Source organism: Elgaria multicarinata, chromosome 10 (assembly GCF_023053635.1).
Source record: "Elgaria multicarinata webbii isolate HBS135686 ecotype San Diego chromosome 10, rElgMul1.1.pri, whole genome shotgun sequence".
NCBI lineage: Eukaryota > Metazoa > Chordata > Lepidosauria > Squamata > Anguidae > Elgaria > Elgaria multicarinata.
The window spans coordinates 55,608,720-55,677,236 of record NC_086180.1 but is presented as its reverse complement, the minus strand read 5'-3'; the positions used below and the strand labels follow the sequence as shown (position 1 = coordinate 55,677,236).

The following is a 68,517-nucleotide window of genomic DNA, read 5'->3' as shown; positions in this document are numbered from 1 at the left end:
ACACCAACATTATACAACCACCTCTGGGAGGGCTGGGGCAGGGGCTCCCAGCAAGGCTTCCCTCCACTTGCCGGGAAAATCCTCCCCGTCCCCCCCCTTCCACACGCACCCCAATGCATGTGCACAAGGAAGACCCCGAGCAGGAGGTGGCGGTGGCAGTGGCAGCAATGCGCCACACACTCACCGGGTGGGCAGGCGAGGAGGAGGAAGGAAGGAAGGAAGGCTTTTTGATATCAAAAAGAAGAGCAAAGGAAGGAGGGCAGGGGTGTGGGGGGTGTGAGAGAAAGAGAAGATATTCCCTAAAGGGAAAGAGTGCCGCTCCTTGTCAGACCTGTTTCCCCACAACTGTCTCCTTCCTTCAATAAAATCATTAAACAAAAGGCTGTTTGAGACACACCACGCTGCCTTTCGTATGCTGCCAAAAGAGCAGGGGGAGGAAATGGGATCCAATTTAGCCCCCTCTCTCTGTGTGTCTCTGCTGGCTGTTTGGGATGTCTGGGGTGCTTCACTTGCCTGGATCCTACTGGCAGTTGGTGACACCTGGTGGGAATATACACTATTGTTATTATAACGTTATGAATCAGCAACTGTGACGGAAAGCATCACATGACCCTCTCTATCTTCAGTTGTAAATGAGTTATACTTACCTCTTTGATTTCGTTGTCCCCGTTCATTGTTGCTCAGTACTAGCGCTTATATTGCTACCCTGGGGGCATTTCCACATGTTGAATTGAGTGATCAGCCAATTGCTACCCTGGGGGCGTTTCCACTTCCGGTACCCGCCTTTAGTATCCGTTCTACTGAGCGTTTTGCCTCGTGGATGACTGCACTAGTCGATCCTCCTCGGTGACTATTGTTGTTTGATGGAGGGGGCATGAACGTCAGGTTTGTATTGCCCAGAGTCTATATATTAATGTTTTTTGAAGCTTTTTTAATGTGTTTTAATTTTAATAATTTCCTTTATGTTGCTTTCCATTGTTCCCGTTTTTTTCTCATTTCATTTAAAAATTTCTAAGAATGTACTACCTCTCTGCTGCATACTGTTTTGTTCTGTAAGTGTGCTTTAAAACACTTCTTATAATTCCATGGTCATCACTGTATTTTAAGTAATAAATTCACTTCTTCTTAAATGATTTTTTGGTAATCACTAATGTTTAAAACTGTCTTCCACAGTACTTTCTTATATCTTAAAGTTCTATTTTTATTCCTTGGTATAGAAAGCAATGTTGTTTGTGGAGTAGCATTAACGTCTTCTGTAAAGGGGACTGCTGAAATCATGGTGTTACTTTTTTTGAATATTTTCTAATATTAAAATCTTGAATATTAAAACAATGTAATCAAAATGCACTTATTTTTAATAAATTTCTGCTACTATAGCCTCTTGCTCTGTAATTTCCCCTAATGTCATATATACAACCATATCTACAGCATTCCCGAGCAACCATTCATGGAGGGGGTCACAGAAGCAGACACTTGCGTCTCATAACACCTGCTGAGAAACTGAGATGGCGTTTCCCAGCTTGGGAGCCATCCAACATACTTGGTTTCAAATCCCAATTGTGGGAATGAAGGGAAATCACAGGAAACAGGCAATATTCCCAAGACTTCCTGTGCTTACAAATTGCAGGACCTTTTTGGTGTTTGCTCCCTTTGGCTAGGAAATCTGTTTCCCAGAACTTCCAGAAGGCAGATAAGACATGGCTTTTATAATAGACCTTCCCGGACATACACATACATACCTGGCATTGTTAGATTGTGTGTGTTTTTAACTATATTGCATGTCCTTAGGGAAGGATATTACAAAGCTGGAAAAAGTGCAGAAAAGGGCAACTAAAAAGATTAAGGGGCTGGAACATCTCCCCTACGAGGGAAGGTTACATCAACTGGGATGGTTTAGCTTGGAAAAAATGAGGCTAAGGGGAGACATGATAGAGGTGGAAAAAATGATGCATGGTGTGGAGAATGTGGACAGGGAGACATTTTTCTCCCTCTCTCAAAATACTAGAACCCAAGGGGGGGTCATCCCATGAAACGGATGGGTGGGAGATCCAGGACAAATAAAAGGAAGAGCGCAGAGTTAAACTATGGAACTCACTACCACAAGATGTAGTGATGGCCACCAGTCTGGATGGCTTCAAAGGCGGGTTGGATCAACTCCTGGAGGCGAAGGTTATCCATGGCTACTAACCCTGATGATTGTGTGCTATCTCCAGTATTCCAGGTGGTAAGCCTGTGTGCACCAGTTGCTGGGGAACATGGGTGGGAGGTTGGTGTTGCACCATGTCCTGCTTGTTCATCCCTGGTCGATGGCTGGTTGGCCACTGTGTAAACAGAGTGCTGGGCTAGATGGACTCTTGGTCTGATCCAGCAGGACCATTCTTATGTTAAGGGGAGGAGAATGGCCCTAGGGAATGCAACTTAGTAATCATAGATAGCTCCATACCAGAGCCCTTGCACGACTGGTGCATCTCTGGGGTTGGAGCCTAAGGATTTGTAGATGACTCCAAAACTAGAGTTTAGCATGAAGCCTCTCCCTCCCTCAACCTTCTTCACCAGCAGCCACTCCCACAGGCTGACCTGAGAGAGAGAGGGGGGGGGAAGGGGCATTCCACCAGCCATGCTGAAAAATTCATTTTTCCTCTTCCCTCCACATTCGTCTTTCCTCTAATGTTGTTCCCTGCCTTGATGCAAACGGAGAGGTGGGTAAGAAAACTGGGTTAGGCTGGTTTGTGTCTCAATGATGTGCTGATACCGTATGTACAACCCCATCCATATGTTACCAATCCCAGGTTGGTGCCATATATACAACCATATCTACAGCATTCCTGAGCAACCATTCATGGAGGGGGTCACAGAAGCAGATGCTTGCGTCTCATAACACCTGCTGAGAAACTGAGATGGGTTTCCCAGCTTGGAAGCCATCCAACATACTTAGTTTCAAATCCCAATTGTGGGAATGAAGCGTTTTCCTGGCATATCCAGGCAGGTGGCGTGGGGGAACCAACTGCTGTTTTGCAAAACAAAAGCAACCACATTCAGAAACCTAGCATAGTTGAATACAGCAGCCATCATTGAAGATCACAGAGTTTTCAGTCCCTAAAATTCCCGCCACTGGCAATTCAAATTACGAGCATGAGCCCATGAGTTAACAAAGGGGGACAGGAAGGGAAGAAAAAAGGAAGTGGGCGGAGCAAACTGAGAAGCTCGCCTAAACACAGAGGAGGCAGAAACCAGCTACAGCGGAAGAACAAACAGTGTACCCTGGTTTAATGAATTAATGCCATAAAGGGAAAACGTAAGTAACGCTAGATCCCCATAGTGTGCCCCGTGATTACCAAAACCGACACAGATAGCAACGTTAGAAATGGACTATAGCCACGTTATTAGACTAGTGTGGATCCGCCCCTGGGGGAGGTGGAGAGGAAATGACAGTGAGCGAGTGAGCAAAGGGCTGTTGCTGCTGCTGCTGCCGCAGAGGAGGAAGCAGCAGCAGCATGAGCAGGTGGGAGCCCGGCCTGGTGCCATGGGCGAGGGGGAGCCACTGAGGTAGGCAGTCAGGCGAGTGGAAGACGGCGAGGGGACGCCGCCAACGCCAGCTGCAGCCCTGCTTGGGGGTTGCTGAGGGAGGCGGCCCGGCGACTTTGCTCCTTGCCCTCCTTCCGTGCCCCCGGTGGCCGCTCAGAAAACTACAAAAAAAGTCGCACTTAAAGGGGTCCAAAATACGTCACTTCTTTTGGGGAAGGAGCACAATCAAAGCAGGATGCATGGGAGTACTTCACAGTAAAAGCAGATCATAAAGTAGAAAACATCGGAGTCCTTTGCATGTAATTCGCAGTGAATGCACAGTATAACGCTGGTGTGATGAAGCTCTCAGTGTTCTTTAATGAATCTGTCATTTCCTGCTCTGGCTGCCTAGGGCCATATCTACGCCAAGCAGGATATCGCACTATGAAAGCGGTATCTGGTATGTGTCAAAGGGCCCCAACAGTTGTCAGTGCACTTCAATACCTCTATAAAGCAGTAGTGTGGCACCTGCCTCTTATATACTGCTTTCATACCGCTTTCATAGTGCTATATCCTGCTTGGTGTAGATCTGGCCTCATTATATAAGGGCACGTGGAATCTTATTTTAAACATACCATAGTCACAAATGAAGCCAAGTATTCCATTTGTTCACCATGTCCTTTGCATTAGTCTAAGCCTTTTCCTCTACGTTTCAGCAGAATATTTGAAGATTTATTTTAAAAATTTTGGGGTCATTTTATTGATGTGGCATAATTTCATCACATTAGCCAAAAACACTTCCAGCTTCTTTATGGTTTCTTTTACACACAAGTAGAATTTCACAATTGATTTAACTTTACTTATATGTGTTAGACTGTGCATTTTGTTGGGTTATTGTGCCAGAACTTTTCTCTCTCTGGAACTCTGTTTGTGCTCAGAAACAAACACACATCACGCAGGTCTTACACAGCAGAGCTGGTTTATTTCCTTCAGGCTTCTGTGCAGTTCAATTCAGATCAGTTCAGATCAGCACACTTAGGCATACACAGAGAGCAGTGATCAGAGAGCAGTGATCAGAGAGCAGTGATCAGTTCCATTTTACACAAGTGAGAAACTATATACAGATCTACACAATTCTTATCTACATTACATACAGCTGTGATGAGGCTAACTTAGAATCTTGGCAAGGTTCCCAGAACAGCCTCTATCTCAAGGTAATTGCCCACAGATATACTTTCTCTGTTTAACCCTGAGATAGCCATACACACACAATTTTAATGACTAAGCAAGTATTTCTTTTCATATACTTAACAGTCCTCCTCTTGCGCATGTTGTTTAAATTGTGTTACAATCTGAGACCTAGCTTTAAAGCATCTCTTTGTGTTTTACCATTGAACCTTCCACCTGTCCTTTCTCATTTTGTTTTACTTTGAATACCCATTTACAGGTAATGGCTTTACAGCCTTCAGGTAAAGGTACTAGCTCCCACGTTTCATTTTTTTCCATTGCTCTGATTTCCTCTGACATTGCTTCATGCCAGCCCTGAGCTTCTGTAGGTTCCATTTCCTGAATTTCCTCAAATGAAGTAGGTTCATAGGCTACTAGTAAAGCTCTATGAGAAACCTGTTTGCTTTGGTATTCATCTGAATAACGAATTGGAGCTTTGCGTTCCCTTTCTGATCGTCTTGGCATAGTTACAGGCATAGTTTCCTCCTCCACAGTTTCTTCCCCCTCCCTCTCTTGCTGAGATTGTTCAGGAATTTCTTCTGTTTCTACAGCTTTCTGTTCCACTGGCAAACTTACATACTGTTTTGTTTCCTGCATTTGTTCATGAAAAACTACATCTCTGCTCACAATTACACTTTTGTGATATGGAGACCACAAACGATAGCCTTTTGTTTGTGTATCATATCCCAACAGTTTACATTCCAAACCTCTTTGAGCTAGCTTTCCTGGTCTGTTTTCTTTCTGAACATGAGCAAAACATTTACTTCCAAAAACCCTTATATGTGACACTCTAGGTTTTCTTTTGTAAAACATTTCATATGGGGTTTTTTCATGTACAGAGTGGTAAAGCCTGTTTAACAAATAATTTGAGGTGGACAAAGCTTCTGCCCAGAACAGATTAGACAATCCTGACTCTTTCAATAGAGCTCTTAACATGTTCTGCAAGGTTCTGTTTTTCCTTTCTGCAACTCCATTTTGAAATGGTGAATATGGAGCAGTAAGGTCATGTTGTATACCCTCATCACTGAGGAATTTTTTAAATTGGTTGCTAAGAAATTCACCTCCCCGGTCCGTTCTTAGATTAGCTATAGGTTCTTTAAATCTATTTTTACTCCACTTAACAAAGGCTTTAAACTTTCCAAAAGTTTCACTCTTCTGTTTTAACACATACACAAATCCAAATCTACTGTAATCATCAACAATAGACAAGAAAAATCTGTTTCCTCCTTGACTTGTCTCAAAAGGACCTGCAAGATCTGCATGAATTAATTCAAAAATTCTTTTTGTTGTTCTCTCACTATGTTTTGGAATGTTTGACTTATGACACTTGGTTTCACTGCATACATTACATTCTACATAGTTAGAACATGGTTTGATTTTCACCCCTTCACACAATTCTGGAATCTTAGAAATTGTTTTATAGTTAGCATGACCAAACCTTTTATGAGTTAAATGGATACACTCTTGGTGTGGTTTGCAATTGGCTATTGTTTTTGTTGTGACTTTGCTGGCTACAACTTCATTTTCTGTACAGGTATTAATCACATACAAAGATTCTTTCATTATTCCCTGCACACACACCTTGTTTCCCTGTTTTATAGTACAATTTTCTTCAGTAAAACAAACCTCATACCCCATTTCTGTTAACTGAAACACACTTAGAAGGTTTGTTTCTAATTCTGGTACATATAAAACACTTTGTAGTTCAACTCCCAGACAATCAAAATATACATTACCCACACCACAAATCTGGATTTTTGTTCCATTTGCAAGGGTAACACACTTTTGCTCTGAAGTAGAAGTTTCCAAGGTTACAAATGAAAGTTTGTCTTTTGCCATACTTATTGAAGCCCCAGAGTCCAAAAACCAAGGATTCATTGTTTCTTTGACTCTTGCTAGAAGACACTTCTTTGTTGATTCAGCTTCATTCATGTTGTTTTCTTCTCTCCACTTTGCTGTCAACAGCTTTTTCTTCTTGTTGTTGCAATCCCGCCTTAAGTGTTCTGTGGAACCACAATTAAAGCATTTCCTTGCCTTTAATGCAGCCACCACGTCAGAAGATTTATGGCTTTGTTGAAATTCAGCCACAGGAAGTTTAAGGCTCTGTTGTTTTGAAGCTTGTCTTCTTTCATAGGTTTCCAGTAGTTTTCCAGCTACATACTCAAGGGTTAAATTTTTCTCCTCTTGACTTTCCATCATGGTGACAACCGCGTCGTACGATGAATCAAGACTTGACAAAATCACATAGACTTGGTGTATAGTTGTAAACTCCATCCCTCGTGCCCTGAGTTGATTGAAGATTTCTCTCATGCTTTTCAAATGGTTTGACATAGACTCCCCTGGTTTCAGCTTCATTCCATACAGCTTCCGGGTTAGAATTATTTTACTGCCCGCTGTTTCTCTTTGATATACAGCTTGTAGCGCATTCCAGCACTCTTTTGATGTATTCAAAAACTGAATGAAGGAAATCTGAGAGTCTTCCACAGCTAATGCAATAACTGCCATTGCTTTTGCATCGTCCTTAAACCATTTAGCATTCTGTGGATCTGCTCTATCTGGTGGATCCTCTGTGACTACATACCACAGTTCAGCCTGAATCAGATACATTTGCATTTTGTAAGACCATAATGCATAGTTAGAGTCATTCAGCTTTTCCAACAATTGATGCAAACCAGACATATTAGCTCCTGCCATTCCTCTGCTTTAGGAATTTGTATCTCACCGTCCTCCTGCTCAGAGTCCTCCTCAGAGTCAGCCGACTGAGATTCTTCCTCACTTTGCAGCACTGGCTTTAGCTTGATGTCTTCCTTCATCAACAGTTTTCTGTTTTAGCAGACTCCTGGTTCTGATACTGCACCGTTCCCATCAAGTTCTGGTTCTTCTGCCTGTGTTAGGCTGGCGTAGGCTGGTCTAGGCTAGACTGGACTGGGCTGGGCTGGGCCCATAACCTTTGTTGGGTTATTGTGCCAGAACTTTTCTCTCTCTGGAACTCTGTTTGTGCTCAGAAACAAACACACATCACGCAGGTCTTACACAGCAGAGCTGGTTTATTTCCTTCAGGCTTCTGTGCAGTTCAATTCAGATCAGTTCAGATCAGCACACTTAGGCATACACAGAGAGCAGTGATCAGAGAGCAGTGATCAGTTCCATTTTACACAAGTGAGAAACTATATACAGATCTACACAATTCTTATCTACATTACATACAGCTGTGATGAGGCTAACTTAGAATCTTGGCAAGGTTCCCAGAACAGCCTCTATCTCAAGGTAATTGCCCACAGATATACTTTCTCTGTTTAACCCTGAGATAGCCATACACACACAATTTTAATGACTAAGCAAGTATTTCTTTTCATATACTTAACACATTTTTCTGGCATACTGGAAAGAACGTCCTTGAACACAAAGGTTGAACAAAAGTTAAGGTTTAAGTTAATGTAACAAGGAGTGATTTAAAGAATAACCATCCCCACCCCCACCCTGGTCCAATATCACTGTGTCATCGTGATCACAGCACTTGCTGCTAACTGCTTGGTTATTGGGTGGTATAAAAATGTAATAAAATAAATAAATAAATAAAATATTTATCCAGGAACTATGGAGCCATGGGAAAGGTTTGGCCTACTTACATACATCTTTAGCCTGTGGTTTAAGTGTGAACCAGCCCTTTGGCGTCATCATTTAGCCCAGGGGTGCAGAGCTAGAACAGGACGGGAGGCCGACTTGCCCTCTACTGGGCCCTAAACTAAATAGTGCCAAAACTAAAAACAACAACTAACAACAACAATGAAAACAAAAACCCAAATAAATAAATAACTAAATAAATAAAATGCTCTTGCCTGCTGTTTGGGCCAACGTGGAGCCACAGTCCTCTGCTATGTCCCTCCCACATGTTAAACACACAAACCGAGAACACAAGGAAGCAGACCTTACAAGCAAGAAAAAGTAACAGAAAAAAGGAACAAATGGGTGGTATTTTATGTGTGAAGATATGTACGCTTACATGATTAAATTTAATACAGTAATTACATGTAGCCTACATTTAATAAAAAAATATGTACATACCTAACAGGAAATTATATATAGATATACAAAAGTACATATACAAAAGTAGAAGTGGGGGGGGGGGGAAGAGAAATAAATAAACAAATAAATAAAGAACAAGGAATAGGAAAAAGAAGAAGAAAAGATGGGGGGAAATGAAGAGGAAATAGAATGCAATGCAATGAACTTTGTCTGGAGGCCCAGATTTGATGTCAACAGAGTCCGTGCAATACCAAAACATAATGTGTAAGTCCCGGCTAACAACCAAACACTGGCTGAACCACCCTTCAACTGACTGGTAGGTGCAAAATTCGCATTAGTCTCCTGGTGATCAATTCTTCCCCTCACATTGGGGCAGTTTTTGGACTGTGCAGCAGTCGCCTCCCTCCTTTAGGAGCTGTTTCCTCAAGTTGACTGGCTTCCATCAGGGGACTTGGAAATATGGTGGACTGGATCACCCTGAACATAAACCTACAATATAAAGGGAAAATCAAATAAGCTGTGTCGGCATGGATTAAATATGTTTTGGGCAAGCGGCCTTTTGTGAAACAGTAGTATTCTGAATGAGAACAGAACAGGCTCTCACCACACCACCCAGAGGCCATGAAGATCTTTGTCTCCCTCCACCATCCCAACAATGCTAGTACCGTAATCACCAATGAAGAACTGAGTGCCAGATAATGGTTTGGGGATTATGGATGGTCAAGAATTTATATATATTTTTCTTACCACATTCAGACTGAAAAAGTTCAAGATGATAACAACCTACTGAGATCCTAGCTAGAGCACGTTGGCCTTTGACATACGAAAGCCAATGGTCACATCCCAGCAAGCTATACGGTTCTTTGTGTGGCCTTTAGCAAGTCTCTCTCTCTCTCTCTCTCTCCCTCCTCTACTTTACAGTCTTGTCATAAGAATAAAGCACTGTTCCAAGTTTCTTGGAGGAAGGGCGGGATACCAGCAGTGGTATAGTGGAACCAGGGCTTGTGGGGATGCAGCCATGGCACTTTTGGGTTAGCAGGAACACTGTTGTTGTCCATCACACACACTCATGCCACAAAATTCCCTGTTCCCTCTGAGCTTAGCTGCAATTCTCACAGTACCCAGGGGGAAATTAATTTCCCCAGCAGCCATATATTGTTCCCTGCTGTAACGCAGTGTATTTTGGGGTGCCTTGGACTTGAATGGGCAATTAAGACCCATTGTCCTCACAAATGTCCTGCTCCTGGTGGAGGTGAATTGCTTTGCTGACATGGACCAAGGGGCTGCCTGCATCTTTGGGCTCTCCTTGGGGGCTTGGCTATGAGGCTGTCATGATGAAAGCCTGCACTTCAAAATTTACCACTGCAAAACTGGATATAAATATAATGCAATACAAAACCAGCAAGAGAAAATTCTAACAATGCCAATAACGCCTGACATAGACCTTGGATTTTGAAGTCTTAAGCAAGGCAGGTCATGAAGTCCTGAACCACTTCTGACAAGGTGGCCTCAGAGCCCTAAGGAACAGCATGCGTTGGTGGCCCAGCATCAAACAAGGACCCACCAGAACCACCTTCTGAAATTGCCCCTACAGGAAGACCTGGAGCCACAATACAACGGTGCCTCCCAGCCCCAGAAGGATACCATACTTCATGGTATTGAAAGCTGCCAAGAGATCCAGCAGAACTAACAGGAACACACTCCTCCTCTCCAGTTCCAGACACAGATCATCCACCAAGGTGACCAAAGCAGTCTCTGTTCTATAGCTAGGCCTGAAGCCAGACTGATCTAGATCTAGATCATCCAGGAATCCCTGGAGCTGAGAAGCCACCACATGCTGCAGCACCTTGTCCAAGAATGGAATTTTATAATCTGAATGAGGGATTTGTTTTTAAGCAAAGGCCTTTCCACTATCTCATTTAGGCAGGATGGAAACATACCTTGCCATTAAGAGGAATTCACCATTACCCTTTCCCACTTAGCCACTCTCCCTAAGTTAGCAAGGGCAAGGGTCCAACACACAAGTGGTCGGCCTCACACCTGAGTTGTCCACAAACACCATTCTACGCAATGTCTCACTCATTTCATCGGCCACAATTTCCGGGAAAACTAGGAGGCTCATTTGGCTCCACTCTGTGGGACAGGACATGTAAGAACAATCATGTTAACCAGCTGGGCCAATTCTTCATTCTAGGGATTCACCAGGGATTTGACAGGATCACCTGCTGAGGTGACAGGAAAATCCCAAAGAGCCATCAGAAAGCTATCCAGTTCCATCAGTCTCCTTAATCCTTCTTTCTCACCTCCCTGCTCCTGCATAGACTCAGAGACTCCACGAGTCATTAGGCAGTGATAAATGAAATGACAGAAACATGACAATACCCAGATCCAGACCCTAACCCCATCCTGTGCAAAAGACCAGATATAAAGGGTGCCCTGCCGAATGAGTGGGGCCAAATATTAATTGGGACAAAGACAGACCCCTGGTAGCCATGAAGTCCTGAACCACTTCCTACAACGTGACCTCAGTGTGTATATTGACACCTCCCAACATAAGAAGTCATAAGAAGCTTCCAGCACAGTTCCTGAGGCCACCTCAGCTCGCTCAGGAAGGGAGACTGTTGAGTAGTGGGGCAAGCAGTACGCCAACAGAATCCAGAGCGTAGCACTCTGGAGAGTCCTGCTGGCTATTCTCCTGCTGTGGCTGGAGAGCACCTAGCATAGTTCTCCAGAGATCCTTCCTTGTGAACATGACTTGCTCTGAGGGGTGTTTTCACAGAGCAAGGTCTTCTGGGAAAGATGGCCTTGGAGATCTCCTGTGCTACTTCAGCACAGGCAGTCTCCAAGGTCACCTCCCTGCCAACGCCTCGCTCTGAGGAAGGACTCCTCAGAGCTAGGCACTGAGGGACAACCATGCCATGGCTGCCCAAGACTGGGGGAAGAGAGGAGGATAATGGTGGCAATGGGAGGTCTTGCACCAGTAATGGTTTCCACTAGTGCATCGTCATTAGTGTCAGAATAATCCAAGTGCAGGGCTAAACCTACACTACTGCTTTATAGAGGTATTGAAGTGCACTGATAACTGTTGGGGCACAGGACACATTCCATATACCGCTTTCGCAGTGTTATTTCCTGCTTTTTATTCTACATTCACAATGATCTGACACAAGGGGTAAATCTGGCCTTGGATTCTACCCTATCAGTCATGACTCTTTCACCATTCAGCTTCATAGGATTGCTCCAGTTCTAGTATCATGGAAGCGGGAGAAAACCTTCTCCCTGTCCATTTTCTCCATAGGCTAGGCTAGGCCAGGCTGCTTCTTCCCGACACGTAGCTTTCTACGTGGAGGAATTGATCCTGGTGTGTAAGAGCCCCCAATCATACGATTCCCCACCTGCAGCCTGAAGTGATATAGGCCAGTCAAAGTTTAACAACCTCAGTAAGAGCTAGACTTAATATGAAGAAGGAAATCTCCCCCAACATGTTTGGTTCTGAAGCAATGAAATACCTTGGGAGAAGAGCCACGACAGTTGTGATGATGCAGATCAGATAAAACACTGGATTAGACAGATGTCTCTGCAAAACCCAGTATGGATTGGCTGGTGGATTGCAGAGGACACAGGCAGCTCCAAGAGTCCCATTAATGCCGAAGAAGAGTACGCCACTACCAGCTATAACAGACCAGTGTATCCAGTTCTGAAATAAATTCAAACAACCACAGAAGAACAAACTCTTGAGATCAAATTTGCTTCCATTCTGAAGAACTGAAAGGCAGAGCTATGGGCATAAACAGTCAGAAACACACACACACACACACACACACACACACTTCACGCCAAACAAGTATTGTCCCCATGCTTCTCAACGTTCCCAAGGGGATAAGTGCTACTTAGCAATTGTTTAAAAACTCACTGTTCACACCTATCTGGGGAATCAGTTGTCTCTAAACTCCTCCCATGGGGAAGCCCAGTGTTACTACCCCTTTGCTTCTTCAAGTAGCTATGGGTGCCTGGGCTTCATCCTGTGAACAAAGGCTGGAAGGGAAAATCTCTCCTGACTCAGGAAAGGTGCAATATAATAAAGGTGCAAGACATGGAGCTATCCGGTGTCTCCAGTCATCTCAATCCATCCTCAAGTGAGGAACAACTGAGAATAGCGAGAGAAACACAATGAGGGATGTCACACTTAATGAATCAAAGTGATGTTTGATGGAGCTTAACAGTGAAAAGGGAGCCATTCATAAGGACGGAGCGTTTAGAATAGCAGGGTAGGTTGTACACATTTGAATTTCTGCTCCATGATGTTTATGGAACTAGGAATGCCTCCATCAGCCTTCCCCTACCTGGAACCTTTTAGATGTGTTAGACTACAACTCCCATCATTCCCAGGTGTCAGAGGACAATTCCATGCTGGCTTGGAAAGATGGTGGCTGCAGTCCAATACATTCCAAGGGCATCAGGTTGGGGAGGATGCTCTACACTGTGGAAAGTAGGTGGTCTAACAATTGCCCACTCCCCCAAAATGAACTTTTCCTAGTTTGTGCACCAGGCTACTGCAGTCAACCATTTTAGAGAATTGTGGCAATCAGAAGGAGGGTGGGAAACTGGAAGTCCCTCACAGCAGAATCCTTTGCTCTTGAAGAGAGACAACACTTCCGACCTATGAGAGCCTGACGTCTTGGACAGGTAAAAACAAAGTGCTTTTTCTCATCTCCAGTCCATTGTGGGGCATCTTCAAGTGGAACTCATGGCTCTTCTCTTTCATTTTGCATGAAGCAGTGTGGCAGAACTCAACATGCGTCTTTCCCTGGCTAATGCTCCACTGGTCTGTTTGATCCAATTGCACCTGCAGTCTTTGTCCATCTCTTTTCTTTTTCCTAAAGCTTTTAAAACTTTTCTTTTTCCTAAAGCTTTTAAAACTTGATCTTGTTCTGACTTTTATACTGCCTGTTTGGTGCATTCTCTTCCCCTCCTTATTGTTTTATTATGATTTTATTAGAATGTAAGCCTATGCGGCAGGGTCTTGCTATTTATTGTTTTACTCTGTACAGCACAATGTACATTGATGGTGCTATATAAATCATCATCATCATCATCATCATCATCATCATCATCATCATCATCTCATGAATGGTTGGAAATGGGTGTTTCTGGTGTTTCAAACAGGTCCACCAATGTAGTCCTGCAGCATCTGGTGGCTAATGGAATGTATGCCCAACAGAGCCTGATTCAATTCCCTGATGGCTGTTCTGCTGAGCGAGCCTCCCACTGTGTGGACTATTCATGTTAGGTGTTTTGCTTTGAGACATCAGCGGTTCTGAGCATCTCATGGGCCTCCTGGTAAAGCAAGTGAGCTGTCCCACTGGGCCCTTGATTCACTTCTTCTTCTGATAATTCTCCCATTCCCCTATGAAGAGGAGGCCTCAAGAGCCTCTGATCCAGCCAGGGATAAGCAGTGAATGCTGCCCCTCATCCTCCCTTTGCCCCCTCCAAGAGCAAATCTGTCCCAAAATGGTAGAAGAGCACCATCCTTTTGGGGAGCACCATCTGTACGGGATGTATGGGCCTGTTTCTCTTCTAGGTTATACTCAAAGTGGGAGGAGGCATAGCCACATCTATGGGTAGCTCTACCTGGGGGAGCCATGAGATAATGCACAATGGCTCCTTTTGCAGTGCTTCTACCTGGAGCTGCCATGAGAGTGGCTCTTGTGTTAATGCCCTTTCTCCTTTAAGCAGAGACTGACTAGGAGTGACTTGCACCTTGGTTCAACCCAGATAACATTCCCTCAACATCCTTCGACACTACAGATTTGACCCATTTCAGGAAGTCTGGCTGAGCTTGGTGTCCCTGGAGGAGTTTGGTTTGCTTCTGATGTGCCTCTTCCAACGTAGAGAAGCAGGAGGTGTGGGGGGGAGGAGGTGATGAAGGCACCTTGGCTGGCCTTTGTCTGTCGTACAACCAGGCTGATCCCAGCAGAGAAGACCTGCTGCTCATTGGCATTGGCTCACGGGGAGCCAGAAGGCAGAGCAGGTGCTCTGCAGCTGCTGCAGGTTGGCCTAAGGGGCTTTGACTGCAGAAGCAAAGGTTCGAGGCACAGCAGGCACGGAAAGCCTTTGCAGGGTGCTTCCTCCCGACTCCAAGGGAGGGGCTCCTCTGCTGCCACTGCCTGTCCTGTGGGGTCCTGGATGGGCCTGCTGAAATGGAGGTGCAGGAAGCACCAACGCCCTTGCTGCCACCCCAGCCCAGGAGCCCCCCTAGACAGAGGGGCCTGAAGGCTTTCCAAGGAGGCCTCTCTCTGCTCAGCCCATCCAAGCACTTTCTCCTCTTCCAGCACAGACCCAGGACAACCCCAACATATCGTTTGCAGATTTCATCCTAATGTACTGTGTTGTTTCCAATGGTTTGTATTCAACAGTAGTCTAATGAACGTCCCATTCTTTTCATTGGGTTTGTTCTAGGTTTGTCTAACATTGGACACAACCCACAGAGTAGGTCCCTCCCACAAAGAAAGTATGGATCCTAGGAATGTGTGTGTGTGTGTGTGGGGGGGGAGAGACAGCTTTGTGAGCTATTAGTTATGTATATACAGTAAATACAGGAACACATTTTGTTAAAGATTGGTCCCTTTCACCAGATTCTTCCAGTTTCATGCCATCATAAACCATTCTTGATTTGGCAAATTAGGAATAATTTGTTTTTTCAGCTCAGGGCGAGGAAACTTTTTTAGCCCAAATGTCCAAATTTCATTTTGGAGCAGCTCTCAGGGCCCACATACCAGTTCTGGGTGGGACAAAACAGGCAGGGGGCCAAAATACCAGTATATTTTAGCTTAAAACTCTTTCTGCCAGTGACCAGTCTTAGGAGAGGCATTTCAAATAGAGGCATTATAGAAGCTGAGAAACACCTGAACAACCAGTGTTTGGGGGGAAGGGGCGTGGCCATCTGGGTAACCCGGTGAGGGGGGGATTGAGATCCCAGGCAGGCTGGATTGGGAACCCAGGCCTTTGGTCCTGCACCTCTGCTTTAGCTGCTTGTGCTAGTGAGAGGAGCCAAGCAGGAGGGAACAGCACACAGCTTGCGATGCTGGGAAATCCTGGCTCAAAGTTCTGTAGGCACATGGCCTGTGAGGTGATAAATGGTGACGCAGCCCTGTTTAAGAATAATTTGTGAATTCAGCTGTAGAATAATAAATAAATTACTCACCAAAGTTTTACTTTCAATGATGAGGTGTAGTAGTATTACAAAGAACATGGAAGTGTTCATTACACTCCCAAAGGAGTATATGTGAATGTCAGAGTGAAGGAAGGTCTGCAAAGGAACAATCATTGAAACCATTATTTATGTATTCCATGCCTATCTTCCCAATAAAGACCATAAAGGAGGATGTGGAAATAACACATAGCCCTGTTAGGCTACTGGTTGGTTTTTCATATACAAAATGTTAATGATTCTTCTTGTGAATTTGGAGGAAGCTTAAACATACAAATCAAGAGGGGGAAATGGCTTCACCTTGTTTTTAAATCAAGGTAAAAGAACAGAGACAGTGGCAAGAGGGGGGAAGCTCTTAATACTTACGAAGTAAGGGATAAGAAAGCAAACCAAGCTTTGATAAAGAGCATCTGCTAAGTTCCCTGCAAAGGCTGATCTCATGTACGGCTGAAAAGGAAATACAGGAGAAATACATCTTAGCTTTGGCCATTACAGATTCTAGTAAGTTTGAATTATCTGCCTGCTCAGATACCTGAATCTCTCCCTAGTGAGCTGTCAAGAGGGGTACTTGGCAGCCATGGAGAGCATCCCCGTCCAAGTCTCAGGTCTTCTCTACATTAAAGTAATGAACCACATGTGCTTCCTAAGTAGTCTTTCTGGGATTACAATGGGCACAATACATATGTCTTCCCCATTCCTCCAAGTGCGAAAGCAAGGAAAACCCCGTGGGGGAGTAAAAAATAGCCAAAGGCAAGGGTGGAACCAAATAATCTTCAACAATAATATTAGTAAAAGTTTTATTAAAGTGCCAGGTGCCTACGCGTTTCGAACGCGGTTCCGTTCTTTCTCAGGGCTTTATAACGTTCGTGAAGTTGTCTGCAGCTTCTAGCAGCTTCTGCAGACAACTTCACGAATGTTATAAAGCCCTGAGGAAGAACGCAACTGCGTTTGAAACGCGTAGGCACCTGGCACTTTAATAAAACTTTTACTAATATTATTGTTGAAGATTACTTGCCTTTGGCTATTTTTTACTTCCCCATTCTGCCACCTGTTTGGGGCTGTTTCCTTTGTGGGGAGTTCCATATGTTCCAATTATACAAGCAGCAGATGCTGCTGTGACATTGTAGCAATATTGCACTATCCCCCAAATACACTAGCCCTTTGATGGTAGTGAATATTTGTTTCTGCATTTTTGGTGAGTTAAACCATTAGGAATAAATCTAAAAAATGGCAGGAGAGGCAGTGGAGGACCCCCAAACTTCAGAGAGTAACCAATCTTGATTGTGCTACATAAGCGCCTTGTGAAGGAGCCTCAGATCTCAGTCTTCAGTGAGAATATGAGTGAGCCAATCTGCTCCATGCCAAGCTGCATTATGGGATATTGAAATGAGAGAATGCAAACCGACTTATTGTACTAAGATTTGTTGGTGTTTAAATGTAACTTTTAAGCTGCAAAACCAGAATCAGAAAGAGACATCTTCATTTTGAAGGAACCAGTCTCACCATGATGCTCATGATCAAAGGTTTTAAGTGGATGCATCTAGAACCTCTTGTGAGATCTACATAGGGACCCTATGCTGGGAGTGCAGAGAGATTTTGTGATCTATATTGCACAAAGAGACCCATTCACACTTCTAAAACTGGTTTCCTGAGCCACTTTGGCCAAATTGTTTCATTTCAGTTTTCTCTCTTTGGTATTCTTATTTTCCTAGCCCAGAGGCCCTCCTAGATAGAGAATTTCAGGCTGACCTCTACAGCATTTCTCTCTAGCACACAGTACAGAATGAGAGGGACACATTTTTGCTGAGGATTCCCTCAAAATGGTACAGAAAAGCAATAACAGTCAGTGAGATAGCCAGTGAGAACATCAAATGATCCATCAAATGACTGTCTCAAATATAATTTATTTATTTATTTATTACATTGTTATCCTGCCCAATAGCCGAAGCTCTCTAGGTGGTTCACAAAAATTAAAACCACAATAAAACAACCAACAGGTTAAAAGCACAAATACAAAAAACATTATAAAAAGCACAACCAGGATAAAACCACGCAGCAAAATTGATATAAAATTAAAATACAGAGTTAAAACAGTAAAATTTAAATTTAAGTTAAAATTAAGTGTTAAAATACTGAAAGAATAAAAAGGTCTTCAGCTGGCGTCAAAAGGAGTACAGTGTAGGCGCCAGGCGGACCTCTCTGGGGAGCTCATTCCACAACCGGGGTGCCACAGCGGAGAAAGCCCTCCTCCTAGTAGTCACCTGCCTCACTTCCTTTGTAATCTATGCTGCCCTTCTAATGACACTGACATTTGTGCAGAAGAATGATGCCTTTAGTCTGTCTGTCTGTCTGTCTGTCTGTCTGTCTATCTATCTATCTATCTATCTATCTATCTATCTATCTATCTATCTATCCATCCCCATCAGATTATTTAATAACAAGGAATGCATGTTAGAATTCAGGTTCAACTGGCAAGGACTGTGTCACCAAGAGCATAGGAGACATTTCAACTTTCAAGCACTTTTGCCAAGCTAAGAAATACCTCATTTCTTTGTCCAGCTTTGTAAAGTTCTGGCCTCCTTAAAAGTGTTTGTGCCGAGACATCCTTGTCTAACACCCCATAAATGATTGGTGGTACTGAAGTGTACAGAAGGTTGAAGAAAATCAAACTCCAGTAATCACTCATGGGGGTTCCTGAAAATCCACAGAAGAACTGGAACCAGAACAGGAGGCCTACGTATGCCTGTTATGATGACACACAGGAATTACAGGTTAGAATTCATAAATGGAAGCCAGTCATCTTGGTGGTGGTGGTGTGTGTTTGAATAGGAAGTCAAATGATCCTTACAGTAGCCTACAGGAGTGTAGCATGCTAGTGCTTCAAACCTGTCAAGCCCACACCCCCAAAGCTCTGGAAATAGTCTGAATAGTAAAGATTTTGAATATTTCTCAGCATCAAACTCCTAAGACTGTTTGGAAAAGTCATGGAAGCCCAGTTGAATAACAGCAGAGAGACAAAAGTTAACCTTGTAGCGCAGTCAATTAAAAACATGATACATGGTAGCTTAAACCACTGTAGCCTCCAGGCACTTGTAAGAGGAGTCTTACACTGGCCCTGCTTTCCTGGAATTTCAAATTCATGGGTCTTCAATGTTTATGGGACAGTGGGTACGTGAGACATGTCATGGGTGCCCTCACAAAATGGCTGCCACAGGGGCTTGTTCATTCATAAAATGGCTGCCATAACGGCCATGGCTGGTCACAAAACACACATTTCCCAGAAGGAATATGGTGAGACGAAAAGAAAAGTAACTTGCCCCAGAACCTAAATACAAGGTCGAGGTGGGCTCCAAGCTACCCTACTTCCCTTACCCTCTATTGAACCTCAAAGGCAGAGCTGCACACAGCACTTGGCTTTGCAGCATGCCAGCATCCCCATTATAATATAATAATTAAATAATCTTGAGAAATAAAAGGAAAGTCAGGAGGTGCAGGGAGCCTGAACGGCACCAAGACTGGCACCATGCTGGAGTCCCAGGGCTACCAGAATGCAGTAATGCTCACCTCATTTCCATTGCCAGAGGTTACAGACAATCAGCTCTCCCTGTGGTTAGAGCTATGAACAGACATGTTTTTGAGGAATTACTAAATGGGGAGTGGTCATCTCCATCCCAGGTTTGTAACATGCTGAAGCTCTTCCTGAGTTCTTACTGCTCAGAGAAGAAAGCCCAACAGTTAAAGGTCATCACCACAGCTGGCAAGTCCAGTCTGTTTCAGGTACTACATGAAAAGATCCCTTTGATAATTTGCAAGTTTCAATACAGAGCCAACCTGTCGCAATGTCTCATTAACGCTGAGAGATAGCTTTTTGGCCCAGTCCATACTTAATAGACTGTAAATGCCTCAGAAGCACTGATCCTTAACCCAAGGCAGATGGGCAGACTCAATTTTTGCTACCAGAGTCTGAACACAGAAACTACTAGCATCCTAGCCATATTTCTAAGCATGAAGAAACTGTTCTCCCACACTGTCAAAAGCATTATGGCATCCATGGGTAGCTACATACCAAATTCTTGTAGAAAAAGTAAAGGATCATATTAGCCAGTCGGGTGTAGCACCAGTGGCCATGGACAAACAGCAGCTTGCTGAGGTGTTTGAACTGAGAAATGGCAAAATCGCTTGCCAACACAGCCTGAAAGCAAACACAAAGGAAGTAAAATACAGCAACCAAGAAGATAGCTAGAGAATGAAGTCTTTCATTGACTTGCATTGACTAATGGATTGCCTACCACTTGCTTCTTCTCCCCCCTCATCCACTGACCCACTGATGACAACTGCACATGAGAACATAAAAACACAAGAGCCATGTTGGATCAAACCATGGGAAAATCTAGTGCAGCATTCTCTTCACACAGTGGCAACCAGGTGCTTATGGAAAGCTCCCTCCTGCTCATGTTCCCAGCAACTGGTATAAAGAGGCATACTGACCAATATGGGAGGTAATATAAAGCAGTCTTTTTCAAGCTATCCACCTTGGTGGTCATCACTACATCTTGTGGTCGTAATTCCCATAAACTATGCAGTGTATGAAGGAGTACTTCTTTTTATCTATCCTGAATCTCCAACCATCAAGCTTTGTAGGACGACCCCAAGTTCTAATATTATGAGAGAGAGAAACTTCTCCATATCTACTCTTTTCCTATCTACCCTGCATAAATTTGTATATCTTGATCTTGTCTCATGTTGCCAGTCCAAAATAAAGCTCCACCTCAGTGCTTCTTTTTTTTAACCCTTCTTCTTTTTAACCTACTTCTACCCCTCAGCCTTCTTCTCAAACCAGTTGTCCATCCCAGCTCTGTCTGAGTTTCTCCTTGTTTCTTTAATTCCCCCTATTTGTTAATTATATCATTTATTAGTTCCCTATTATTTATTTACAGAACCCTAATCCATCTATTGCTGTCCTTCTGATTTATTGCCAAGATACATTTCAATGCCTCACAGATGAGGAAAATAGCTCTAGAACCTGTGAAGAGATGGTTCTAAGGACCATTATATCCTGTTCTTTCCCCCACTACAGTTTTAAAATATCATGGTATTTGTCTTTCCAATATTGATACAGGATAGGATATACAAATTCCAAAGTATTCAGTATTCAACCTTTGATCCCACTGACAACATATTATGTGACTAGCAGGCCTGCCAGTAGATCTACGGGCAACGCTGCTTTCATGTATGGATCTATCAAGCCATCCTACCTGCATGCCTTCTTGGCCAGCGATTCCAATTCCAACATCAGCAACTTGAATCATACTAACATCGTTGGCACCGTCACCTTCCAAGAGAGGGAAAAGAACAGTCTTGCCATGGAATTGGCCTGGGGGACTATTGCTTTATACACAGACTTTGCACATGGACTCGGAGAGTGGGGGTGGGAGCAGGGTTGAACAGAGAATGCTGAGAAGAGGAGAGAGTATTCAGGTTTTTTTTTTTACTAGATTCACTCAATTTGCTCCCTGACCTGAACGCAGAGCTAAATGCAATCTATGGTCAGAGCTTGTAGATTTCCAAACTCTTGATTTGATTTGCACAACAACAACAAAACGCATTCAAAAATGTGTACATTTGTTAAAGTGTCCATGAAAAATGCATATATTTGAATCAATGTGAGAAAATGTGTACATTTTAAGAAAGGCACACAATGGATGCTTACACTTGGGGAAATGTGCACAAAAATATGCACATATTTTGATGAAAAAAGGAAAAAATCTTGCAGTTTGATCTGGATGCAAGTCGGAACACACTTCAAGGTGGAGATCACCTGATGACTCAAGTGTTGTTAATTTGCACATCTCTGTTTTAAAGCACCGAAAGACTGCTGTTCTGCAGTACACAGGCCAAAAAGCTGCACAGGGGAGGGTCGGGAAAGTGGGAGTGGGAAAGGATTAAGCTCTCGGCCCTCTTCCTCCCCACACTTCTCTGCTCAAAATCCCTCCTCACTACTTTTGTTTCATATGTCAAAAGAAGAATGTGTTGTTGTTGTTCCCTTCAGAGAGAGTCCAATTGAACTCAGTAATACTTACCTCTGAGTAAGCGTGCGCAGGATCATAATGTCAATCATTTCACTCAACACAGAACTCTCTTCAAGCATATTGTACTAAAAGGTCATCATCTGCCTAAGACTTGCTTTCATAGCTGCATTATGTGGAAATGCAAATGAGGTAAGCTTCTGCTTTTCACCCTTCTCCCAGTCATGTGTAACTGTGGCCTGGATATGCATGCAAACCCACCCTTGTTCTTTGCATTTAAACTAGAGAGGAACTTGGGCAGAGAAAGCGTGACAAATTCACAATTCCTATTGTGGTGATTCCACATTGCCTGTGAAGTCACCTAAGATTGGCCATGTTTGGAAGTCACAATAAGCCACAGCTCCTCCTGACAGGAACAAGCTACAGTGAGCGTTGGACCAGGAGGAAGAGTTCAGAAGGTTTTACTTTGGGCTAATTTTCTTCGCCACGTCTTCAGGAGCCACAAACTGTGGTCAACACTAACTATGGTTAATTTCAAACAGGCCCATAATTTCAAAGCCAATGTCCATAGAATATGGCAAACTGTGGTTAACTAAGAGCAGAAGTGTCTGAAGTCTTCCTTTCATGTGTAGGAGGGGGAATTGAATGAGTCCATTGCTTGCTGTGGCTTGTGCATGTTGAGCGCACTAATCCATGGTTTAACATGCCATGAGAATGTGGTCATTGTTATTCTGATAAGAATTCTGGAATCATCTTGAAGTAAAGGAAGGCCCCCTGCCCACTTAAGTGGAACAGGGAAACTCCACTCTTGAGTAGCAATGCCTGGCAGATAGGAGTGCCTGATTTGCAAGTCAAAGTACTAGCATCCTAGAGTATACTCTCTCTTTCTGTCACTTACTCTATGGAGCAGCAAGGATTTGCATCAACCAAGTCCTGGTTGGGAACCCAGGTATTACACCTTTAACCTGCTGTAGCATCCTGATTTATGTCAATACTTTTTGGAAGGAAAAACAAACAAAGAACATACTTCAAAGGAAATGCAAAGGGAATATAGCATATATGAGGGTGCAAGGCAGGTAAGCATCCAAGATGAACAAGAAAAAGGGAGACCATAAGAATAAAAGAACATAAGAGGAGCTATGCTGGATCAGACCAGCTGTTGACCAGAAAGATGTAACTCAAAGGAAGAGACCGAAGCACCTCACACAATGAATTTATATACAGCATCCTGAGACATTGCTCCCTTTTACTTATTGAATATAGCATATGTGCCACCCTGTTCAAAGAGAAAAGCAACTCACCTATGGCGAGTGTCATCACTTTCAGCTCCTTCCGTACCAGCTTCACCAGCTGGCCCTTCTGCAGTGGCGTCGCTCTGCAGCAGATGACAGCCCGGACACTTTTGGTGAGCTGCAGGAACTTACTCTGTAGACTCGGATGCAAGGCAAATGCTAAGGTTGGCCCATCGATGACGAGTGCAGAGCTGAACTGGGGAACGGTGGTTTGGGACGCAGTGCTTTGCCTGTCCTTGGAAGGAGCATTTGTCTTGATGTCTTCTAAAATGCTCTCCAGCATCTTTCCACAGGCATCCTGGTTGGAAAAAGGAAGGTGGTGAGATGACGGTTTTGTCTTGGTTCAGTTTCTTGCAAGTGTACATTAAAACATCACTTTTGAAGCCACATCTAGATGAATGTTGTAGTTTGTCAGGTAAACATTTAGCCAAAGCTCTTTGGGCAGTTTATTAAAAACGTTATACAATTTCTTTAAACCACAAAAACATACCACTGGCAGCAGGCAGCCCTTGTTGGGGAGATCATTCCATAACCTGGAGTAGGATCTTAGATACAGAGCATAGTGTAATGTTGTGTGTGTTTAACAGACTGATATGGCACTTTTAACTTTCAACAGGAAAATAATGCTTTAGAAAAGGTTGATGAGGCTATAAGAAGAAAAGTCAACATCATTGACGTTCAATTTGGACATCACAATACAATCACAATACCCCTTCTGCACCTCTTCTGTTTGTGTGGCTTTGATGAGGAGATTGAAAGCTTTTGTTTTCCTTCTTCTTCTTCTTCTTTTTTTTTGGTGCTAACCACAATTTAGCATTATGTCCAAACACTAAATTGTGGTTAAATTTGAGGAGGTTTCTTGGAAAGAAGCCAGCTTCATGAGTTGGTATGGTTTCAAACTAACTATAGTCAAGATTAACCATAGGGTTCAAGTTCAGAGTAAATGACAAGCTGTGGTAATCCAAAATGGAAGGGAAAGCTTCTAATCGCCTTCTCACAGCTGTACTAGAGAGGAGGAGAAGAGGGCAGCACAGGAGCCCAAGGCTAACTGTGGCTCATTCCTGTAATAATAAACCACGGTTTATCATGACCTCCAAACCAGCTTAGGGTGACCATATGCAAAGGAGGACAGGGCTCCTGTATCTTTAACAGTTGTATTGAAAAGGGAATTTCAGCAGGTGTCATTTGTATATATGGAAAACCTTGTGAAATTCCCTCTTTATCACCACAGTTAAAGGTGCAGGAGCTCTACTAGAGTGACCAAATTTAAAAGAGGGCAGGGCACTGCAACTTTAACTGGTGCGATGAAGAGGAAATTTCCCCAGGTTCTCCATACATACAAATGACACCTGTAGAAATTCCCTTTTCAATACAACTGTTAAAGATACAGGAGCCCTGTCCTCCTTTTCATATGGTCACCCTAAACCAGCTGTCATATGGGCAGGGGCTGTGGAAAATGCTTACTGAATGAGGCACACACAAACGCCTAATCTACACCAAGCAGGATATTGCACTATGAATGCGGAATGGAAGCGGTATATAAAAGGCAGGAGGCACACGACTGCTTTATAGCAGTACTGAAGTGCACTGACAACTGTTGGGGCCCACTGACACATACCGGATGTGTCAGTGGGCCCCAACTGGATGAATACTGGATGAATGCACAGAAGAACAGGAACTATTTGTGCAACAGTGCCTCACAGGTGAAGTGGATATAAAACCCAGCTGTTGGCACCTTCACACACCTCACCAGGAGGATGCAGGTGCAGCAGCAGCTGCGGCCCGGGCCTTCTTACGGAACCAAGATCAGACTGCTGAGGGAGGGCTTTGTGAGATGGGACAGATGCTGATGGCTAGACCGGTTTTCAAAAATTCTAATTAAAACCGTGCTATGGAAATATAATGCTGATAACAACAAGAAAATAATAAACATAATTTTGTATTATAAATATATGTATAAACAGTACTACACTGATGCCATTACCAGCACTGTATTGTATCTACAAACTGTGAATGTGGTATATGTGTTTATTGTAAAAAGATGATTGTCTCATGAGTAAATTTCATGCATGGTTTTGTTAGGCAACTAGCAGTTTGCCATTGATGACCATGCAGTTGTGAATAAATAAGGTTAGTGATCACTATCTATCACTGTATGTATATTGTGTAGTAGTGTGCTTTGGGCATTCTGTAAACATTACATTATTCATACTACTGCCTTCCTTTTTTTTTTTTTTAGTACACTTAAAAGAAACATTACACATTTTAGCTGATTTTTGTGTGTCACTTCACTCATTCATCAAGCTTCAAGTGAGTTATCTGGGTAAACAAACAGCTGGATTTCTGACCTGCAAAATAACTGTTCCTACAATCTTATAATATTTTTTGAATCCTTTTTAAAAGGGGGAAAAAACCCACATATATTTTAATTTTTGTGAGGTTTTAATTTTTGTGAACCGCCCAGAGAGCTCCGGCTATTGGGTGGTATAGAAATGCAATAAATAAATAAATAAATAAATAAATAAATTTTCACCCCGTTTTCTAAAACAACCTTGAACAGCTACGGCTATGATTAGAAGCAGCTGGCTCCTGCTTTTAACACAATTTCCTTTACTGTATATTTTAAGAGAACAGAAAAACGTTTTAAGATTTTGCTTCATTAGGAAATGTAAGTAGATTAATTTTCTGAAATGCCATATGTAATGCCATTTAATGAGACAATTCTTAGCATATCAAAAAGAGCTGCAGGAAGACATAACAACGAGCAACTAACAAAAATTACATCTGTTCTAATTTTCAAAGCCAACCTCTGTAGTTCTGCATGGCTGAAATAACTTAGCAGTTTAACAACATGTGAACGTGTGTTAACTTTTTACCGAAGGCAGAGAGAGAAATGAAAAGGTGGACTACATTTAGATAATTAACTGCCACGCAGGTTGGCCTTTGGGAACAACGTTTATGGCAGGGCCGCTTAAGAATATTCTTTTCACACAGTGGTCCAATTAGTCCAACTTTCTCTTCACAGAGCGGCCAACCAGCTGTTGATGGGGACCCCACAAGCAGGACATGAGGGCAACAACAGCCACCCACCCAAGTCTCCCAGCAGGTAGCACAGAGCTATCAGGACTGGTAGCCACTGATAGCATTTTTGGCTAGGAATATCTCTACCCTCCTTTAAAGCCATTCAAATTGGTGTACATCATAAAGTATGGATCACTATTAATTCCACAGTTTGACTAGGCACTCTTCCCCACCAAGGTGCCCCCCCCAGGACATGCTGGCTGGGGATAATGGGAGTTGTAGTCCAACAAGACATCTGGAGGGCACCATCTTAGGGAATGCTGAGTCAGAGCATTTTTAGAATTTGAAGCTCTTCATGTAATTATGCGAGTAACCTTGACCACAAGGGAGGCATGTATTATCGACCCTGTATTGCAGAAAAGGTAGTGAGGGCATTTGCATGAGGCTATGAAGTATATTCATGGTTGATCCAGATTTGAAGTAAGAACTTCCCAGCTCACAGTCTTGGCCTCTGTGTTACACTAGTTGCCACATTCATTAGCCATTTTATTTATGTAATGTGCAAAATATTAATTTACAAAGTTTATCCTACAAAAAAATCAGAGTTAGTGGGGGGGGGGGCTTAAGCAAAGGGAACACATAATCTGCCCCACAACTGAACAGCCCAATGTGGAGGCTTAAGTCGACAAGAAATGGGACAGCTGCAATGGGGTGGGACATGGAGGGTACAAAATGAATTACACCGAAGCCACTGGAAGTGACCCAGTGTGGATATGTTTGTTCTCGGCATTTCCTGGTACAAAGAGGACCATATCCTAGCCGTGGCCAAGTCTATGACCTTCAGCCTTTCAATCATACACTTTTCTCTCAGTAAAATTCTGCTGTGGAAAAAGAAATGTTCCACGCACCAGAGTATCAGCTATGAGGGTGAAGACTTCGTCAACTGGGTCCAGTAATTTACAGGAACAGGCTATATTGATGGCTGTCTCACGCTTATCACCTGTCAGCATCCAGATGTTAATCCCTGCTTTTCGGAGTGCCTCTATGCTTTCCGGGACACCATCTTGCAAGCGGTCTTCAATTCCAGTGGCCCCTATGACAACAAGCAGGTTGATTATGGCAAGCAATAAGATTTCTTTTTCCCCCTTTTCTTTTTTCCATGCAAATTAATGTAGAAACTATCCAGCAGATTGGCAGTAAGGGAAGTGAGAAATGCCAGGTTCCTCCTATCCAAAATTTGTTGATATTTGAGCTTCAAGCATTTCTCAGTTGGGATGTCAAAATTGACCTCCCCTTCCCCATGGGTGGGGGAAAAAGGAAATATAAATAAATAAATAAATAAATACATAAATAAATAAAACCAAAATAGCACCCAGAGATGCAATAAAGTGCCCTAAAGGGAAAGCATTTGCTTCTCCTGGCAGCCCTTCTTTTGCAAAAAGAGAGGGTTTTTTTTTTTTTTTTTTACTTTTGAGGGGTCTTTCTGAACTTTGGGAATTGCAGGGGTCACACTGCGGGGCTGCAGGAGCTGCATGTTTCCCACCCCTGCCCTAATGAAAGGTTTTTGTTTTGTTTTTAATAAAGAGTAGGAATCAGCCTCTATACCATTTCCCAACCCTGCAGACCTGCTGAACCCCAAAAGTTATGTCTGAGAGCATTCCTAGAAGAGTTTGAGAAAAACCAAAAACATCATAAGGAACTAGGCTGAGCCTATGGTGTCTGAAAATGCCTTTAGTGTCACCTTTGCTTGATTTGAGAAATAAATGGAATAGTTTTTCAAACAAATTCACAGCTCCTGCAAAAATATACAAAATCAAATATATCAGAGGTGGGGATCCTCTGGCCTGCAGGTGTAATGAAGACCTCCAGGCCTCTCAGTCCAGATCTTTGCACTTTGTCCAGGCCCCACCCCTCCTCCGCCATTAATAGGTCCAATTAACTGGGATGTGTAGCTCTGGGTTTTCAGCTAGTTTTACTAGGACACTTTAAATAAAGGGATACAGAAATGGTTCACCAGCCTCTCTGCCGTTCCCCATTATTGTCCAAAATGTAGCAGGAAGGGTTCTAAAAGCTAGTTCTGAAAGCTAGTTAAGTTGTATACTGTTTGTTAAAATAATAATATCCTTCTCTTTCCATCAAAAAATGTTTTAATTTGCACCTATATTTTTCAGTGTTTAGTAAAGAACAGTTTTCCGCCCATCTCACCAAGTAACGTTAAATCGTTCTCAAGCCTCATTGCAGACTCAAGGAGCATCTGTTCCCTGTTTTCAATACTGCTTTCTGCTAAATAATGGCCTTTCAGCCACTCTTGGTATTCCTCACTGCTCAACACCTGCAAAATCAGCAAAAATACACAATGGCCAAAATAATGCATATAGAAAACATTTAAAAACCACAAACGAGTTCCCATCACTGAAGTAATCGATCCATTAATATATGATTGAATCAAAATACTGATTTGTGTTTTTTTTTTAAAATGCTTGCAATTCATAACTGGTCAGTATTCATATTATTTCATGCTTCTCCAAAATCAAGGGAGCTAGAGAACAACTGACTATATAGGAAGGTCAATGTCTCATGTCACCATAAGTCCCCAAGTGGAACCCATCAAAAATAATAGGAAACATGTGGGGAGCCACCACAAAGGGGTGTAGTGTAGCCTCCTGTCTGCCTCTAAAAGGAGGAAGAGCACCTGTTGGGGGCTCTAGTCAGCTTGGAAGAGGAGCATTCTAAGGGGTGTCTTCACGGCGCTGAGTTGGTGCCTCCTCCCTCAGAAACCCCATGGTTTCCTCTCCTGTGGTGGCATCGGATAATGAAGTGGCCACCTGGGTACCAGAGCCGCCCCCTGCCCTCTTGGTGGCGGAAAGCGACCAATTGCTGGTCATCTTCCACCAGGGACTGCCCCCACAGATTGGCCCTAGGGCGATGCCAGACAGTAGAAGAGCCAAACTGGTCTTGCTCCCATTGTAAAAGTCAGGGTAAGTCCCCAACTTTTTCAATGTACAGCTTTGTGGGAAAGCTTCATGGTGGCTGCAAAGCTGTGCCTGCATCATATAACTGATGCAGTGCAGATCTACAGCCACCATGAGGCTCTCGCCCACATATAGACAGCCCCCTCATGTTCAGAGGAGTTAGAGGAGGAGAAGCCTCAGAGTTGGAAAGGACAGCATTTTTCCTTTCCCATCCTCCTGAATATCTTGCCATGCTGTGTTATACAGGGCTAAAGGACTCAGATTCAGTGGTGGATGCTACAAACGTGGAACACTTTGTTGCTATTTAGCTAGAGTGGAAGTTTATGGAAAGTGAGAAAGAGAAAAAAGTCTCATTTCACCCCCTTCTTCTCTCTGGAAGTTTTTTCCACATAGCATGAGGTGGAAACATTTCTAACCTCACTAGATGCACCCACCTGATCCTAAATCCCTCCACCCTCAAGGATATTATAAGCCAGGAAGGTGGAACCTTTTTTCTGTCAAGAGATGCATTCTCTTGGGGATAATCTGTCGGTAGCTGTATGGCAACAAGTGGGTCAAATCAAAGCCAACAACGTACAGAGGAAGTGCCAAAAATGAGTGGGGTCACCCCTTTTCTCCCTCTCCCCAACTCTCTTTCTAGCATCTTTCTGGGATGCATTGAACAGATCTTTGTTGGGCTGGTTTTCTGAATTAATGTTTGTCTGAATTTACGAAATAATACACTTCTGCATTCTGGCAGAGTTCTCCCAATACGAAGAACTGACTAGCTTATTTTTGTGATACCCCATTCCACTCACAAACTGAGTTGGGTTTTAGAGGGAATGATAATGATAGTGGAAGGACTAGAAGTGGAATATTTTATATAAAGCAACAGTAATGTGTATTATCAAGGGATTGGTTATAGAACCATGCAGTGCGACATATATTAATCCAGGGTCTGGATAGCAAAATTTAGAGGTGGGCAAATTCTCCCGTGCCTGTCATGTTGGGTGCTTGCCCTGTCGCCTCTATCCAGCCCCTGCTCACCAAGGAACACAAGCTTCTTTTGAGGCTTGGCATGGCCCAGCAAGGGCTCAGAAGCCATGCTGTATGTGTACACCCCCTCTTTCATCACTTGACACGACAGGGGGTGGGAGTGGGGAGCGGGAATTGCGCTCCCAACAACCCGAGCAAAATTCTGGGGAATGTTCATGCAATGTTAGTGTTATCTTCCACTGACACCTCTTGAAAGCTAAAAGTAAAGAAACAGGCCAACTTGCTCACCTTGCATAAAATAATGACAAAATACCACTTCAAAGTATCAGCTATTTTTCTGTTATGAAAAAAAAAATAGCTAAAGATACTTCCTAAAAGTTCTGCTTCCACATATGGGAGTCCCGATATGTACATAGACCTCAATGTGTGAGCAATTTGCACATTCACTTCAGAGAACTGCTCCGTTTGACCATCCCTTTCTGAATGCAGAACTTCCCTTTCTGTGAGATGAATGGGGAAGGTCAATTGTGATGGAAAGTCATGTGGCCAAAGATGGTGGCTGTGACTTTGTATTCAAACCCGACCACAAGCTTTCAACTGCAGTTTGAGCACAGCTCACAACCGTGTATGTTTGAATATTCCGTGGCTGCTAATTGGTGTTGTGACACTCAATTTTTATTAAACCAGAAATCTTAGTTGATCATGTTGGGGTTTCCAGAACCTTATAGAGGTGGAGATAAGGAGCATACCAAGACTGAAACAGTTTCAAGCCTTATTCCCAAAGAAAGCAGTTGGGATGGGACACCCTACTGCCATGGAGAAATATGTGCATGACAGTGTCTCAGGGATATACAGTATTTTTTTTTTTACAGGTGGTGGTGGGGAGACCTGTCTAATACAAATAGTATCCAGCTCTTCTGAGCGTGAAACATCATTGTGTTCTCAATTAACTACGATTCATCATTACCTTCATAGCTATACAGAGGGTGCGGAGCCCTTTTGTAGCATACTCATTTAAGTGCATCTGCGTTCTTTCCTTAATTTTTTTCCTTTGCAGTTCTATCTTTTTAATATCTGAGATTGAACAAATAACAAATATATACGTAAAATACCAAAGATATGGATCTTGCTATTTACTGTTTTACTCTGTACAGCACCATGTACATTGATGGTGCTATATAAATAAATAAATAATAATAATAATAAAACATGAAAACCTGGTAAAAAGAGGTTTGTAAAAAGATTATGGGTTAGAACCAGAAATTCTGACAGAGGGGCTGTTCTGCAAACTGCACTGCAACGTCTAGCAGATCATTCAGCCCAACATGGTCATAGCTCAAGCACACATCTTTGAGACCTTTTCCTAACAGAAGCAAAACACTGATGTCAGTTCCCTATTCTCAAATAGACCTTGCACTAAATTGGGAAAAACTCTTCTGCACATTGAAAATGCTTTCCACTTATGAACCTCTGAATTAAACTCTCAAAAAATAAAATGTAAGGATATTTTCAATTTCAAACGATAGTTTTCTAAAAAAATATTTCTATTAGAGAGGGCTGACTCAAGAGATGGCTGTTGAGGTGGAGGTGGAGCTGCCCTCACAGCAACCTGAGATGTCATGAAGGGTAAGGAGAAGCAGAGATACAATGGATTGGGCCCATGGCATGCAACACAAGGAAGTTACCCCACACAGATTTAGGCAGGAAAAGATCTGTCTAGATTCCACCCCTCATTAATTTCATGAAGGAGAAAATAATCTGCCTGGGTCCTTGGGTCATCTTCAGAGACCCTACTTGGAGTCGCCATCAAAAGAAGTTAGATACTTGGCTTCAAGAGAAAGGGCCTTCTCAGTTGTGACACCTTGTTTATGGAATGCTCTCCTGAAGGATACTCACGTGGAGCCCCCGCTGTTACCTATTCATTGCCAGGTGAAGACTTTTCTCCATTCCCAGGCATTTTAGAGTTTTGTTATTGCATTTATGGTCTTTAACCTGTTTTATTGCGTGAACTGCCCTAATATTTTTTTTGTTAGAGGGTGGATTACAAATACAATAAATAAATAAATAAATATCCCTTTTGAGGTGTGGTGACCATTCTACGTATGAAGGTATGATAGAAGTCTACCTGAGGCTCAGATTTGGTCAAATAATTGTTGAATGGAATTTTGAGAGTAGTCACCTCCCAAAAATGGAAGCCATCAGTTACACAGCTATACACTTCAGTGGAACAAACTAGTTTTAGGCCCACTCAAGGGTGGCTATGGAGATGATCAAGGTGACTGTAACCAAACTGTGCTTACAGTATGCTAATTTGCAAAATTGAAAAACAGCCAATTCTGAAAACAACCACCACCTGTTTCCAGTTTCAGATGAACCCGCGAGAAATAACCATACCTTCCATAATGTGTGAATTAACTATTAAAACACTAGAAGTAAAAATAAGGTTTGTTATAGAAGTTAACACTTGTGCAGTTTTTGGAAGTGTTTTCTACATCAATGTGCTTCACAGTGAATGATGCATTCACATTGCGCCAGCGGTTATAGGACTCTCTGTGATGTAGGGTCAGTAATAAAACACCACAATCTGTGGTGCTTCATGGGTTGAAGGTTCCCCATGCCTGCTCTGTTGGAAAGATGGCACCCAAAGACACGTAATGGGCAACATGAACACTGTTCTCATCCAATCATTCCTGAAAACCAGCATGGTGCAATGGCTAGAGAGATGGGCACAGGTGGTGGGGGAGCCAGGTTCAAAATCCCATTCCGGCACAACAACCACAACCACAATCACACCCCGACAACAGGGAGGAAGACGTTGGCCCCTGACATCCTAGGGTCCACTGCCAAAGCAATGGCTGAAGTTCTTGCAGTGGGTGCTTCGGCTGCAGATCTGGCTTCGCTTATTTTTCGACGTTTCTCTGAGGAATGGGAAGGCAAAGAATAAGCGAAGGGCGCTTGGCCAGTGCTTACAGCACTGCCCGCAAGCTCCACCTGACTGTGCAGTGGGCATCACTCCTACTTCTTGTTTTCCACACGGGTAATAAGAACCAGGAGTGAGGTGCCCTCAGCTAGCACTTGGACCAGCTCCTGCAGGCATTGCCTGAGTGTGTAGCAGTAGCACTCTCAGTTAGGAGGAGGAATGGTGCGCTTAGTAAGAGATTGGAGACAGCAAGAGGATTCTTCTCTCTGCCCCTTCCCCAAGCCCTTGGTAGGCTCTTGGACTGGAGGCAGGGCCTGAGGAGGGGAGCAAACAGTCGGAGTCCAAACCTCCACAGGCTGGATTAGGGCTGCAGGCCAGAACTTACCTATCCTAGATTTAACGAATATTGGAATTGATGTAGGAAATGGCCATGTCTCATATTAACTACATCAATAGCCAGATATGAATCAACTTTTAAAAATCTGACTTAGACAAAAGACTTTTGTAGTATCCCTTTGGAAAGTAAAAAAGAAGAAGAAGAAGAAGAAGAAGAAGAAGAAGAAGAAGAAGAAGAAGAAGAAGAAGAAGAAGAAGAAGAAGAAGAAGAAGAAGAAAGGCTTCATCCATACCTGTTGGTTTGGTTGTTAGTAAATCCATAATAACAGAATCTGCCCCCTTTGTGTACACCACAATCTGGTTCAAAATTGGGTGCTTCACCACTACGGACATGCATTTCCGGGTAGAGTCAAAAGGCAAGATGTGTAACATCTGAAAACTTTGTATTCCCAGAGGACCCAGGTCTACCGTCACCTGCTCAGGATTCCTAGCCTTCAAAATACATTGGTAAGCCCTGGCGGCATGGACTAGTGCCGCTTCATCAGGACTCTCCGCTTCATAAGACAGCTCAGGTGGAGTCAATGGTTCACTGGACAATCCAACTTGAGCTTTTTCACGTGCATTTAAGCATTCAGTGGACAAGCTGTTTTCCGTATTCTCAAGGGAACTAAAGGGCTCCACTTCTTCATGCCGAGATACTACAGTAGCTGATGGGCCTTCAGAAGATGTGGAGGTGTCAATGGACAGAGATGTTGGAAATGTCACATGAAGAACAGGCTTTGTTTGTTTCTTGTGCTTGTCAGACTGAGCACCTTCACCTGAGCTTGTGGTTTCAACAGGCATAGGGCTAATTTTTCTGGATGATAACTTCTGTATTATGCTTCTAATATCCAACATGGGTAAAACAGGCATATTAACTATTGAAGACCACCGCCTCTGTTAAAGAATAATGATTTGTCATTAATTATCCATCAATATGGCCCAATCCAGTCTCTACCCAGAAGAGATTGGGAAGATGCTTTATCATGGGCAACACTGTTCAAGGTGATGTACAATCAGGAACATATCTGCACTCTATTTACATTTTGTTTTAAGGGGGGTGATCAAGACTTCCTTAGATGCAACTCTTTCAGAATTGGTGTATCATAGTTCTACCTAGCTATGCCACTTAAAATTCTGGCAGCACACTACAGTAATCTAAGTGGAGGGTTCCCAAAATGTGGATTACCATGGACTAGGCTATTCTTTTCCAGGAGCAATTGTAGCTGGTAAACGGCACTCCATGACACAGAACCTGAAGTGAAAATATTTGATCAAAGCGTACCCCTGAACTGTATACCTACTCTTTCAAAGGGAGTGCGACCCCACTCTGAATAGGTTGCACACCCATTTCCAAGACTTGGGGACCACCTACCCACACTGCCTCTTGTCTTATCAGAATTCTACTTCAGTTTATCACTCCTCATCCAGTCTATTATCAAATCCATGCTCTGATTTACCACCTTCACAGTTTCACCTGACTCAGAGAATAACAGGACTGGGAGCCATCAATGTACTGATGACACTTCATTCCAGACTCTCTGATGACTTTGATGACTTCACCCAATGGCGTCATATAGATGTTACAGCACTTGGGCAATAAGATAGACAAGTTCCATAGTCACTTACAAGCCCCCACTACCATTTTCTGGAATTAACCCTGCAACTAGGAGCAGAACCTTTACATCCAAACTGCATAGCTGGTTCAGTAAGATAACCTGGCTGATGGTAAAAGCTGTTGAGAGATTAAGGAGAGGGGAATCAACAGGACCACAGTCCTTCTGACACAGGTCATCCATCAGAGCAACCAAGGCTGTTTTGGTGCCAAATCCAGGCCTGAATTCCTATAGAAATGGCTCTAGATGATCATCCGGAAGTGCCTGGAGTTCAGCAGCCTCCACCCTCTTCAGTACATTGTCCAAACAGGGGATACTAGCAACTGGGCAATAGTTGTTACAATTTTCTGGGTCCAGAGAGAGTTTTTTATCCTCTAGAAAGACTGTGCTATCAGGTCTACAAGGATGCCATCACTATCACGGAATAGGTCTATAAACGTGCTCTTCTTGTGTTCAGACAGCGACTGGGATAATTGCATGTTCTACACTCTAGTCTGGCTGCTTTCACAACCCACAGCATCTTGGTCAATGGGGGCTGACTGGGCTCCACAGTCCCAGAGGGTAGTTCTTCATACTAAGGCCATTACTTAAAAAGACCCCACTCCACCATTCTGATTTAGACTTCTCCCCCAAGTAAAACTGCTGTCAACTTTTACTTGTCTAAGTTTTACTGACTGTGCTTTAAGTAGGAACTCCCTGTAACCAGGGCGGGTGCCAGACTATTTTGTACCCTAGGCAGGTGAGCTGCTTTCACCCACCCACCCACCCTCAGCATCCCCACCCCCACGTACCTGGGCGTGGGGCACCATCTCGCCCGCACAGCCGAAGCGAAGCCAGGATGCGGGGGGGGGGGGCACGTCTGGCCGGCCAGCTTTAGAAAGGTGTGCCCGGAAGCTGCTCTCCCAGACGGGCACACCGTTCCGAAGCCGCCCGCTCACTCCCCCGCCCCAGAATCCTGGCTTCGAAGCCAGCGCCCGGCCGGAAGGGGTACCTGGCTTCGAAGCCAGGACACTGGGGGGGTGGGGTGGGCGAGCAGCTTCAGAACGGCGTGCCCGGAAGCCGCCCTCTCAGAGCTGCTGTGGGAGAGTGGCTTCCGGGAGTGCCATTTGGCGCCCCCTTACCTTGGCGCTCTAGGTCACCGCCTGAGCTGCCTCTATGGCAGTGCTGGCCTTGCCTGTAACATGCATTTCCATGAAAACATGGTATCTTTCCCCAAGCAAGCATGACAAGCCAACGGTGGAGAAATCTCATCCATCAATGAGATTTTCTCTTCTCTTGGTTCAAACAAGAACGCAGAACACCAATTAATAAATAAATAATCCACAAAAAACTTTTGTTCTGCAGCAGGCAGAGGTGTGCTACAGAACATCATGGGTACTTACCCTAAGACGCGGTTGATTAGGAACTGAAACAACAACCGTGTTGCAAATAGCGAGAGCAGTGAAGAATTCATTGATGTACACTAGCTCTGGCATAGGCTTCTCCGAGTCAAGCTGGGTATAATTTTTCAAAGAGATCCGATTGAATTTGGATACAAGTTGCATGTCTGGCACAACATCTGTCTCCTGTTGATCAAGCCAAAAAAGGACAGTCAGATTCTCCCACTTTTGTGGCCTGTGGTCAAGAAGGACCTTTTGAAACAGCCATACGGCACTGGAAGGTTCAGGGTTTCAGAGCAGACAGAGAGCTTGAGGGTGAGCGGCTGGAAAACCCCCGCCCCCAACAACATTGTTCATTGCTGCAGAGGGATTGCTTAGGGCAGCCTTGTAAACAGCCACTTCCTGGTCTCCTGTGGCAGGCCAGAACTCTAGACATATGAGAAGGGTGGGGAATCTCAGACCTGGAGGTATTAGGTTTCCCAGTCCCTCAGGCAAGCACACGTATATAAGCGATGGTCAGTAGCTATACGCTCTTATCACTACTACTGTGACGAGATCCCCATCAACATGGTTTCCCCATTGCCATCTTCACAATTCTGAACCCAAGAGAAGGTCAAACCATACACAGGTTCCAAACCCAAACAAAAGAGGGGGATAATTCCTAACATGATTCCTCAAGCAATCAAAGGAGCAAATTCTTGAAAAGCTTAACAAACCACCCAAAGAGAACTAGTCCAACCTCAGATCATGCAATGGTCTGACTAAAAAGCAACATGGGAATGTTTAAACAAGATCTCTCTTCAGGCAGGCCTGTCCAGTGGAATGTTAGGGTGTTTTTAGAATATTTTAAGGATGTTTTAACAATGAATATTATATTTTAGTTCAGTTTATGTATTTTATATTTACTGTTGTTCCCCGCCACGATCAAAATGGAGAGGCAGGTAAGAAATAAAATTATTATTATTATTATTATTATTATTACTACTACTACTACTACTACTACTACGGAGAAAGGGACACACCCAAACATGAGGCGTTCTGCGCTATTGGTTTCGCATTAGCAACTCCTTGCTGCATGAGTCCAAGCTGAAGAAAGGAGGTCTAACAACCAACGATCAAGCACAGTCTGCCAGTGCACTGTGCTGATGACAAACGAAACACACAATCCACAGCAAATGAGAGTTCAAGTCTATGAAAAGCCTGCAGTGGCCCTGTTCAGAAAACACCTTAAACCACTGCTTTAACGAGGCCTTGTTCACCATGGATAAAGCCATGGTTTAAGGTGTCTTCTGAACAGGGCCGGTACTTTTCATAGCAAGTTCTTAGTAATCCAAAGTTCCACGGAGGAGGGAGCATATGCAGAATGTCCTCCAGAGTCCCAAACAACAATGGATTAAACAGGGAGGTTTTCCAGGAATGCAGAGCAGATGTTGCTTGCTTTTGCACCAGCTTAAAAAGGAAGGTGCAACCATCTTCTAACCCAGTGGTTCCCAAACTTTTTCAGGTAACCACCCCCTTGGTTCCACAAACTCATGCCCAGTGCCCCCTACCCTACACTATAAAAACCATTATTCATGATAGTGGTTTTCAACAACCCACTAAGGAAGATAATAACAATAAAATTCAAAACAGTAACAATTAACTGAATATTTATTCAAAATCCAATTTCATTTTTTTAGTTTATTCAATTAAACATACTATATTTGATGAACTTGATCCACTGAAATCATCTTTTCAAAGTCTGATAGTCATTTAGCAAGAATATTAGATATCACATTTAGTAACAAGGGTAGAGTATCTCACTAGTCTGTAAATTCTTAATGTGGTGGATGGGCTTGATGAAGTGATACCAGTTTCCCAATGTCTGGTTTAAAGTCACTTAATATGAGTCTTAAATCACCATGTTTAGTAATCTGGAGTCAATTTCTTTGCTTGGAGAGAAGTAGGCAGACCACCCTAAAACCACATTCCACCAAATATGATGTTGGAAATACAGCCAGGAGCTTCTGAACCACTCTCCATAGTGCAGGATAGCAATCAGAAATTTCCTTCTGTAACCAAAACTCCTGATAGGGAAAGTACCACCTCGAGTGCCCCCCTGCCACCCCTTTGCCTCTTTACGCCCCCAATGCAATCCCACAGCCCACTTTGGGAACCACTGTTCTAAACTACTTGACAGACAGGGGCTTTGGCCTTTCAGCAATGCCCCTGTCCAAACAGGATGGCACTGCTCAGCTCACCAAGATGACACTTTGACCAGAGCGACCCTTCTGCAAACCCCCACTCTTGCGCTGTCAATTTCTCATGGACAGCTTCTCTTCCCAAGCTGAAGCAAGCAGGTAGCTTGAGGAGAGTAGAAGCACTCCCACAATTCTGCTCTGAGAATGCTAATGGAGATCAATCCATGCAGATTGTAACATTCCAGAAGCTGAACAAGCCCAAAGTTTTCAAGACTACTTCTAATTAAATCTTAGCTAAAAAGTACAAAACCCCATAGCTATGCTTTAACTATCCCTGATGCCAGGAGTCCCAATCTGTCCCTCTGGGGCTCCCCCAGGAGGCCACATTGCCTACCAACATATCAATCCCACCAAAGAAGCAGAAGTACAATAATGGCAGGTAAACGATGGGTTTTCCTTTCATGTAGAGAAGCTTTTATTTACAAAGCTGACTTAGATCTGAGAACACTTACAATTGGGCTACTGAAGGCCAGTTGTCTCGTGGCCACAGTACTGGTGCTGGGAAACGTGTGGCTTAGTGACTTGTTCGACAGAAATGCACTCGATTTCCGGCTAAAAAACCTTGATCTGGACAGCGGCGTCATAGTGCAATGTGAAGGACACACCGGTGCCTCGTCCTCATCCTCATCGCAGTCTATATATGCTTCTAGCCTCCTAGCTAGGGAGAGAAGGCGGAGGGGGTGGGGAGGGAGAAAAGACCACAGTTCTATCAGGAAGAAGAATCAATCCATTTACTATCTAGTCTTCTCCCAGAATTTACAAGGAATTCAGTATGTGTGTGTTTATGTGTGTTTGTCAAAACTGCCACACTAAGGCCAAGGAGTTTGGACTATATTTTAAAATGACAATCATTTAATCACCATAAAACATGGTGGCTTTATGGTCCAGCAGCAAATTAGGAAGCAAGTGACTGGACAGAAAGATACTGAGGACAAGGATAAGCTTATCAGTAAGCGCCATAATTACCATAGACACAGCTATGCTGCTGTAAGATAGACTTGAAAATCCTACCGGGCAGGAGCATGCAAAGCAGCAGAAGAGGCCAGAAGTCTAGTATTGTTGGCAGCCCTTCCCCTCAGCAGCAGCAGCAGCAGCAGCAGCACACCCACACCCCACACACAAAAGAGCAAAACACAATTTGTGAACAAGTCCATGGAGAAAAATGGGGTTTGCTGCTTTTAGGACCAAAGTGTCGTTCATATCTCATACCTACTGCCAGCTGCCCAAGGGTGGTTTTAGAAGCAATTGATTGATTGATTGATTGAAAGCAATTTTGCACCACTGTAACAGCTATCAAACTTCCCAGGTTGGCGTATATGAGATCCATAACAATAACAATCTTTCTTTAAGGCAGCCTATTCAAAATGGTGGCATTTCTCTACTTCTCCTTTGTCTTCCGCTCATGGGGCAATTGGTTTTAATGACCTCTGTGAGGGGAGGAGGGCCCATATAAGAGCAGCTGAACAGCAGTCGATGGGGAAGGCAATGACAATTGTTCGCCTCCCTGGCTTCTTCTTACTTAGGTGTAGGATGGAGCTGCTAGTTAGACATTCCATCTATTTCCACCATACGAAAGCAACGATTCATCATTCTGCCTCAGCCTTACCATTCTCCTCATGGCCGTATTCCTGTCCTGCAATAGTACACCTCCGAAAAACCATTTTGTTCTCTGTGAGGGTTCCAGTTTTATCTGAGAAAACGTATTGTATCTGGCCAAGGTTTTCTGCTATATTCAGTGATCCACATTGAATCCTGGTGTCTGTGGCTTCATCATACAAATCAATGTCATTCCGGATAAAATAGATTTGGCCCAGTTTGACAAATTCAATAGAAACATAGAGAGAAATTGGGATCAAGACCTGTCAAAGCAAAAAAGAAATGGATTTAGTATGGGTTGCTCATGAGATTAGATCTTGCTCACAATTGCACCAGAAAAGGTCTGGAACACTTCCCACAGATTCAGGTTACTCCAGTTTTACCATGATGTACATTAAGTAGCATAGGCTGAGCAAGGTGTGAAATTACCTGTAACAAAATAATCATTGTCCAAAACATTAAAAATCCTCCCCAGGTTGGAGAAAGTTGTTTTCCGGTATGGTAGAGAGGCGGATCTGAATATCTGTTTAACCAAAATCCATGACCTTTAAAAAGGAAACACAGAAATATTTAGCAAAAGAGGACTACAAGTGGCATTGTTGATTAATACGATGTTACTAGCTTAGTAAGTAAAGTACCAAACAACTTCTAAACTACCCTTGGGTTTTCTTTCATCATCTAAAGACTAAACTGTAATCCAAGCTTTGGCTATAATACTATATACACTTCCTTGGAAATAGATCACACAGTAAACTCAGCAAGATTACTTCTGATTAAACATGCTTAGGATTGTACTTGTCATACTTTCAAAAACGTATCACACAATCAAATAAGGTTTTGCATCATCTGGATGATGCTTGTGTTAGAGCACAATCCTATTCATGTTCAGACAGAAATTACTTTTACAATTCCTTGCATGCTCCAGCCAGACAAACAAACATAGGATTGTGCCCTTTTTCAAACTAATTCATACACTAGCAGTAGAATGAGATACATGTTAGACATATTAAGGTAGCTACAACTATTCTGATACTGCTATATATACACCCATGGGTTAAAAGGTTATTGGATTTAGGATGATAGAGAGGTGCTTTATATCAGGTGAGACCATATTGTCCATCTGCCCCTGGCCCTCCAGATGTTGCTGGACTGCAACTTGCATCAGCCCTAGCCAGCATAGCGAATGGTGGGAGATGCTGGGAGTTGTGGCCCAACCACATCTGGAGGTCCACAAGTTGCCCACCCCTGATCTAACCCATTGCTGCTGACTGTCTGCCCACAGCTCCCCAGGGTCTCCAGCAGGGCCCTTTCACATCAGCTGCTACCCAGTCCTGGGATGAAAGATGTGCTCTCCCAGTGAGCTACAGTGGCAAATGAAAACAGTGATCATCTAAACATGGTGTTTTGCAACAGAGCTGTCTGGAAACAGAACCCAAATAGAGGCCATTTAGGCAGCAACCCTATAGACACTTACTTGGAAGTAAGTTCCACTGAATTCAGGCAGACTTACTTCTGAGTAACCATGGATAGGATTGTGCTGTAAGGCCTTCAAAACCACCAACAGGGAGGGGCTGATAGCTACTTAAACCGAACCAGAAGGTGTTAGTCATTTGGGTGCAAGCAGTGATGCAGTTCAGTCCGTACCTGAACAAAAGGCTGCTACAACAGTCAGCAATTGTTTAGTGGTGTAGATGGGATCAACCCCCACCCCAAGTCTCAGTCAAATCTAGGAAGAGACAATATCCTAGTTTGTTGATTGGATCTAAATTCTTAACTTACCCACTCCCCCTATAAGGCACATCACAATGAGAAGCAGAACACTCCAGATGATATCACGGTTCACCCTCTTCTCTAGTTTGCTTCTCTTGTAACGAGACCCAGAGTTGTTTAACATTGCTTTCGTTTCATGACCTTTGGGTGTACAAAAGATATAGAATCTTGTAATGAAATCGAAAGACTCAAACATATATCCCACAAAGGCTAAGAAGAGTAAAACATTTAGATAAGATTTCTAATAAATATTATGGTTTTGTATCATTTGTCCCTGGGACTCTTGATGCTAGCTAGATAAAACTGGTGACCTAAATTTTAAAGAGCTGGAGAAAATCCTCAAAACCCAAATCCACAATTTGGACCGATCATGGTAGTTGTGTGATGTCTCCATATAGCCAGCTGGAAAGTATCAAGGCAAGTGGGAGTAAAGGGCCAATATGACAATTTTAGTCAGAAAAAAGGGTTTACTGGGGTGAACATTGGGTTGGAGGGGTGTCCTTGGCCAGCTCCCTTGGGTCAGATGGGAATAGTCCAGGGCCAGTTATAGCCCATGGCTTCCCAGTTGCCTTCTCCTGGAACAGGCCTAATTCCTGCTGCTCACAGGGGAAAGAGGGCCTTTTCACTTGTGGCACCCCACCTGTGGAACCCTCTCTAGGGAGACTTGCCTAGAGCCTGTGTTAATGTCGTTTTGGTCCCAGGCAAAGATCCTTTTTATATTCCCAGGCTTTTCAGCACTGATTGCTTTTTAAAAAATATATTGTGATAGTTGCAATGCTGCCTCATCCTATGGCTTGCACTCTCGATGAATGCACGTCCCTGAACCCAGAGGCTTACGGTCATCTGATCAGGATGAGAGGAGCAGTAGAGGGAAGGAGGGGAAGGGAAGGGGGCTGGGGAGGCCTCAGGATAGCTTGGATACTGGCCTCTCTAGTTCCCTCCCTTCTCCGTTCAATGAAATGCCGCCTTTTCCCCATGCTTGAGTAAGTTGAAAAGCATTGGTCCCAATACAGATCCCTGTGGGTCTCCACTATTTTAAGCCCATGATTGGTTGAATGTACAATTCATTTTACTCTCTGCTTTCTGTTCTTTAATCTGTTACTAACCTATAAGAGGCCCTCTCCTAAGTTTGCTTAGGAGTCTTTCATCAGGAAATCGGTCAAAAGCTGTTCGGAAGTCCAAGTAAACCATGTCTCCTAGATCATCCCGTCTAGATGTTGACTGACACTCTGAAAGAATTCTCAGGCTGTGCAACCCCCAGCACTATCTATCCACAGTACTGACCTGCATACACCACAATGCCAACGACAGTTTCTGTATTTCTGACAATGCATCCTCGCATCAGCAAATTTTCCTTACTCAGTCCCACTCGCTCCCTATTTGAATTCTCGCTATAAAGACAAATCCAGGTAATTGTTACTTCTCTGGGAAAGCCCTCAAAAGTGATGCACTCATGCTATAACACCACACTAGGGTAGCATTTCACATATACACACAACACCTGTGGATACACTTTTGAAATGATACATCATAGAGCACCTTTAAAAAATTGTCCATGTGCTGGTAATGGATAGAAAAATTTGCTGAGGACATCTTCAATAGAACTGCTTCGTTTTGTTTTAGTGTGGGTGACCTGGACAGGGCACCCATATTTATGGTTGGGAATACTATTTGTGCATTTTAGGGGCAAAATGTCAGTTTTGGAGGCATAGTAAAACTCCCCCTTGTCTGATCTGCCCAAATTTTGCATGTAGATAGCTAAGGGAATTTGCTAACAGATTAGCTTGGTTTGGTGCATAACAAAGTTTATTATGGAATGTTATAGGAAAAAAAGGTTTAACCCCCCCCCCCCCAATTAGGGCTTCACGGATGGAAGTTGCCCTTTGAGGCATAGGTCCGGGGGGAGTTTTTCTAGTACATATGCTATGGTAGAAATTTATTTATTTTTAGTGTGAAAATTCAAGAAAAAAAGAGAGTAAAAAGGCATGACCAACTGCTTGTCACATGAAGTAGGGATGGAAAGCCACCAAATTTGCCAGGCTGGGAGAAAATGGGCCATCTAGCAGTGAGGTCAAAGTCCAGCAAGATTGGTTGAGGACTGGGGGAAATATGAGCTTCCCCCCAAAAGCCCTGTTTGTTTCTATTGAGGGAAGTCAGCTGGAGGCTTCAGAACGTTCACGCTGAGCTGTGGCATTTGGCAGGAGGGGGAGGATTTCAAAGAGCCCTCTGGAGTCCCATGGCAGAACAGTGTAGTCCAGATCGATCAAGATTTGTCAGGGAAAGGGAATTGGCTGAGCCCCTCCCTTGCAGGAAGGGTGTCTGATTTGCGTGTTTGGTTTACTAAAGTCAACATACTATTTCAAAAGCTGCAAGAGAAAGGCACCCCACCCCCCTCAAAACCCCATGAACTATCATCCCTATACTGGAGCACCTGCCCCATATCCCTAAGCCTTTACCCCATATTTAACCCCTCGAGGCCCCACTCCAGCATCAGCCCCATAGGCAGAATGAAGCAGGAGGGGCACCAAGGACATGTCTTCAAAACTTTCCTAACAAAACCTGTGATGTCTGTGACAAAGCCTACAGTGGTTCATGTGTTATGGTGGAACTGAACACACAAATGATGGGGAACCATTTTCCTCAACCGTAATGCCAGCCCACTTTCCGTCCATGGCCACCTTGGGCAAAGGGACCAGCACATGTGTGGCAAGGGATGCAGGGCAGGAGCTCATTGGGATGCACAGATGACTGTTGAACAGCAGGGCTCTGGGACCTATTAGTCAACAACTTGAGTGCCCAGATTGGCTAGGATTGGCCTGGGATTTGTGAGTTGCTGATCCTTGCTTTAAAATCTTTCACTGTTATCAAAGGGATGCAATGAACCATGTAAGAGCTCATCCCAAGTTACTTACATAAAGCCCCGGAAGGAGTGGAGATCATTGTTAGGGGGCTCACATTCTATTTTGCCTGAGAAGTATTCCAGATGATGTTCAGTAGCCTATATACACAAGGGGGAGGAGGAGGAGGAAAGAAGGACGCTTAGAGCAACTTGAAGCAACTTGAAGAAAGAATGAATTCTCTTGTGGGTAACTGTCTGTTCACACTTGTGCACGCTACTTCATGCGAGGCCCTGATATAAAGCCCAGATACTTTTCAGACTAGGTCAGAGCACTCACCACCCCTGCTGCCCCTGAATTTGCCGCTGCAATGGCAAAACACTCGGTGTGTTGCTTGTTTTAAAGCTAAATTTGGCCGTTTTAAGCCACCATCATGGTTTACTGCCCAAATTTGGTGGCATAGTTTGCTGCTGCCAAAATGTGCAGCATGATAGGGAAGTGCAACATGGTTTGAAATTGGTCCCAGCAGCCCTCAAAGTTGCTCATCCCTAATCTAGGTTCTCCATAAATCTATAAATGAAAAACCAACCAGCCTATGAAGCTGAACCTACTGTAAGGCTCATTGGACACCTCACGGGGTGGGGGTGATATTCTGAAAGGGAAAAAGCAGCATAAACAAATGAATTCTGTGGGGGGGGGGGACAGTTCCCAGCATCTTCAATTGCAGGTCTGAGTAATACTGGCCTCATTTAATTTAGAGAAGCTAAATGAAAAGGGAGATAGGGCTCCTGTTGCATAGAAAATGGAATTTCAGCAGAATTTCAGAATTTCCATATATATTTGTATATATGGAGAACCTGGTGAAATTCCCTCTTCATCACAACAGTTAAAGCTGCAGGAGCTATACTAGAGTGACCAGATTTAAAAGAGGGCAGGGCACCTGCAGCTTTAACTGGTGTGATGAAGAGGGAATTTCACCAGGTACTTCATAAATACAAATGACATCTGCTGAAATTCCCTTTTCAATACAACTATTAAAGATACAGGAGCCCTGTCCTCCTTTTCATATGGTCACCCTAAATTAAAGCCCCCCCCCCCCATTTTCCACCAAATAAATTCCTGTTTTTTATAGTTGGACATTTAACTGTGTGATTTAAAAAGGGAATTTCTTACTAAAAACTCTTCTCACTGTGAAGGGCACAGAAGCTGCCAAGCAGCTGGACAGGCTAGATGCAGGAGGTCTATCCAGACTGATTGCAGCACCCATGAAAGAAGGGAACGTACTCCACTGACCAAAAACCATTCTGGAAGCAGAATGAGCAAAAAACTAGGTAGTTCCAAATCAGGCACAAACAGCCCTGTAGCTTTCAAGAACAACTGACGTCTCTAGAACGTTTCCTGACATCACAAGCCGAACGTGGGTTGTGTCCCCACATGTCTTGCAGCTCTCAGAACAAAGGCAATGCCTACCTGCTCTGCATATCCTTTGACCACCTGCCTCTCTTTGAGATTGGTCTCCCCATCAAGGCTTGATGTCTCCAGGTGGCAGATGCCGTCTCCATCGCTAGAATATATCAGCACCATATCAGCTGGAATCTCCTCATTACAAGACAGACGGATAATATCACCAACATGAACATCTTTCCAGAACTTGGCTTTGTATTGCTTTGCTTTCCTGAAAAATAGGACGGTGGGGGAATCATCTCTGACTTTGGAAATGAAGAATAAAGAGGAAAACTCTAAACAATAATACCATTATAATCTTTTAAATCCACCAACTTTAAAAGCCACCTTTCTGGACTGAACCCAAGGAGACTATTTATTTATTTATTTATTTATTTATTTATGTTATACTGCCTAAAAGCTGAGGCACTCTGGCCAGTGCACAATTAAAACCATAAAATACAATAAGTATCCAAATAAATTTAAAACATAAAAAGTTTTAAAAATGCAGTGTAATATCAGATAAGTTACAGTCCAGGGAAAGCCTGTGTGAAAAGGCATGCTTTCAGGAGGCATTTAAAAGATGTTATGTTTTCCGTCTCCTGAACCGCATGACGGTTGTTGTTTTTTCCAGAGAATGGGTGCCACTACAGAGAAGGCCCACCCACCAAGGTTCTTCATGGCGACATTCCGTTGGTTTTGGAATGGCCAGCAGGAACTCCTCTGAGGACCATAGCCGGTCATCAGGGTGCATATAAAGGAAGGCGGTCTGCTAGGTATGCTGGTCCTAAGTTGTTTATAGGATAACGACATAACCTTGCATGTAGCTTGGTAGCTAACAGGCAGCCAGTGCAGATAATTTTGCAGATAATGTATATAAGCCAAATGCAAATACACTAATAGGCAAGCGTGGCAGTTTTAGAGTTGTGTGAGAGAATGCATATATGTCACTGAAAAACATACATGTCTCTGAGTGAAATGGAACTAAGAAATAGTGGCAGTGAAACTGAAGGTGCCCAACAACCACAGTGGAGGCGAGTTCAGCTCTGTGGAAATAGCGGAGCGCTTGTCAGCACTCCATGCACATTAATTAGTGTGTCAAGAGCCCTAGTTTTATGTACTTCTGTGTTTTTTTTTCTTAAATGTAAATTTTGTACATGCTATTTTCTTTACATTTTTATCAAGTTATTCCAATAAACATTTGTAAAAAATATAACAATTTAAGTGTGGCTTCATTTCCCCCTCAAATATCTCAGATCAAATACTTGTGGTGTATTGGGAGAAAAATTAACATGGGGCACTATTTTTTTCAGCTTCCTTGTTTACAAAATGGTATTTATTTATTTATTTATTTATTACATTTTTATACCGCCCAATAGCTGAAGCTCTCTGGGTGGTTCATAGTATGCTGAATTAGATCTCTCTTGGGTATCAGAAGATTTTCCTTTGTAAATTATCCCATGCCAATCAACCTAGCTTTCATTGAAAATTTTCTGATTTTTTTCCACACACAAAAACACCATATCCCTGTGCACATAATCCATACCTCTAATTACCTTGTCTTCCCATGCACATAGCCCCTCACAATCTCTATGAACACAGAGATGTCAAAATATTTTCTTAAGTTCAAAATTAGACACAAGATTCTTTAGAAATCACATACAACATGACAATCAACTGGATGATGGCATTTTCCAGTACTATGCAAATAACATGTAATGTATATAAATTATAAATAACCAGAATATGCAAATTTACTGGAATTCTATGGCCAGGTTCACACAATCAATGTGGAAATTGCACAGGTAAGAAAGATCTGACCCACATTTGCCCATTGTCAGAGACAGATGAATTTCATGAAAAGGTGAAGAGACATCATTATTGTATTGTTAAAGACAACGGCAAGGTTGCTTCTGATTTACTTACCTACAGTAGACTTGGGTTACTAAGTTGTTTATCTTTCTATCTAATTTGTATTTTGTGCAATCCTCCAGGGCATCTTTGATTGCAATAATGGAGAGAACCACAACAAGAGGGATCATTGTGATTTCTTTTTTAAAGGCTTCCACCGCTGGAACCCAGTTTAGCAGAACGATAAATAAGAAATATAAATTGGCAGCTCTGAAACAAGGCAAAAACACACACGGGATAAGGGTCTCAGCCATTGTAGGTAAGAACAATTTCTACAGCTGAATGTGACACCACGCAGAGAGTAGCAAATAACTTTAGAGTTGTGTTTACTTAAGGATAGCAAATTGACCTCTGTGTAGCAAAATGTATTTACTTATTTATTACATTTTTATACTGCCCAATAACCAAGGCTTTCTGGGCAGTTTACAATTAATGGGTAGTTTACAAGTAATGTGTGCTTGTTGTGACCCTGCCTCAATTCCATGATCTGCATTTTTGGATCAACCTGTCTTCACATTCTTTCTTATAACTAGTAGGGGAATAGAAGCCAGTGTAGGGTTGAAAAGCCCGCTCTAAGGGCGAGATGATTGACCAAGACAATAATGGGTTTCAAAAAGAAACCAGGTAGGTAAATAATTCCCAACCAAAGTAGTCACCATAAGGTAAAAAACCTGAATAGCTTTCCCTGAACAAAATAGGACCTATGAGTTAAAGCAGCCTTAAACTCCACTTCCTCTAGAACTGCAGGAACTAAAAATCACAAGGGATCTACTGCTGGTCTTGTAGGGATGAAGAGGAGGTGGGGAATTATGAGCTAAAGTGTTCAGCCAAATTTCACAATAGATTGGCTATGATCCAGTTTAAGTTGCAGTCCACTACACAGACATAACAACTAGTAGTTCCAGTTGTGAATGCACATCCCAGTTGGTATCACAGTACCCATCCAGTCAATCCCATAAATATGGGGCAAACTTCGCAAATGCGGATGTGGTTTCAAGTTTACATTGACATGATGCTCATGGAAGGTTGCTTGCACTTGCAGACCTCCTACTGTATTGGGGACACAATGGATTATTCCAAAGCTGCGATGGAGGTGCATCCATAGACCTGCCTTCTTTGGAGCTACAAAAAGTAGGGCTCTGCTAGCATGCAGGAAGGACCTTTTCCAGCAGCCAAGAAAGACTGTGGTGCACAGTGCAACACAACACCTCTGAAGCCAGGAGCTCAGCATGTCACATCACTGGAGGCGGTTCAGAAAGCATTTGTGACAGCCCAGAAGAGACTGGAAAACTGAACAGCTTTGTATTTTGAAACATTTTCACTTACAATTTAAGACAAGGTGTTTATAGATTGTTATCCAGCCTTTATTCTAGAGATGTTAAACTATGTGGAAATAATGACGCCATGGAGGAAAATGCTTAAAAAAAAAAAAAAAAAAAAGTCCTCTCTGTAAAATGCTTGGCAGAAGTTATTTCTTCCGTTACTAATTCAAATTATTGGATCTAATGTATCTTTTACTAATAGACATTTAGGAATGCTCCAAGTCGTGCTTAGTTTCGTATCATGTTTCGTATCACTCTGATATGGTCATCAGCGTGACCATATCATAATATGGAAGAAAATGTCTATTTTTAACTATTTAGGTTATGGTCAATAGAGTCCTGATTTCTGGGCTTATTGTGGTTAGATACTATAGCAGTCAATTAATATAGTTCTAATCTAAAACCCACAAGTGAAAAAAAATACTGTAGGTTCTTCTACCACTGTCACCAGATGTATTTCTTCTTAAAAACTTACTTTGAGCCTTGGGATTATAGAACTCACTGTCACAGTTTTTAATAAATGCATCACTAAGGAAACTTTTCAATGGCTGCCACTAGAATAAACCCTCTCTACTGAAAAGAAACTCCAGTCACTTGTTCCTACAGCGTAGGCATGGAGTTGACACCACCACTAGGGACAACCATTGAAAATGGCCTAAAAGCCCAAGATGTTCATTAACAGAAAGGAAATAAAATGTCACCCCTCAAATAATGGATTGAGAATGCTTAAAGTTAAATATAGATGTTTACCATTCCTAAGCAGAGCCTTTTCCAATTAAATAAAATCGCAGTAGCTTTTCCTTTAGATCAGATTTCCCTAAGCTCCACTCACAAACAAAAACAAGTTTAGGAATTTCCCTAAATATTTATTTATTTATTATTGCATTAATATCCCGCCTTTTTTCCTCCAAGGAACCCAAGGCGGCGAACATAATCCTTCTCCTCCTCTCCATTTTTATCCTCACAAACAGGAAGAGATGCTGTACACAAATCTTCCTGGTCTTCCAGTTCTTTCTGCTTCTTCTGGCTTCTAGGATGATTCAGATGTTTCAGGGACTAGCTGAAGTTCCCTCTGGACAGACATAAAATAGGGACCTAAAATATGTTATGTGCAATTTGATTTGCTCATAACGTTGTCATATTTGGTATATTAAATTTTTAAGTATAGTTTAGTCAGACAATAATTACAAATTTACTATCAGAGTTTATTTTTAACAGTTTTTAATTATAACAACTTTATGAGCAAACCAAATTTTATATAATACAATTTTAGGAATATAAAGGTTGCTTTAATAACCTGGTGCCCTCCCAACGTTTTAGACTATAATGCCCACCATCCCTCACCATTGGCTATGTTGCCTGAAGCTGATGGGAGCTGATGGCCAAAAATCTGGAGGGCATCAGGCTGGGGAACACTGTCCTAAAGCAATAAAATATATCTGGAAGGAGTGTTACAAACTAAGTATTGCTTATTTTTCCATTTCCCCCAAATTTCCATTTCTTGAAAATACATCACCAAACTGGGGAGAAAAACGACACAGAATTTCTGACAGTTTTGCATCTCTACACTAGAGGAAGGATTAAAGTTTGTGCCAGGAGCAGAGGAAGGAAAAGGCGTTATCACCAATTACGGCTGTTGTGAATGCTCACTGTGCTTATTTTGCATGTGTTTAAATTTTAACTGAATTGCCACCAACTGAACTTTTTGCATTTTATTTTCATTTGTGTCCCCTTTTCTACCTCCGTGTATCTGTTCACTAAGGATTAGATGTTATGCATAAGTTTGTCATTCTGGCTCTCTGTTGAGTTTGCTGCAACACTGACATGGCTATCATTGTGGATGTTATGATGATCCTACTTATTTTCACAATAGCCTGCTTTTACCTGTGAAATTGTTCAAATAGATTCTTTGGTATAAAGTTCCATAACCTGTACTTTGTTGTCCGTATTTCATTGCTCTTATACAGCTTAGAGATTTTGTCATATTCTTCCTTACAATGCTCCAGACATGGTATGACCGTCCTGTGTTTACTTTTCAATCCTGAAGAGGCTGTTCTTGAAAATAGTCCTGGAAGAGTCCTGGACCTGTAATGGCCACTTCCCATGGCAGACATCAGGTGCCGCCAATGGCCTCTGGCCCACTGAAGTAGCTTTCCCATGTTTCCTTAGCAGAAGCAAAATAAAACACAAGAAAAGAAAAGAAAAAAGGAACAAAAATAAACTTGTTAATGTGTTAGTTGAAATACACCTTACAAGCAAGGATCAATCCCAAATTGCCATTTTGCATTGAGCAAATCCAATGTATACAAACCCAATTTTTAACCTTATGATAAGGAATTATCATCTTTCAACTTCAGATACTAACCATTTCAAAGAGACTAGAAATCTCTGATTTAATTAATGTAATGGCACAATGACATTAGACAGCTATTTCTTTGGGTTTTGTTTTCATTTTAGGCCAGAGAATAGCTACTTCTCTTTTGTTATGGCCATAAAATCAGAAGACCTCACACACAACACACTTTTCGAATGGTTTGCTTTCAATTTCTGTGCTGAACTGGAGAGCTCTGTGCATCCCCAGGCAGAGTACAGGAGCAGTGGCCTAAAATCCCAAAACTAAAATACTCATATAGCCGAGAGTATCAAGATACACCCAGCGGGTATCTGCCAACACCACAAGTGTATCAAGATACACCCCAAGACTCACACAACTTATTCTTATATGCAATATCATAATGGCCAGAGATTGGAAAGTCTGGAAAAGAAAAAGAAATTGGGCCACAGTGGCAGGGGCTGGAAGTTAACACCCCACCCCACCCATTCTTTTGAATGGAAAATTCGTAGGTTTCCGGGATCACTGAACAAAGACCTCCTATGAAATATTTGGAATGGGTGAAACGTTTTTTTCAGAAAATATTTTACTCACTCGAAATGTGTAGAATGAAAAGTTTTATGTAAGACAATCTATAGCATTAGGGAAAGATATTCATGTGTATACTGCAGAGTTCAATGTTTTAATCCTTAAGATTGTGACTGTGTGAAACTATTTCTGTCTGCCTAAATAGCACACTTTTGCGTTCTACAAAATTTGTTCAAACTTTGTTCAAAATTTGTTCCTACCACTCTGATGGCAAGATCACCAAAACACGTGGGCTTAGGGTAGCATGGAGTCCAACAGTTTACAGCTCACCCCACCTCTCTGTCTTTTTGTTGGATATATTCACAACTTGCTTACATAAAACCAACAACACAATCCTGAATTTAGTGGGACGTGGTCTTCGGTAAGTGTGTATAGGATCGCACCTGTGAGTCACTATACTTCTGAGAGAGCAATTCTGTATGTACTTGGCAGAGAGAAAGCACCACTAAATAGAATGGGTCTTACTTCTGAGTAAACATGCATACGATTCTTTTATTATATAAACTTGAAAAAATATTTAAATAAAAATACGTTTCCTCTGTCAATTTTATAAATATGCCAAAGAGGCTTATATATGCATGTGTTAATGGGCCTGTTCAGACAACATCCTAAGCCATGGTTAGGCTGCTAACCCGTTTGCAGCAAATGGTTAGTGAGCATGTTTAAACCCTGTTTATGTAGCTACTACGGTTAGGAATGGTTCACACAACATGCTGAGCCATGGTTCGCATGACATGCTGAGCCATAATTTAGCTCAAAATGCTTAACCACAGTGGCTTAGAGTGTCGTCTGAACAGAGTCAATATAAATGATCCATTTTATATTGTCAAGGCAATATATTAAGCATAGTTTTGCTACTAAGCCAGTACTGTATAACATATACAGTCCCCTGCAAAACCTGGACCGGATCTACACCAAGCAGGATATGACACTTTGAAAATGTTTTGAAAACTGTATATGGAGTCTGTCCTGGGCCCCAACATTTCCCAGTACTATTATAAACCATTTTAAAGCAGTAGTTTGAAAACTGTATATGGAGTGTGTCCTGGGCCCCAACAGTTGTCACTACTGTTATAAACCATTTTAAAGCAGTACTGTAGATCTTGCTTAAAAGTGACAACCATGTTTGAATGTGGCAACTTCTTACTTTTTCACCAACTTGATAAAGAGAATAAATGGTTTCTATCAAAAGCCCTCTCACACACCATTCCTAACCCTCCCCAAACAGCCTTAAGCTTAGCCCCAAATATGGCTTTGTCTACCTTCCTCCACCTTCGCTCCACTCCAAAAGAGACAATAGACAGTCCAAATAGGCAATGCGAAGGATCTTCTTTGATGATGACACCTTTGCGAGTGACTGTTGGGGCAAAATGGCCTTCCCACATACATGTGAAGCAGTCCTACCAGCCTCACAAAAGGTTGGAAGTCTTCCTCAGATGTAGATGCTGAGATCAAATTTTACATATCCAAATTTTATGTACAATTTTCCCCATTAACTTTTATAACAAAATCTGACCCATGTGGTTTTTTTTAAGTAGCATCTTACCTGTTTGGGATCCACTCAGGTATTCCTTATTTGGGATCCACTCGGTATTATGCCTGAAAAAAGATTGGGGTAGGGATGCCAGCAGAGGTAGGAGAGTGAAAGAAGCAGGAGCAGAGAGGGGTACTCCTTTGGGAAGCAAGGGAAAAGTGGTGGTGGCAAGTTCTGTTGAAGAAAGAGAGAAAGATAACTAGAGAGGGGACTCTAAGGAGATGTAGAAGGAGAAGCAGCAGCAAAGCAGTGACTAGTAACTCTCAACCATTGAGGGTATGAGGCTGTCACCAAAGCTGGTCACTTGGATTGTTGTGCTACAGTCTGCTTTCTCAAGCTCCACCAACTGACGTCCATTGTGTTAAAATTCTAGAAGAGATGGAAAGGCAGTCCTGTGACCACAAGAAGGCTGCCCTAAAGTTCCACAGGTCCTGACTTATGTCAGCTCAGTCATACACATACAAATATGTTTATAACTCTCTGTCTCTACTTCTGCACCCTAAAAGTATTGTTATTAGGCCAAGAAGAAAGATCTTCATGTGCAGAGAGCTCTCTCTTCCTCCCCACCAATTCCCATGCCTGTATTTCCCCCCACTCGTTTTCTACTTCTTCAAATTTATAGAAAAGAGCTACAGTAGCCCATGAAAATACACCATGATATAGTTATCCTTTAGGATTCTAAAAGGGTATTGGGTTTTTTTAAATTCAGACGGGTTACTAAAGGTAAGGTATGTGAGGTAAATGATTTGAGAATGTACAACAAAAAGATGGTCAAAGCCCCTTTTATTTCAGTGTGGACATTAATTTCATGCTTAAATACCTACCATTAAAACAAACAAGACCAAAAAGGGTTAATTTTAGCTTGGTTGTGCTCAGTGTTTGATTGCAGTAGATACAAAGTTGTCAATCAATCAATTCCATAGCACCATAGTAATAGCAAAAGGTATTATAGGAATGAATTTTACCTGAGACTGTCTTTGAAGAACTTTTGGAAATTGGTACTGAATGCTTCTGTGACACATTTATTTATTTATTTATTTATTTATTTATTACATTTATATGCTGCATTTTTTCCTCCAAGGAACCCAAGGCAATGTACATAATTTTATCCTCCTTTGCTCCATTTTATCCTCACAACAACAACGCTGTGAAGTAGGTTGGGCTGAGAGTCTGTGACTGTCCCAAAGTCACCCAGTGAGCTTCCATGGCCAAGTGGGGACTAGAACCCGGATCTCCTGACTCCCAGTCCAACACTTTAGCCACTACGCCACACTTCTGAGTAGTCAATTAACAGGTGCATTTAATGCCCTTGGTATATCTTCACTGGTTGTTTTCATTTCTGCGCCCAATAAACATGCTGCTTATTACCTTTAAGCTTTAAAGATACGATCCTATGCATGATTAGACAGAAAAAGTTCAACAGCTCCCAGCATTCCCAAATCAGCAAGTCTGCCTGGGGAATGCTGGGAGTTGTAGGACTTTTTTCTGTCTAAACATACATAGGATTGCATCCTAAATGGCTTAAGACCAGGATACTTGTTTTGCGCATTCTGCAAAAGAAACACCAGACTAAAGAGTGCTATGTGTTAAAAGGGACAATCTACCAGTCAGGAAAATATATGATATGGGATTGTTCAAAGATTATTTATTATTTATTTGCATGTCATATCTATTGTAATATTTATCTTGCTTATTCTGATAACTTTCAGATGAGAATTTCCAGCCCTACTTGCATATAATCTGTTTCTCCTTGCTCTGTATTTTCCTTTCCCTCAGACATGTTGTATAACTACTAATTTCTCCCTATCCATCTATTTCATTCCAGCTTTGTTTCCTTTATATTACATTTTCATCATTTTGCATTTTAGGGTTTTAATTTTTGTGAACAGCCCAGAGGGCCTTGCTTGTTGGAGAATATAGAAAGGTAAACAGCCCAGGGAGCTTCAGCTATTGGGCGGTATAAAAATTGCAATAAATAAATAAATAATAAACACACAAACAAACACAGTTCTGTCTTCTAAAAATAAGAGCCCTGCTGAATCAGACCACAGTCTTCTCTAGTTAGCCCAGTATCCTGTCCTCTATAGTGGTCAACCTATGGGAAGGAAGACATGAGGCCAATAACCCTTTCCCACGGTTGTTCCTCAGCAACTGCTAATTCGGAAGATCTGAACCTGGACCCCTATTGTAATAAATGGGATTAAGTTAGTGGCAGTCACATTTTCTGGCAAGAGATTCCATGAGTTAGTGATGTATTACGTGAAGAAATACTTCCCTTTGTTCATCCAGCATTTCTTGGTTGTCACTTTCACTGGATTATCCTGGCTTCTAGTGGTACAAGAGGCAGAAGAATCCCCCCCAATCCACTTTGTCCATGCCATGCACACATTTTCTATACCTCAATCATCTCCTCCTCTCCTTGCTTGTTTTCTAAACTAAAAGGCTCCAGTGTTGTAACCTTTCCCACATCAGGGATGTGCTCTAGTCCCTTCATTAGTTTGGTTCCCCTTTTCTGTGCCTTTTTCAGCTCTACAAGGAATCTCCTTGGGATGTGATGACCAAAACTGTACAACTACTCCAAAATATTAAATTAACATTCATTTCTCGAATATAAACCATCCCAAAGCCAAAGAGGGGATTTGACTAATAGGGCAAAGGGTTGGAGGAAATAAAGGTTTTAAAGACCATGTCAAGGCACATAAGCTCATCTGTATTTATAATATACCAAACCACCCAGAGAGCTTCGGCTATTGGGCGGTATAAAAATGTAATAAATAAATAAATAAATAAATAAATAAATATTTTACAATTGCTACCAGACAAAGCGTGCGAAACCCAACAACACATAATCCCAGTATCATTTGATGGGCAGTTCCCCCCCATAGTAACAGCCAGCAAATTGGTGGTGATCAATGACAGGCAAATAAAGTGTTGTCCCATATATGTTATGGGGAACAAATTCTGCACAAATAGAAAACTTGTATGTTTTTTCACCAACAGAAATGATGGCAATAAAGGCACTATTTACCAGTCTTGTTTTCAAAAGCATCAAACCAATTTATAGTTGACCTGATTTGGAGCTTGTTCCATTGCAGAAAAAAGCAATACTTTTAAAATATGACGTGTAGACAGCTGCTTCCACAAACGTTTAGGAGAACAAGTCCACATGCACATTTCACCTGCAATGCTGCACTGTTAAAATTCAAAGGGAGCTTTGCTAATGTTTTCAAAAGAGCAGGATCTGCCCTTTCGGCAGCTGGATTGACATTGGTAGTAGTCATCCACCTGGAAGCCCAGCTTAGTGTTTTATTACATTATATGTGTAATAAATCAAATAATAAAAGAATCTTGTAGTGTCACTGGACTGGTCTTTTTGCAGCAATAGACTAACATGGCTACTCCTCTGAAAATAAAGTAATATCTCTATGAGCAGGATGACATGGAGCAAGAACAAATTGCCCTTCCATCAAGAAATGCCCCAGGCTAGCAGCAGGAACATTAGACTAGCCTAATTTAAGAATTGTCTGTACGTGCAGAATCTGCGCTCCCCTTATCTTTAGTAAGGGAAAGTAGGGAGGGTGGGAGCAAAGCTTCCTGAGTTCTGTGCATGCACTCCACTTCCCTTTCCTACAGAGAGGCAGTAGAGGAGAGAGAGGTGGAAGTGACTTTCATAGGATGCTGTGATAGCAAGGATAGGCCAAGAAAGTAGGGGTGTGATCCGCTCCGATTAGGAGCGTAGAAGCAGTAGCGGATTGGCCTGCTCCGCCTTACCCAGAGGCGGAGTAGGAGCGGACCGCGGACCCCCTAGAAGCAAGGCGAAGAGAAGCGCCCATTTTTCGGAGCTCCTAGTTCAGGCGGAGCGCTCCGGTCGCCATCTTGAAAACATTTCGCCATAGGATTGCATTGCGGCAAATAATCGCGCATAACTAGGTTGTTTTTGAAGCTATCGTTCTAGAAATTCTTGTGCTCAGAGAGTCGTGGATGGGGGTCATTTTGAGACCACTCTCACCTTTCTGCGTTGTCTGGGTCGCGTGCTATATTTTTGTGAAAATCGGGTCAACCGCGCGGCTCAAACGGCGTTTTCGGCTTTTCGCCCATAGGATTGCATTGAGGGAAAGAATCAGGGATAACTGGGGGGGGTTAAGCTATCATTCTGAAAATTCTTGTGCACAGAGAGTCGTGGATGGGGGTCATTTTGAGACTACTCTCAACTTTCTGCATCGTACGGGTCGCGCGCTAGAAGTTTTTAAAAAATCGGCGGGAAAAATACCTTTTTCAAAGGGCTGAGGGGCAGAGTCAGCTCCCGGTCATGATGATCCCAAAGTTGGAGGAGGGGATAGGCAAAACGGGTAACTTGGGATTCTGGGAAACTTCTCTTTCTTCATCTGAACGGGCTTTTCCCCGTGTTTTTTAACACAGTAGCCCCACCAAATGCACAAACACAACCTGAAATCATATACTAAGCCAAGAATAAGAGATAGAAACACAGCACTGCTCCCCACCCTAACCTTGGTGAACAACTGAATAGATGTGGTGCAAGGGGATGAGCTCCCCTAGGGCATCTCATCGTGGACGTGCCCCCACTCTCTCCTGCACTGGAAGGCCATTAGAGCCTTCCAAAGAGAGTAAAACGGTGGAGCAATGCCTATCATGAGTTGAAGTGAATGCTCACTTTTCAGTGGTGGAGCAATGCCTGTTATGAGTTGAAGTGAGCGTTTTACTTCTTCTCAGAGCTGTTGGTGGCTGTCTTGAACTGGCAGCTACTTCCCCCTCCCCCTATTGCTGGTAAAAGACAGATATAGCCTTTTTAAAAAAATTCTTCTTGCTGTTTATTGAGCAACACTGCTGCTTTTAATTCCACCCCTCCTTTGTTTATTGATTGATTTATTCCATTTTATATGCATTACTGGCTTATCCTTGGCTCACTTCCTTATGCCCCCAGAAATGCCAGCTGCATGCCTGCCTGCCTTCCCTCCCTCCTCCCCTGCCCACCTCGCAGGGATGACTTGTAAAGTATATTAATTATACATAACCAGAATATGCAAATTAGTTTGGACGGTAGGGCCAGGTTTGTATGATCAATGGGAGAAACCACACAGTATAGGTTGTACCCCCACCCGCGTTTGCTTATTTGTCATGGGTTCCTAGGTTGTCCGAACTCAGTGTGGTTTATAGTTGAGGTTATGGGGTGACTTCTAACCCACCCTTAGCTGTAGTTGATGCTGTGGGGTGGGTTAGAAGCCGCCCTGCTGTGCTGTACAGGAAATGACCTGTACTGCATGGCTTCCTCCTGCGATCGTGCGACCCTGGCCTAGGGTTCAGGGTATGTTGGTGCTGTTCCCAATTGTGCTGGACAATCTGCCCATATTTGGGGAACTGCAATAGGTTTCCCCTCTCTCTTTTTCTCAATTTTCCCTTTGACCCCATGACCATTGTTGGCAAACGTCAACAAAGCAGAAGTCTAAAAAAAGGGAGTGGGGTGAGAGAAAAGGTGAGAGAAAGAAAGAGAAAGTGAGAGGAAGAATATGTGTCATTTGTCCTCTCTGTTGTGGCTTCTTTTTCCTAAAAGTGCATGGGAAGCAAGAGCAATGAACTACACAGTCAAACACATTAAGTACAAGTCAGTTCCCTACTTCCATTTCTAGATGGTTATCACTGGTGTTCTAAAAGGACACAAAAAATCAATGTGAAAAATCAATACAGCAGTATAGGTACAAAGCACAACAAAAACTGCATCAGCACCTGTCAGGAGCCTGCTGCATCCCAATACAAAACCACTGAACTGTAATTACCATTTTTAGGCACTGCACATTTCCTAAAATGTATAATGAACTCACAGCCTTATCAAGAGAGAGAGAGAGAGAGAGAGAGAGAGAGAGGGAGAGAAGGGCAGTTTAAGGCTGCCAGCTCCAAACCAGGATCCTGTTTCTTTCACAAACTTTTGGCGAGTGAAAGGTTTTCTTGCTTTGTCTTTCTTCCATCAGCTATAAGCCACAGCAAAGGTAAGAAGGGGACAGAATGAAGTGATGAAGTGATGAAACCTTTTGGAGTTTGGACACCCTCAGACTTACCATGCTGAAAGGGCCAACGCTTCCAATGCTCTGGTGACTTGACAGGAAAAGCCACCCTTTCTGAACAGCGGTCCGAGCACTCCCATCCCTAGCTCCTGCCAGGAATTCTTGGAGACTCTGAAGAACAGAGAGCCAGATACTAGAGGTGTGCTCCGCTCCGATTAGAATCGGAGAATCAGAAGCGAATTGGCCTGCTCCGCCTTGCCCAGAGGCGGAGTAGAAGCGGACCGCGGACCCTTAGAAGCACGGCGAAGAGAAGCGGCCATAGGCGGAGCGCTTCTCTTTTTGTGGAGCGCTCCGATCGCCATTTTGGAAAATTTCGCCTATAGGATTGCATTGCAGAAAAGAATAGGGGATAACTGTGTTGTTTTTAAAGCTATCTTTCTGAAACTTCTTGTGCTTAGAGAGTCGTGGCTGGGGGTCATTTTGAGCCTACTCTCAGCATGGTGCGGTTCGCTTGCTATAATTTTTGGAAAAATCGGGTAAAAAAAAGCGGGAGAGGTACCTTTTTGAAGTGTTGAGAGGCAGAGTCATGATCACATGATCCCAAAGTTGGAGGAGGGGATAGGCAAAACGGGATACTTGGGATACTGGGAAACTTCTCTTTCTTAGTCTGAACGGACTTTTCCCAGCGTTTTTTTTAAAACAGTAGCCCCACCAAATGCTCAAACACAACCTGAAATCATATACTAAGCAAATAAATAACAGATAGGAAACACAGCACTGCTACCCACCCTAACCTTGGTGAACAACTGAATAGATGTGGTGCAAGGGGATGAGGTCCCCTAGGGCATGTGGACGTGCCCAGTGCACACATTGTGTCTTGCCCTTGGAGGGTCATCAGAGCCCTCCAAAGGTTAACCAGTGGAAAAGCATTGCCTATCATGAGTTGAAGTGTTAGTTTGCTTCTTAAAGAATGGTCCCTAGACAGGGCCAGTCAAATTGGCACAGTTTCCCCTTCCCCCTGGGCACATCCACTTCCCTCTTACTGGTAAAAGACAGACATAGCCTTTTTTAAAAAAATTCTTCCTGTTATTTATTCAGCAACACTGCTGCTTTTAATTCTACCCCTCCTTTGTTTGTTTGTTTATTTATTTATTCCATTTTATATTTACACCCCATAGCCCAAGCTCTCCTGGCTTTTCCTCTTCAGTGAAGTCAGGCAGGCTTTCATTGTGGTTCAACTCCTTGTTGTTGTTATTGTTGCTATTAATATTAATTAGTACTGCTATTAACATTATTATTTTGTTGTTTAGTAATGGCTGTGATCACAGTGCAGTCAATCAACTCTGAAGCAAGGATCACAAAGCTTTACTCTTATCCTCTTAACCTCCTAGTTATGGGATGCAAAAGGAAAGGCATCTCTCTGTGCTGCTCCCACCTCACAGGGATGGTTTGTATTACTGGCTTTGAAACTATCCTTGGCTCACTTCCTTATGTCCCCAGAAATGTCTGCTGCCTTCCCTCCCTCCTCCCCTGCCCGCCTCGCAGGGATGGTTTGTGTGTGTCTTGCTTTGACTCAGGGGATAAGTCCTTCCAGCGCTCACTTAGACTTTTTGAAGTTCCAAATCAATTTTTCAAGTGTGGAAGAAGATTCATATAGGTTTATCTCTACTCCCCAATTCATGGCATGTTGGGATTTCCTTTGAAATGGCCCCATTGAGCTGTCTGCAGCTTTAAATCCCTGAGATACTGGGGTGTCAGAGGATGCTTGGATTGGCTTGAGTCTTGGCATGCATGTGTATACATCCATGAGGTGTCATGGTGCCAAACTTGAGGTTTCTAACATGAAAATTGACGTAGTTCTAGCATGGGACTTGATTTGGGGTGAGTTAAAAGGTTAAAGCCCCGCCGAAAATCAGGGGATGATGGGATTTGCTTGAGGCTTAGCATGCATGTGTATACAAGAATAAACTATCATGGTGCCGAGTTTGAGGTTTCTAACGTGAAAATCGACGGAGATATCGAAAGGGGTGTGAATTGGGGTTATGGGTGGTGTGTTAGAGGTTAAAGCCCCACCAAAAATCAGGGGATGATGGGATTTGCTTGAAACTTGGATGATTGTGGATCTAGATGGCATCTGTGAGGGTGCCCACTTCAAAAAAATTTATCTGTCAAAATGTCGGGGAACAGTCCATGTCTGAAAATGGGGTGTCCGATTTTCATAAATTCCCCCAAAATCAGGGGACACTTGGATTGGCTTGAGGCTTGGCAAGCATGTATGGATAAGCTATCATGGTGCCGAGTTTGAGTTTTTACTTTCTAACATGAAAATTGATGGAGATATAGAAAAGGGGTGTTTGAATTGCGGTTAGGGGTGCTGCGTTGGAAGTTAAAGCCCCCCCCACAAATCAGGGGATGATGGAATCTGCTTGAAACTTGACATGAATGTGGATGTGCCTGCTTCCATGTTTTTTATCTGTCAAAATGTCAGAGTAAATCCCATGTCTGAAAATGGGGTGTCCGGTTTTCATAAATTCCCAAAAAATCAGGGGATGATGGGATTGGCTTGAGTCTTGGCATGCATGTGTATCCATGGATAATCTATCATGGTGCCGGGGAGCTATGTATAGCCTTCCCCTTCCGCACATAACTTTTCCATCCGCCATTCAGTGCAGCTTCCACCAGCCCACGCTGAAGCCAGCTGAGGTCACACGGATATCCAAAAAGCACTGAAACTGGAATGATGGGATAATCAGTCACAAAACGATTTTGAGGGGAAAAATGGATTTTGGACCAGAAATGCCACACTAGCTACACAGAGAGAGGGATACACCATAAATAAATAAATAAATAAATAAATAATAATAATAATAATAATAATAATGAAACGATTGATGATTATGTAACTTTTACTGAGTGGATGAAGTGTGTTGTGTATGATTTCAATTTCTTTTCTATACTTTCATCCTATTCAGAATTGTCTGCATTTACCTAGATTGCATGGGAAAAAACAATGAAGTGCCATGTACACCCACAGAAGCCAGAGCATGTACCCGTCACACTATGTCCTGTTTTGTCTGTGTGGGTGTTGGGTGGTCACTGCTGATGAGGATCACTTGGGGGTGCCTCCTTCTGCCCCTCTGTCATTTTGCTCCTGGGGACAACAGCGAGAACGTCGAAGATACAGCCTACCGTCATTTCACTAGTACAGCATGGAGCCAAGCCATGCTCAGCCCCATGTCTCGGGGATGCCTAAGCAGATGGGCAACTGGGAGGGGGATGGTGGCTGCAACAGCCCTTACGTGATACAGGCCAAACATGAGCACAAGCAATGCCGGTCCATTCATTCCCTCTCCCAGTGTATAGACAAATGAGAAAAGTGCTGCTGCTTGCTTTTGCATGGACGATACTGACTTGCGCGTGTCGAGGCGGGGGGAGGTGGACTTCCAAAGTTGCAAAGATTCAATGTTCCACAATGGGGGACTGCTCTGCCCTGCCAGTGCTGCCTGGAAAACTTTTACCCCTTTCTATTCCATCTCCACAAATGAGAGACGTGGAACCCCTTTCCATGGAATCTCTTCTTTCTGTGTATTCTCAAATGAGGAAAGAATTGGTGCATGTGGGGTGGGGTGGGGGAGAACCCTTGGGCTGCAGCCCTCACTGATCCGATCGAAGCTGGCTTCTGGGCAAACGGGGGGGGGGGGATCTACACTACTGCTTTAAAGTGTTTTAAAGCACTTTATAACAGTTTTGACAACTGTTTGGGCCCAGGACACACTGCATATACAGTTTTCAAAATGTTTTCAAAGTGCTTTAAAAGCAGTAGTGTAGATCCCCCCCAGGTGGCGCCAGGAAAGAATGTGCCATTAAATTCAATGGGCTTTGCAGCCAGATAACGGGGAGACTGCTGGGAGCACCTGTTCATGGAATGTAGGTCTTGCTGACTTCAAGGGACTTATTCCCGAGGAAGTCCTATTGTCTCACCCAGAGTAGCCAGCGTTCCTTGGAAGAAAGCAAGGTAGGGATCCAAGCAGAAGAGAAAAGGGGGGGGGGCAAGGAAGTTGAAATGGAGGGGTTCCACTTCATGCGAAGAGGGGGAGGGGCTATGCCAGAGGGGTGGACTGCCAATAATGTCCCGCCAGGCCCCACACATCAGCGTAAATGGCAGGTAGCATTATTATTATTATTATTATTATTATTATTATTATTATTATTATTATTATTATTTATATAGCACCATCAATGTACATGGTGCTGTACAGAGTAAAACAGTGCATTGTGCGGTAAAAGGAAAACTGGCTGTAAAAGAGCCCATTGAAGTGTCGAAAAGACTCCCGAACAAGCAGAAGCAGTAAATCAGGGGAGAAAGGCGTCTGTGTGGAGGAGCCATAGATCAACAAAAATAATCATGTATCATTAAGGAAGTATACCCTATTTAAAGAAGGGGCAGTTATCTACTTCTTTGTCTCCTGCTCACAGGGCAAGTGGAGTTAATAACCTCTCTGAGGGAAAGAGGGCCCCAATCCCAGCAGATGAACAGCAGGCGATGGAGAAGGCGGTGACAACTGCTTGCCTCACTGGCTTCTTCTTACTTAGGTGTAGGATGAGACTGCTAGTTAGACATTGCATCTATTTCCACCATACAAAAGCACCGATTCGCCATTCTGACTCAGCTTTACCATTCTCCTCATGGCTGCATTCACGTCCTGCAATGGTGCACCTCTGAAAAACCATTTTGTTTTCAGTGAGTGTTCCGGTCTTGTCTGAGGATATGTAGTCTTATCTGGCCAAGGTTTTCTGCAATGTTCAGTGATCCACACTGAATCCCGGTGTCTGAGGCTGTATCATACAAATCAATGTCATTCTGGATAAAATAGATGCTGCCCAATTTGACAAATTAAATAGAAAACATATAATGAAATCAGGATCAAGACCTGACAAAGCAAAACAGAAGTGGATTTAGTATGGGTTGCTCATGAGACCAGATCCTGCTCATAATTATGCCAGAAAAGGTCTGGAACACTTCCAACAAGTTCAGGTTACTTCAGTTCTACAATGATGTACATTAAGTAGCATAGACTGAGAAAGCTGTGAAATTACCTGTAACAAAATAATCCTTGTCCAAAACATTAAAAATCCTCCCCAGGTTGGAGAACAGCTCAGCAACAGATAGAAAATCAGGTGCTGTATAAGGTGATGCAATGAGGGAAAGCTGCACCTGTTGAATTTCTACCAGAAATAAAACTGTTAAATGAACTGGGGCACTAAAAGTGACAGCCACGTTTGAATGTGACAACTTCTGATTTTTCACCCACTTGATAAATGGAATAAAAGTTTTCTGCTAAAAATCCTCTCACACAATACAGTTCCTAACTAGAGTCCCCAAACAGCCTTAGGAAAGGAAAGGAACCTCTCGTGCAAGCACTGACTCTTGGAGGGACGCCAGCTTTTGCTGATGTTTTCTTGGCAGGCCTCACAGCGGGGTGGTTTGCCGTTGCCTTTCCCAGCTGTTATTACCTTTCCCCCAGCTAACTGGGTACTCATTTTACCGACCTCGGGAGGATGGAAGGCTGAATTGACCCGAGCCGGCTGCCTGAAACCAGCTTCCACTGGGATCGAACTCAGGCCGTGGGGAGTTTCAGCTGCAGAAGAGCCTTAAGCTAAGTCTTAAGGCCTTGTCTACCTTCCTCCACCCCAAAAGTGACAATACTCAGCCCAAATAGGCAGAATCTTCTTTGACGATGAGACCTCTAGGGTGACTGTTGGGGCAAACGAAGCTTCCCACACACATGTGAAGCAGTCCTACCAGCCCCACAAAAGGTTGGAAGTCTTCCCGATACTTAGATGCTGAAATAAAATTTTGTATGTAGAACCCCGGTCCAGTTTACTTCTGTAAGAAAGGTGATCCTTTTTTAAAAAGTAGTGTTTTACCTGTTTGGGATCCATCCACGCAGCTATTCCTTGTTTGGGATCCACTATTATGCCTGGAAAAAGATTGGGGTATGGATACCAGTTGAGGTAGGAGAGTGAAAGAAACAAGAGTGGAGAGGGGGAGTCCTATGGGATGCAGGGGAGAAGTGGTGGTGGTAGGGTCTGGTGAAGAGAGAACTATAACTAGAGAGGGGACAATAACAATATTATTAGGGTCCAGAAGTAGGGACAGAGTTATTAACGTGTGTCTGGGTTGACGTAAGTCAGGACTTGTGGAATTCTAGGACAGCCATCTTATGGCCACAGGACTCTCCTTCCAGCTCTTCTGGACTGTTCAAACAAAAAGTCAGTTGGTAGTTCTGAAATAGGCATCTCAGGAGCTTGAGAAAGGAGACTGTAGCACAGTGATCTGAATGACTAGCTTTGGTGACAGCCTCATACCCTCAGTGATTGAAAGTTACTAGACACTGCTTTGCTGCTGCTTCTCCTTCTACATCTCCTTAGTAAATAAGTTCAATGGAATGCCAAGGGAGGAAAAAATGACTATTTTTTATGATTATATTTTCTTTGTATAAAATATACAGTCGTGTGAAAAAGAAAGCACACCCTCTTGGAATTGTATGATTTTACATATCAGGACATAATAACAACCATCTGTTCCTTAGCAGGTCTAAAAATTAGGTAAATACAACCTCAGATGAACAACAACACATGACATATTACACCGTGTCATGATTTATTTAACAGAAATAAAGCCAAAATGGAGAAGCCATGTGTGAAAAAGTAAGTACACCCTTACTGCTTCCATAGGAATTAAGATGCTAAGTAGCAGACAGGTGCTGCTAATCAAATGCCCGTGATTAATTGATCATCAGCAAGTATGACCACCTCTATAAAAGCCAAAGTTTTTTCAGTTTGCTGGTCTGGAGCATCCAGGTGTGTGTTAACACAATGCCAAGGAGGAAAGACATCAGCAATGACCTTAGAGAAGCAATTGCTGCTGCCCATCAATCTGGGAAGGGTTATAAGGCCATTTCCAAACAATTTAAAGTCCATCATTCTACAATGAGAAAGATTATTCAAAAGTGGAAAACAATCAAGACTCTTGCCAATCTTCCCAGGAGAGGATGTCCCAGCAAAATCACCCCAAGGTCAGACCGTGCAATGCTCAGAGAAATTGCAAAATCCCAAGAGTTACATCTCAGTCTCTACAGGCCTCAATGAGCATGTTAAATGTTCATGACAGTACAATTAGAAAAAAAGACTGAACAAGTATGGTTTGTTTGGAAGGGTTGCCAGGAGAAAGCCTCTTCTCTCTAAAAAGAACATGGCAGCATGGCTTAGGTTTGCAAAGTTGCATCTGAACAAACCACAAGACTTCTGGAACAATGTCCTTTGGACAGACGAGACCAAAGTGGAGATGTATGGCCATAATGCACAGCGCCACGTTTGGTGAAAACCAAACACAGCATATTAGCACAAACAGCTCATACCAACTGTCAAGCACGGTGGTGAAGGGATGATGATTTGGGCTTGTTTTGCAGCCACAGGACCTGGGAACCTTGCAGTCATTGAGTCGACCATGAACTCCTCTGTATACCAAAGTATTCTAGAGTCAAATGTGAGGCCATCTGTCCGACAGCTAAAGCTTGGACAAAATTGGGTCATGAAACAGGACAATGATCCCAAGCACACCAGCAAATCTACAACAGAATGGCCGAAAAAGAAAAGAATCAAGGTGTTGCAATGGCCCAGTCAAAGTCCAGACCTCAACCCGATTGAAATGCTGTGGCGGGACCTTAAGAGAGCTGTGCATAAACAAATGCCCTCAAACCTCAATGAACTGAAGCAACGTTGTAAAGAAGAGTGGGCCAAAATTCCTCCACAACGATGTGGGAGACTGATAAAGTCATACAGAAAACGATTACTTCAAGTTATTGCTGCTAAAGGTGGTTCTACAAGCTATTGAATCGTAAGGTGTACTTACTTTTTCACACAAGGCTTCTCCATTTTGGCTTTATTTCTGTTAAATAAATCATGACATGGTGTAATATGTCATGTTTTGTTGTTCATCTGAGGTTGTATTTACCTAATTTTTAGACCTGCTAAGGAACAAGATGATTGTTATTATGTCCTGATATGTAAAAACATACAATTCCAAGAGGGTGTACTTTCTTTTTCACACAACTGTATGCTGTATTTTCTGATTCAAATTCCTGCTCTGCGTGCTATGTGACTTTCTGCATCCGATTTACACATTCAAATCTAACTTTTCATAGTGCATTTGTTTTGTATATCATTTTTGTCAAGGCTTTTTCTTGCTACATAGGCCTGCACGTTTGAGGAGTTGTAGGGGGTGCGGTTGCACATACTTTAAAAGTCCACATAATGTAGCATTAGAATCTTTTGCTGTCAACAGAAACGTTCATTCAGATGATTTCCCAATGCTGTTTTCT

The 68,517-nt window shown here is 42.9% G+C and overlaps 1 protein-coding gene across 1 annotated transcript; it reads right to left on the bottom strand.

Annotated features, from left to right (window-relative positions):
- Window positions 1-9,119: 9,119 nt before the first annotated feature.
- On the bottom strand, window positions 9,120-51,767 carry LOC134404409 (phospholipid-transporting ATPase VD-like). Its single transcript, XM_063135095.1, has 23 exons — window positions 51,547-51,767; window positions 48,356-48,550; window positions 46,457-46,661; window positions 45,062-45,147; window positions 43,434-43,540; window positions 42,159-42,290; window positions 40,809-40,924; window positions 40,390-40,642; window positions 39,236-39,441; window positions 36,547-36,729; window positions 35,234-35,270; window positions 33,803-34,225; window positions 31,221-31,327; window positions 28,512-28,638; window positions 27,215-27,399; window positions 23,295-23,583; window positions 21,223-21,299; window positions 20,034-20,159; window positions 18,510-18,710; window positions 16,334-16,414; window positions 15,962-16,066; window positions 12,267-12,454; window positions 9,120-9,246 (listed from the first exon to the last, which is right to left on the bottom strand). Exons 1-23 carry the CDS (start codon window positions 51,765-51,767, stop codon window positions 9,120-9,122), a joined length of 3,777 nt encoding a protein of 1,258 aa, XP_062991165.1.
- Window positions 51,768-68,517: the final 16,750 nt, after the last annotated feature.

Bases quoted from the DNA above. Each gene is read 5' to 3' on its own strand.
- LOC134404409 (XM_063135095.1), bottom strand. From the start codon at position 51,767: ATGGGAAGTGGCCATTACAGGTCCAGGACTCTTCCAGGACTATTTTCA. The intron at 45,148-46,456 runs GTAGGCATTGCC...TTGTGTATATAG, and splicing joins TCAAAGGATATGCAGAGCAG to GCTACTGAACATCATCTGGA. The intron at 40,643-40,808 runs GTAATTTCACAC...TTGCTTTGACAG, and splicing joins CAATGATTATTTTGTTACAG to GTCTTGATCCCAATTTCTCT.